The following is a 72,089-nucleotide window of genomic DNA, read 5'->3' as shown; positions in this document are numbered from 1 at the left end:
ACTCTAAATCCATCCTTCTTTCCATTATGCATCTGATCCATCTTCCTAACACTGTCCATCCTGTGTGTTTTCTGTAGCCTGGCAGGTCCATGAAATATTAATAATATTTCCAAAAAAAATATTCTGTGGTCAAACAAATTTGGAAATCACCAAACTAAGCAAAGTTAGAGTTTTTTATAAGCACAGGAAGTCTCGAACATGTTCATGCTAACGTGCATTGTGAATCTATAAACAGCTCAAAGACAGAGGTTTCCATAACTGACTTGACCACAAAAATATTTTTCCTATGGCCATCTTGCAAAACTAAGGATCCACAAAACAAACGGTGGGAAACTCTGCTATACAAGACTCAGTACAGTCCTCATTCACCAGCTGTCAGAAAGTCCCCACTGGCCTGGCGTGTTACATTACTGCCAAGCTGATGAAAAGATTCCAACCTCCTAGGCAAGCTCTGCAGGCAGTGGGGGGACACCTTGCCAGCGGTCCTACATCTGACTTGGTTGTACCAATCCGTTGCCAGGAGGCACAGCCATTTGGGGAGACTAAGTTCAGGACTTTTCTGACAGCTTTCCCAAGAAAGGACAGAAATATTTCAAATACTGAAGAAAATCAACAACAACAATTGTAAGTAACCATCATAACATTGTAGGGTTGTTCTGAAAGGCATTACTTAGAATTCCAGTGAGAACCACTGTTTTCTAAATGAAAACAAAACAAAACAAAACAAAACAAAACAAAACCAATGGAAGAACTCATATACTCAGAACTACACACACACTGAAAACTGTGGGGGCCTGATGCAGCAGGGGCCAGACATGGCGGGGATCTCCCTTTTCCGCGTCCCGAGCGGAAAGAGAGATGAACGAACCGGTTCTAAATGGAGGTGGCCAGGGATTGAGAAATATTAGAAATAAAGAGAGAAGACACAGAGATAGATTTGAAAGCTGGGAGCTGGGTGGGACGCCGCCGTTCTCTCTGATGGAGAGACAGCATGAAGACGACCGGAGCCACGCAGGGCATTTATTTTTATAGGCCTAGATTTACATATCTAGTCCCACCCTTGCCGACACCTGGGCTGCTATGAAGTCAGAACTGATTAACAGGTCCAGCCTCATTGGGGAAGCATGTTCCCAGGGCGTGACTCTGCCTACGCCCTGAGTTCAGCTGATGAATAATTAAGGAAATGCCCATGTGCCTTCCCAGGCGGCCCTCTACAGAAAACTACAAATAAGATGTAACAGTCTCACCAATTAAAAAACTAGCCTTGCCGAAACCGGTTTGGCTCAGTGGATAGAGCGTCGGCCTGCGGACTCAAGGGTCCCAGGTTCGATTCCGGTTAGGGGCATGTACCTTGGTTGCGGGCACATCCCCTGTAGGGGGTGTGCAAGAGGCAGCTCATCGATGTTTCTCTCTCATCGATGTTTCTAACTCTCTGTCCCTCTCTCTTCCTCTCTGTAAAAAATCAATAAAATAAATAAATAAATAAATAAATAAATAAATAAACTAGCCTGACAGCTATAATCATTTCAAAATACATAAATTTCTGGTTTGTTTGTTTTCTCTATTTTTTAGGGAGTGACCTGTTTTTAATTTTTTGGTATAAAGTTAGTCTCATCCATGCAATTTGATAGCAATTGCTTCCCAGAGTTAGTCTGGCAGTAAGTTTGCCTCTGGTGTGTTCAGGTGTGAGGTTCTAAGATTTATGTTTCCATTTGAGTGTTGCCTTTGGACTTCAATGCCTCTGGGTTACTAGGACTGAGAGGAAAGCAGTTACTCATGGAGAAAAATGAAAGGTGGGTGGGATGAATAACAGCAAAGTCAGGAATCTAAGATGCCACAGTCTCCAGGTCCTCCAGAAGAACAGCTTCAAGCAGCACGTGGGTGGCAAGTCAAGAATTGGTTTTTATTAGTAGTGCCATAAATTTCCTAAACCTCGAAGGAAATGTCACCTCTGTGGCCACAGTGGTAATAAACTAGGAATCAAGAGAATGTAAAATTCCACACTGGAAAAGGTGTTAGGCTCTTCCTTTAAGAATCCTATTTTAAAAACTATTATATATATATATATATATGTAAATATATATATATATGTAATTTTCCATGCCTTATTAAAATGGCAGATGATATTTTTTTTCAAAGATAAGGTTTGTTACTTAAAATAAGTATAATAATTGAGGAGGTCTTCCTGGAATATCAAATGTAATTCATGTTAGGTGGACTTGAGAGAAAAAAACAGACATAGTCAAGAACCAGGTCATAGTGGAAGCCAGAGTCTCTGCTCATGGATAATAACTCTTATGATCATCAAGACTAAAAAAAAGAAGCTTCAACATGTATACAGGGCTGATGAAGAATAAGACGACAAAAGGGTTTTACGATGCAAAAAGATGGGTCAAGAGTCGCAGCTCCTGGCCTTTGGTTGCCCAAACCTCCTAGTCCCCACTCTCTTAACCAAAGTACCCCATTCCTATTGCCTAAGCATTCTTCTCTCCCAGCTTGGCTCATCTCCCCAAGCTTCACTCCCTTGCCTGACCATCACTGCTTCCACCGAATTCCCTCTTGCTGCTTCTGATATACTGAACACGTCAACCCCCGCCCCAATCTGACTTCCCGAGCCCACCTGGTCTGTCACCGACCATCCAAATCCTAGCATGACAGTTTAATCCCCATGTCCATCCTCCCCTGGCCTAATTAATTTTGCATTTAAGCAGCTTCCACGAAAAATTATGCTTTTTTTCTTTAGTCTTCAAGAGTCAGTTTAGACTTAGTAGGATTCTTTCATCTAAGTGCAGGATTAGTGTTTAGAAATCTATCTTTGTACATCAAAAATCATCTATATTTATTTAGTTAGTGATGTTAGATGAATTGGCAAAAATAACCCCTGAATCTCATAAAATCTGTGAGAATGGGATGAACAGAATGCCATACTTTAGCACTTTTAACATGCACATTCTTCAACTATTGGGGCTGATGTACCCCAGATGAAGAATGCACATGTTATAAATATATTACATATAAAAATAAATTTAAAAAAATATAAAATATATAAGTTGGGCTTATTTATAAATTGGGTGAATTTATAAATTAAGCTGTAGCGGTGACTATAAAAATATGCAGTCCACAGTATAAAATTGTGATTATATACCTTAAAGAAATATTGTCTTTAAGCCCTGAAAAATATGAAACATCTGTTATTCATCTTCACAGAGACAAGAAATTTAAATGGCAGGAAGAAAATTTAAATTGGATGCATTGAAGAATAGTGAGAATGGTTAAACCAAAGAGCAGGCTAGGGCAACCTTTCCATCTCACCAATGACAGGGACATTTTTTCTTAGATGACTTTAGAAATGTCACTTATAGACTTGAAGCTATCTCAGGGCCATGGAGATGATTCTAAATTGGGGTTGGCTTCTACTTGTAGGGGCTGTATTTCAAATGGAAATTTCCACTGCAGACAGAGATGAATCTTAGGAAAAAGGTTCTTACTGAGATGAATGAATGTCACAAAACTAAATCTCAGACATCTTTCCGTTTGTGACCCAATATGTGAGCATTTTATCAGGATTTGATGCCACTCTTTCATAGTTTGGCTCAGGCTATATCTACCCTAAACTAAGTACAAGAGGGATCAAAATCTAGGGAAAGGAGAACCATCTCTTGTGAGTTCCATCTCTTGTGAGAGGAGAGCTCCCAGCTTCCCCTCTCACTGCTGAAATCAAACAAGGAACTGCAAATTCTTTAGGGCCACACCTCTAGTGGGTTTTCTCAGTTGGTTGGAAAACCTCAAAGGTAAGGATTTAATTAGGAATTTAACTTTGGCTTCGAAAAAGAAGTCACAATATCTAGGTATTTCAAACAAGGGAGAAGTCGAGCCACTCACAAAAGAGTTTCCTGCTGAAAATTCCTTAGTGGCAAGCAATGTGTCTCACTAATTGGGGTGATGGCCAAGAGGACTGTCAATGGCCAGCCCTTTGCCCAGGGTGGCTGCTTCTACTAGGAATGGCAATATGCCCTTTTTGTGCACTCTGAAAGGCACCCTAGGGGGAGGCCTGAGGAGCTGCTGGCCGCCTTTGTGGAGAGGGCAGGTCTGGGCAAGCCTCCGGCCAGCAGGGCTCAGCAGCCACCTGCTGACAGGGCCTTTCTTCCTCATAAACTAGTCCAGGGGATTCCATTAGAGAAAGTGCTGCTTCAAGCAAGCCGTGGCCACCTTTAATGATTTCCAGGGAAGGAAATGAGTCTCCCAAATCAATTATGACACTCAATTAGGTTATTTAGGCTGATGGATCCCAAGTGAAATCAGAGGATGCTATGTGTGATTCAATGGAGTGCAACTCTCCCGGCTTCAGGGACCAGGGATTGCCATGTTAGCATTTTGCTAATACTCCCTTTGTACCTTTGTAAATACGATGATTGGTGCCAGCCCAGTCCTGGGCACACATAGTGGACACCCACTAAAAAAATAAAAGGCTCAGTATAAATCTCAATGCCTATCTTTTCTCTGGGTTTGGTTAGTATCTAAGCTCCCACTTGGGTGGCCAGGAATGCATGATGTACATATTTTACATAATAAAAAATGCTGAATATCTCTAATGTACAGTCCTTTCATTTCTTTATTGATTCAAATGGTTAAACCACATGGATGTTTTTCAACAGTAAAAATTTGTTCTTATGTGAACACATGCCCTCTGAGAAAGAGAGCGTGTAAAAAGAAATAAAGGTTAAGTTCATATGCAATTCCTAGGAGACAGGACCCATAAGTTGTCTGTATATTAGACAGTGATCCAAATATGGGGCAGAGTCTCTGTGTACAAGTGTGGTTGAAGAGACCAGCTTATCAACAAGCTGGCGTTTCCTAAAGCACCACGGGCTTTCCCTAATGCACAACATGAAGAGTCTCTGTTGTCCTAAAGCCGTTTTAAACTCCCTCCCCCGCCTCGGGTCCTGACACTGAGCCCTGCCACCACAGGTGTTACCATTTCAGGGGTGCTATGATTGGTGGAAAGCACCCATCTAAGGGTGCAACAAAGTGACTAAAACCCACCCTGAGCCCCGCTCTCCGGGCCATGTTCTCTGCTCACTAAACCAAATACCCCATATCCTCCTGAAGGGGTCGCTCTTTTCTAATTTGCACAAAGATACCATTCCATCCAGCAGAGGCCTGGTAGCTGTGCCTAGTTGCATCAGTGTAGCTGTCTCTGACCCACTTCTAACAATACAGCAATTTCATTAAAAATAGTTGGTAGTGGACACAGACACCAGGGGGGTGAGAGCATGAGTGGGGGAGGGGGAAGGCAATGGGGGGATAAGGACACATATGTAATACCTTAATCAATAAAGAAAGAAAAAAAAATGGTTGGTAGGCCCTCGCCAGTGTGGCTCAGTTGGTTGGGCATCGTATCCTGAGTTGGTTGGGCATTGTCTCCTGCACTGAAAGGTTTCGGGTTGGATTCCCAGTCAGGGCACATGCTCAGGTAGCAGGCTTGATCCCCAGTAGGGGGCGAGCAGGAGGCAGCCAATCAATGATTCTCTCTCATCATCGATGTTTCTATCTTTCTCCCCCACTCCCCTCTCTGAAATCAATAAAAATATTTAAAAATAAACAAGTAAAATCCAACTCTATGTTACTTAAAAGCAGTATAATAAAAACATACCTAATAACATGGAACAATGTAAAATGAAAGTATAAGAAAAAGAAAACTATGTTTCACCATGCAAATACTAATTAAAAGAGTTGGAATAGTCATAATAATAGAGAATGAGATAGAGTTTGAGACCAAAAAAACAACAACACATTCTTATGCCTAGAGAGCATCCCAACATAATGACAAAAGTTTCAACTCCCAAGGAAGATATAACAGTTCTAAAATTGCATATCTATCTGTCTATATATATATATAAAAGCCTAAGCCACTGAACGACCATTTGACCAGTTGCAATAATGCACACTGACCACCAGGGGGCAAGCACTCAACGCAGGAGCTGCCCCCTGGTGGTCAGTGCACTCCCACAGTGGGAGTGCTGCTCAGCTGACTGACGGGTGCTAGACGCCGGGCTCACAGCTGGCGAGCGCTGCTGCGGCGTTGCCAGCCTCTCCCGCCTCCACAGCAGCGTGCTACCAAACTGCAGCAGCAGCAGGTGCAGTGAGGCTGGGATGAGCTCCTCCTGGGCCACCTGCCACTTCGCACACTACTACATCCCCCGAGGGGTCCCAGATTGCGAGAGGGTGCAGGCCAAGCTGAGGGACTGCACCGGTGCATGAATCCATGCACCAGGCCTCTAGTAACTAATAAAATAGCTTCAAATGATATAAACCTAAAGTTGATAGAACCATAGAGAGAAATGGACAAATCCTTTCTCTGAGTGGGAAATTTAGACACACCTCTCTCAATTTTTGATAGGACTAAGAGATGAAAAGAAGAAAAGAACTAGTAGAGATATAGTTACACTTTGTTGTGCAATAATTTTATTTTTTTAAATCAGAAATATGAATAACTGCCACTTTGAACATAAGGACTTGATCTAATCCCAGTAAAAAGGAAAGGAACTTATGCTTTATCTAGCTGAGAAGCCTCAGAGTGGTTGTATATTTTACAGTAGGCATTTAAAAATTTTAAAACTATTTAGAGATCTACTATATTACTAACTCAATTTTATCCACTGATCTAGTGAAACCAATACACTTATTAACAGAGATGATTTGGATAACATACTTCATAAATTTGATTTACTGAACATATAGAGAAATCTAAATCTAGTAACTTAAAAATATATATTCTTCCAAAGAACTCATGAAATATTTATGTAAACTGATCAAATATAGGCCATAGAGTAATTATCAAGAAGTTTCTAACAAATGATATCTGACCACCACAGAATTAAGTTTAAAACCAATATATAAAAGTAAAAAATCAATTGCATGTCTATATACAGAAATAGAAAAATGTAATTACCAAAAAGAGTTATTCTATTTCATTTCAAAGGCACCTAGGAATAAATAATACTAGCAGCAAATACTTAAATATTTTTAGCATTTCCTGGGCATATTCCTATTTGCTTTACATATTAATTTATTTACTATTAACAATAGCCCTTTGAAGTGAGCATAATTATTATCCCCATTTTAAAGATGAAGAAACTGAGGCACAGAGAGGTTACATAAGTTTACACAAGTGTATAAATGGCAGGATTCAAACCCAGGCCTTCCAGTGCCAGATTTCATACTCTTAGCCCTTACTCTTAACTACTTCTCAAAAGTTATGCAAGATTTTTCTGGGGAAACCCATAAAGCTTTATTGAAAGACATTCAGACCTAATAAATCAATGGAAACACCACATTACTGATTAGAAGGAATTCAAGTCATTAAAATATCAATTCTCCCCCCAAATTTTTCCTTAAATTCAATGCAATTTCAATCAAATCTGAACAAGTTGCTTCTAGGAATTCAACAGAGTGATGCTAAAATTTATATTAAAAGAACAAATGGTCAATGCTAAGATATTCCTGGAGGAGAAAAATAAGATGAGATAACTTGCCCCATCAGATATAAAGACTTATTATATACTGTATTAATTAGGGTGATGTGATGCTGGCACAGAAATAATAAATTTGACCAAAGGAACTGAACTGAACTTCTGCTGTCACTTTGCTGCTACCACCTATTTGGCTACACAGAGCTTTCAACTTGTGGAACAAGTTGCTCCCTCAGAAATGATGAATAATTTTTGGTGAATAATTTTACCTTTATCCTCAAAGGTAGTCAGACACTAATTCCTGCAATTCTAATTAAGTCTATTGGTATAGTTAATGTGGCCAGTTCCAGTTTAGAAGAATATGGAACTCCAAGGCTCTTATACAGAAGGTGCCATATAATATTTTGGCCAAATCAGGATACCTTTGAGAATGGGAGGGAACCCTATTTGTATTTAAATTATACCTGTCAGACCAGGACAGTCACCTTGCTTTCATTCAATTCTGTGCTCTTTTAATAACCAGTCTGTTGTATCAGTTATGTCAACTGTTTCTAGGCCCAATGACACCTTTAAAAATTATTGGTCAGAATGATTTAAAGATCACAATACATATCTTTTAATGACAAGTCCACCTTGACCATTACACTAACTAGTCAACAACCATGGTTGAGCTGTGATACTTGAGACAATCACTCTGCCCATAAAGCATGGACAGTGAGATTAGAGTATTGGATTCAAATCCCTTCCCCATCCCATGTATCCTTGTGACTTTGGGTCTGAGTCTCAATTTCCACATCTATAAAATGTAAAATGTAAAACCTGTATTTCAGGGCTATAGGAAAGAATGAACAAGGTAAATATGAAAAGCTTACGTAACTTGCAGCCCATAGTAGGTACTAAATAAAGAGTAGATGCACTATAGTTATTATTTATATTAACATGATGATTCTAATTACCTGGTACCACTGGCTTCAATGGAATAGCATTGCTTTACTCTCTCAAAAATAGTTTGAATGTTTCTACTGAAACCCATTCTTTGAGCCTTAACCTCAAAGAAGTACAGCCCAATCCCCGTGATGCCTGAGGTTTGCTTCCAGAACTTCAGACTAGTGCCCAGAGACAAAACCTATACTATGCTCTGCCTCCTGGAGACACTGAGCATTTTCTCAATGCAAAGCCTATACCCACCTATTCAGATCCCTGCAGATCACTCACCTTGGGGTCTTTCCAGATCACTGTATGGCCCCCACGAAGTATGCTTTCTCAGTCTCCGACTTTTCAATCCTCTCCTCCGTGGCCCATCTTGTTATATCCATGGCAAACCATATGATGACTTCTGCCAAATAAAAATCATAATGTTAATACATTGATTTGTTCATCATAAACTCAACACAATTGGCTTAAAAATTTGGGCTCCAGGTTGAGGCAAACCTTCCCAGTTTCCTAAAGGGACCCCAGCCTAACCCAAAGCCACAAACATGTTGGGGCCAGAACCCTCACTTACACCAATCGTTGCATAATCAACATAGATAAAGAAGCATAATTCCCTTGAAAGATTTTCAAGGTCCTCCTTAAAGTGTGTTTCCCTCACTATTGTGGTTCTAAACTATGGCCACGGCCTCAAGACCAAATTACAGCCTTTGGCAGCTGGTTTCAGTCTGGTGGTTACGGCAATGAATTTGGAGTCAAGAATCCTGGAGTCTCAGCCAACTATTCTCTGGGTAACCACAAGCAAGTAAGCTGCCCTTGTCTCAGTTTTTCTATCAGTCAAATGGGGTAATTTTTCCTTTTTTCCAGCTACTTCAAAGGCGTATGTCATGACAATTACCCCACGGCCACAGTAAACCTGGAACTTTGTACGCAGTAACAAAGCTATTGTCAGCTTTTTTCCTTCAAAGTATAATAATTTAATCTTAGGATACTTTAGGGTTTGGATGTCTGAATGGAGGTCCATTCAGGGGTATTTTTCTCTAGGGTTACTGAGCCACATACCCAATTTCCTTAGTTCTGGCGATGGAGGCAGCAGCATCTTCCAAAACATCAAACCAAAAAGCCTGTGTTCAGCTCAAGAGAACAGCATTGCTAAACCACATTGGTGGCTTTCTTTAGTCCCAAGTGCTCAGGCTTCCCCATAATAAAAGCATCTGACACCATTTGAAAAATATTCTGAAGAATATAGGTAATTACCATCTCTGCTTCCTGTCCTTGTGTGACACCAATATATTTCATTATTTGCCATGTAATTATTATTTTTAGTTCTAAAGGGATCCTCTTTACCACACTCTATTTTAATGATATTTTAACACTGATAAATTCTATTAGCTCCTTGCATACAACCATTAACAGACCTGTGGAGGTGAGAATCCACTTACAAATACTACTTTCAGAGTAGCTTTACAAAAGAAATCACTTTTTTTCCCGCTTTGAAAATGGTTTAATACTATAGAAAGGGTAATTGTTCAGAAAGACTTAATTGTACATACCTTTTATATATATACTAGAGGTCCAGTGCACAAAATTTGTGCATGGGGGGGTGTGTCCCTCAGCCCAGCCTGCACCCTCTCTAATCTGGGACCCCTCAAGGGATGTCCGACTGCTCATTTAGGCCCGATCCCAAGTGATAGCCGTTGGAAAAAGAAGAAAATTATACAGTTAGCAAATAGGTTATTTTCTAAAGAACTTAAAGTATTATTTATATTACTGATTTTTCCTCTTTAGTATTGTTTTGTGTGCATGTCACTTCTGAATAAGAATGTAAACTTTGATAATTTAATTTAGGCCCAATGTGGGATCAGGCCTAAATGGGCAGCCGGACATCCCTCTCACCCTCCAGGACTGCTGGCTCCCAACTGCTCTCCTGCCTGCCTTCCTGGTTGCCCCTAACTGCTTCTGCCTGCAGGCCTGATCACCCCCCAACCACTCCCCTGCCAGCCCAATTGATGCCTAACTGCTCCCCTGCCAGCCTAGTCACCCCTAACTGCCCTCCCCTGCAGGCTTGATCGCCCACAACTGCCCTCCCTTGCAGGCCTCATCCCTCCCAACTGCTCGCCCCTGCTGGCCATCTTGTGGTCCACATGGGGGCAGCCATCTTTGACCACATGGGGGCAGCCATCTTGTGTGTTGGAGTGATGGTCAATTTGCATATTACTCTTTTATAAGATAGTATCTGTAATCTTAATTGTTAAAAGTATTAAATATGTCCCCCTTTTCCCCCCATTGATGTCCTCTAGGCCCCCCCCCCCACCCCCGCACCTCCAGGTCTTCACCACCCTATTGTCTGTGTCCATGGGTTATGCAACTACTAGTATACATACAAGTTCTTTGGTTGATTTCTTCCCACCCACCCACTCTCCCCTGCCTTCCCTCTGAGATTTGACAGTCTGTTCCATGCTTCTATGTCTCTGCATCTATTTTGTTCATCAGATTATTTTATTCATTAGATTCCCCATATGAGTGAGATCACGTGATACTTATTTTTCTCTGACTGGCTTATGAAATAAATTTAAGCTTGAGCTCTTATAGTTGATAAAAGTGATAGCCGTTGGAAAAAGAAGAAAATTATACAGTTAGCAAATAGGTTATTTTCTAAAGAACTTAAAGTATTATTTATATTACTGATTTTTCCTCTTTAGTATTGTTTTGTGTGCATGTCACTTCTGAATAAGAATGTAAACTTTGATAATTTAGCAGAATATTAAAGTATCACCACATATTGTAGATTATGAATACATTCTATCCTGTTTTCTAGAATGGTTAGCTAACAACCGAGATAGAAAAAAAACTCTTCACACTTGTTCTCTCCTGCTATAAATAAATAAAAATTATAATACTGGATATTTTAGCTAATTAGAGTTCACAACTTTAGTGTTCCATTATTAGTGCTTAAATATATATATGTATATATAGACGTGTGTGTATGTGTATATATGCGTGTATATATATATATACACACTAACAAGAACTCCAAAAAGTTCTGTATTGCATATACATTTATATAGGGGAGAGTAATTCACTTTAAACCCATATTACTATTGTAATTTACTAGTAGAAAAATTAGTCATCAATTAGAAATTGACATCTTGTACAACTTCAAAGTCTTGTTTTGGTTCTGCCACTAATTCTATTTGTGACTCTGGGTGAATTCCTTCATGTTTTTGGGATCTAGTCTCCTGATAGCTTTGGTTGAATTTTATCTCCCTCCTCCCCTCAAAAATAAAAAGGTATGTTGATATCCTAACTCTTAGTACCTCAGAATGTGACTTTATTTGGAAACTAGAGGCCTGGTGCATGAAATTCATGCAGGGACAAAGGGAGGGGTCCCTCAGCCTGGCCTGCACCCTCTTGCAATCCAGGACCCCTCACTCCTAACTGCCCGGCTGCTTGCTCCTTACCGCTTGGCTCGCCACTGTGCTTGCCAACTGTGAGCCCTGCTTCTGGCTGAGCAGCACTCCAGCTGTGGGAGCGCACTGACCACCAGGGGCAGGTCCTACATGGAGTATCTGCCCTCTGGTGGTCAGAGTGCATCATAGCGGCCGGTTGTTCTGGTCATTCTGCCGTAAATGTCACTGGGCTTTTACTATATAGACTGTTATCTTACCAGCCAATGAAAGGGAAGGTGGAAAAAAACCCCAACACATTTACTATTGATAGCATTTGTATTTATGTTTCTCATTCAAGTGTATTGACAGAGGCAGAAAAGAGAAGGGTAGAGATGCCAGGGACATGAGGATGGAGGAATACAAACCTATCTGGATCCAGCCCTTCTATGACCTAGTGTTTGTGTGTAAGTTAAACCTTTTGCTGCATCATCTGACAGACCATAGACTGAATTTCTAACCTGAAGCATTCTTTTGGCAAGCATAGAGCAGCAAAGTTCCTTAGAGAAAAGTGTACACTTCATCTATATAAAGGTTAAGTCAACGAAATTATTAAAATGGTAGAACAGGATTTGAAGGCTTAGCCTCCAAGGATGCCATCATGCCTGGCACACAGAAAGCATATGATACGCCCAATATAAAATGTCTGCAGAGTACAAATCTAGCAATCTGCTCTGCGTTACTTTCTAATAAATGTCAATGAGGAGAGTGTTTATAACTTGAAATATGGGCAGGGGAGGGGGAACCCAGTAGCTTCCCTCATGGAAATACCTTCTCCTTGTCGATTCCAGGAAAATGTCAGGTCAGCACAATTGCTCCATGACTGTTGGTCTTCGGTTCTGCATCGATTAGGCTGCATGTGCTTTGTTTTTGGAATAAGGCACTGCATTCCTGGTGGGTTGACTTCCAGTGGCTCAATAGAGGCCCCACAGGTTTCTATGAACACAATATTCACAGTTATTTTGCAGTTGTGCAAATTAAGACAGAGCAAACAATTAGATTCAAAGCCAGTTAGAATTAGAAGTCAGCAATAAGATTCAAGTCCAGCTTCAGTGTCTTCTAGTTACCTTCTCTGAGATGGCTGGATATGGAGCTGCATTTTAGTTTCATCATTTCAATGATGGCTATCCAGAATCAGCTCCCCTTCCAAAAGTCTTATAGGACTCTGACTGCCTCTTATTGGAAACCAGCTTTTGCCCATTTAACTTACCTCAAAAGACATTTATTAAGGACTTTACTAGATTTAGAGGTGAAAAGGCTAAATAAAGACAGAACCCACCCATGAGGACTTGAAATTCTAATGACAGAGGAAAAAACTCTCAAAGCAGATCATTTCAATTAAATGAAGCTAAAGAATAAGATAAGGGTATTGAATGCACTGGGAAGCTGGAAGAGGGTACTGAGTCAACCTGGGAGTCCAAAAAGGGATTCCAGGAGGGAATGATGCCTAAAATGAGTCCTGAAGGGTAATGGGGCTTTATCCAATTGAAGAAAGGAGGAAAGGGGACCGTGGCTTGGAGAAACTTCATGAGCAAAACCAAGAGGCAGGAGAGATCACAGAATATGCCAGGAAGCATGCTCCAGGGAGAGAAAGCTAACTACTAACCTGAAACCCTCAATTCATGGTCTTCCAAAATGGAAAAAATTAAGTGTCTGGACAATATTCCTAATAGCTTTAAATTCACAGTGTAAACTGTAATGGAGACATCTTTTGTTACAATATGATGCCTGAATCAGGATGGAGAATTTGGTACTAGAACTGTCTTTTATAAACATGGATTTAATTTTAGAAAATCACAATACTCCCTTGGTCTTGTGGTTGGTGACATGGCTCATGCCTGTTTCCTGGTCAGTGCAATGATTGGGTGAAACTTGCTGTGACTCCAGGTAAAACAAATAGAAACTCAATGGCCTCTCAAGTACAATTCCCTGAAAATTATTTACTGAACATTCTGCACACACATCATTTCTTTTCAGGGCTCCTTAGGTAGCACTTTGCATTTCTACCCCAGAGTTGCTTGGTAAAAGGAAAGAACAACAGTGGGCAGGAAACCAAGAGGGGAGCCCTCTCTGACCCAAGGTCACTATTGGGTGCCAAACTGTGGAATTTGGCAGGCAGCCACCCAAAAGTTTGGAAAGAACAACCTCCAGTATTAAAATAAATTCAGACCCACCTAAGTTTTAGCCTTGAAGGAAGACACTCTGGATGGGGAAAGGCAGTTGTCCAAGAACCTCCAGCTTCCTCCCCATTGAGTTTTTGTGCTTCCTCACCCTCCTCTCCCCTCCCCGCCCCATGGTGCCTCTATGACTTGGGCCACTAGGGCAGTACAAGGTACCTTTGGTTCTCCAACTGCGTAAGGCTGAAGTTTCCAAATACAGTATGAAAGAACAAGAATACTGGAAAGCCCTGACTGGTTTGGTTCAGTGGATAGAGTGTCAGCCTGCTGAGTGAAGGGTCCCAGGTTCGATTCCGGTCAAGGGCATGTACCTTGGTTGCAGGCGCATTCCCAGGATGGGGTGTGCAGGAGGCAGCTGATTGATGTTTCTAACTCTCTATCCCTCTCCTTTCCTCTCTGTAAAAAATCAATAAAAAGTATATATTTTTAAAAAGAATACTGGAAAGACAATCTCTAATTAAACTAACAAAGTACTGGCTTCTCACCATCCAAAATTGGATTCTTAGGATAAACACTAACTTGAAAAGGCAATGCAACTTCATTAGTACCTTATACTCATTCCTTTCTTCTGTTCTCTGTCCTGCCCTGTGAGATGCAGTAACACTCCCTTCTACAGAGTCAGACAATGCCCTTCCTGGCCAAGACCAAGAAAACACTTAAAAATATATATAATTTCAGAGAGGAAGGGAGAGGGAGAGATAGAAACATCAATGATGAGAATCATTGATCAGCTGCCTCCTGCACAACCCCTACTTGGATCGAGCCCACAACCAGACATGTGCTCTGACCAAGAATGGAACCATGACCTCCTGGTTCACAGGTCGATGCTCAACCATTGAGCCACACTGGCCGGGCCCAAGAAAACATTATCGATCGCATTAGAGTTTAGTGGTTAAACAGGCCCTGAGTCAGATGGCCTGCATTTGTATACCAGCTCTATTACTAGCTGTGCAACACTAATAAATAATTTAGTCTCTTTGTATCTGTTTCCTCATCTGTAGAGTGGGAATAATAATAGTACTTAAAACTAAATAAGAAAATGCATATGCTATATTTAGCACATATAATATATGATTAATAATTATTTGTAGTTATCTGTTTCCCATCTAGGACTCTAAAGTTTGGAAACCATTTTTTTTTTTTTTTTTAATGAAAGACATGACTTTAGAAACAGACTCATAGAGAACAGACTGACAGCTGTCAAAGGGGAGAGAGGTTTGGGGTGTGTGAAATAGGTGAAGGGATTAGCAAAAAAACAAAACTCATAGACACAGACAATAGTATGGTGATTACCAGAGGAAAAAGGGGGGTGGGGCAGGTAAACGAGGGTAAAAGGGGAATAAATGTGACAAAAGGAGATTTGACTTTGGGTGGTGAAAACACAATGCAATATACAGATGATCTATTATAGAATTGTAAACCTGAAGCCTACATAATTTTATTAACCAACTAGAGGCCTGGTGCACAAAATTCGTGCACAGGGGTGTGTCCCTCAGCCCAGTCTGCACCCTCTCCAATCTGGGACCCTTCGAGGGATATCCAACTGCCCTCTCACAATCCAGGACTGCTGGCTCCCAACTGCTCGCCTGCCTGCCTGATTGATGCCTACCTGCTCCCATTCCAGCCTGATTGCCCCTAACTGCCCTCCCCTACAGGCCTGGTCCCCCACAACTGCTCTCCCCTGCAGGCCTGGGTCCCCCTCAACTGCCCTTCCCTGCAGGCCCAGACACCCCCAACTTCCCTCCTCTGCCAGCCTGGTCACCCCTAACTGCCCTCCCCTGCAGGCTTGATCGCCCCCAACTGCCCTCCCTTGCAGACCTTGTCCCTCCCACCTGCCCTCCCCTGCTGGCCATCTTGTGGCGGTCATCTTGTGTCCACATGGGGGCAGCCATCTTGTGTGTTGGAGTGATGGTCAATTTGCATATTATTCTTTTATTAGATAGGATAGAGGCCTGGTGCACAGGTGGGGGCTGGCTGGTTTGCCCTGAAAGGTGTCCCGGATCAGGGTGGGGGTTCCCTTGGGGCATGGGGTGGCCTGGGTGAGGGGCCTATGGTGGTTTGCAGGCCGGCCACACCTCCTGGTGACCCAAGCAGAGGCTCTGGTATCTGGGATTTATTTATCTTCTATAATTGAAACTTTGTAGCCTTGAGCAGAGGCCAGGGCAGGCCAGAGCAGGTGGAAAGCTTGGCTTCCTCCATCGCCGGGGAAACCCAAGCCTCCTGCTGTCTCCAGCTCCATGGCTGCTGCCATTTTTGTTGGGATTTATTTATCTTCTATAATTGAAACTTTGTAGCCTTGAGCAGAGGCCAAGGCAGGCCAGGAAGCTTGGTTTCCTCCATCGCCGGGGGCAACCCAAGCCTCCTGCTCTCTCCAGCTCCATGGCTGCTGCCATTTTTGTTGGGATTTATTTATCTTCTATAATTGAAACTTTGTAACCTTGAGTGGAGTCCAGGGCTGGCCAGGGTGTGCGGGAAGCTTGGCTTCCTCCATTGCCAGGGAAACCCAAGCCTCCTGCTTGCTCCATGGCCGCAGTCATCTTGGTTGGGTTAATTTGCATACTCGCTCCTGATTGGCTGGTGGGCATGGCTTGTGGGTATAGCAGAGGTATGGTCAATTTGCATATTACTCTTTTATTAGATAGTATGTCACCCCAATAAATTCAATAAAATGTTTTAATATAAAGGACATGGTAACTAAATAATAATAATAAAAAAGACAGGACTTTCCACTGAACTCTGGTAAACGGAACAGCAAATGGTGTCACTCTTCATGTGCAATTGCTACACAGCTACAGGAGGTGGCAGGATCTGATCCTCAGAGAACCCCTTCTTAAGTAGATCCCACCCTTGCTATTCTCTATTATATTGAGCCATTTTAGCTTTAAAATTACTTCCCTCATAATTTGTAATTACATATTTACATGTGTCCACTTGTTTTTTCCTTGCCTCCACCACTAGACTGTAACTACACAAGGAATCTATAAGATCATGTAGGTTATATTTACCAATAAAAATAGATAAATTAGGACTTAGAACATCACTAGGTTTTAGAACAGTATTAGTATTTTTTTTAATTAATAAACACTAATCCACCAAGAGAACTATATACTGTATAAAGTAGCAGGATGTTTGCTGTTTCATAAAATAGACAATGGCATTAGGAGAAAGACAAATTCCACTAGACTACTTGCTGGGCCAGAAATTTGTACAAAAACTTGATAACAAAACAGTTGTGTACACAGAAGAAACTCTGGGGCATGATTTTTCTATGTGAAAAATCAACAGAAAGTCTTGGGCAAGAACCAAAAATCAGAATTGCTGTTACACTTTCTCCCATTCTGGTAATCCTGTCCACAAACACCAGTGGTCCTTCACAGAAGGGTGTGGGGACAAGATCATGTGGAGGGTTCTGGGTCTTACAGGAGCATGTGACACAGTGCCTCACCCCACCCCCAGCAATTACATTGATTGTAAGGGCCATTTCCTTGCTATTTATTGTATGACCATTCCAAAATAAAGGGAGGGAATGGAGGGAGGGAGGAAGGGAGGAAGGGAAAAAGACAAAAAAATACATAATTTCTAGCTGCAAGAGAAAGGAAGATAAAAATTAGGGCTTTCTTTATTTCTCTGGAGAAAACCGCCTTCTTGTACTCAGTATGGGGCACGTTACAAAGAACCAAGAGGAATAATGAACTCACATTACTTTTTAGTATTTCACTATGCACTTCCACCTGAGACATTTTATTGGTGGGCAGTGGCCCTGCCTCTGACTGAAACATACCATCTTTCCGTTTAAAATAGAGGCCTAGTCACTGACATCTAAATTGATTAAAGTATTGCAATGGCATTGCATTGGACTATTCTGTTGCCTTTCTACCTATAGATTGAACCATCTATTTATTCCTTCAGGGAAAATGTGAAAGTAGAAGAAACTTTTTGCAACCCAGGTAGCTGTAATTTGCCTACAAGTATTAAAAGGATTGGGATTTTAATGTAAAAGATATTTACAAACTTCTAACATTCTGTACTACACTGTGGCTTTTAATAGTTAACCCTTTATATTCATTACTGGCAGAAAAACAACTCAAAGAACTCAAGAACTTTCCAAGTATTCTTAGTTTCCCACAAGCTAGATTTTCCCAATTTGATAGATATATGAAAAGGAAAAGATCTCAAAGTCTGGTAGCCAAAGCTCTATTCTAATCTCTTCGATTTTCCCATGATTGTTTTACATTTCCACGTCTTTTTCTCCCAATTTAGATCATACATTTATTTGAAGGGTCTGTGGGCCAGTGTATATACCATTCCTAGCATGTGAATGGCATTTATTGTTAAAGAAAATTAGAGCTTCGCCACTCCTTCCATTAGGAGTCTGAGCAGTTATGCCTCCTTTCCTTTACAAAGTTTCCTTTTACCATATTAAGTCCCCCAGTCCTCCTTTCATGTTACTTTAGGAGGCTAATCAAAATCTTTTGTTCTTACCTCCCCTCCCCATAAAAGAAAATTAGATTTGTTTTCAGGCTTTACTTCTGCTACAACAAAGTGAAGCAGCTGTTTTCATTACTGTCCATGCGTCCCATCAATCAGTGAAGGGAATCACTGAAAGCAATCAGTGAACAAGGTCAACAGCACTCCGCAGAGGGCCAGCGCAATGGTACTTGAGCAGATCAAAACGAAGATTGGAAAAAGGATGACAGTGCTTCACACCCCGGAGAGGCCCAGTACGGCTTCTTAGGCAGTCACCTCTAGCGGGGAAGAGAAAGATAAGTGAGTGAAGGGAATTATTTTTATTGCATATCAGCTCTCCTGATACCAACGTTTGTTAATGTAACAAAGAGCTAAACTACTCATTGGGGGGTTAGGGTCATCATTTCGTGGTACAAGGACTGAGGTTTTGAACTTGGAGACAAAGAACCTAACCTTTCATAGGTCCTGGTCTTTTCTAGCAGTTTGTGTTGTTACGTTCAATGAAGACTTGCAAAATCTTTCACAGACATAGGTATCAGTTGGGATTACTAGTTCTGACAAAAACAAACAAACAAACAACAACAACAAAAAAAAAACACCACTTTGATTTACTTAAGCAAAAGGGAATTTAGTGGAAAAAGGTGAGAATTATGAGAATCAAAGATAAGGCTGAAGTGCCAGGCCTTAAAAAGGTAGAGTCCAGAGGCTCAGGTAGGGTCTCTGAAGCAGGAACTATTCAGCGGTCAGGACTACTAAATGAATTCTGACAGTTTCCCCATCTTTGTACCGCTCAAAGTGCCAGGAAAAAGTTTAATTTGCCATATTTTGTCACCCCTTTAGGTAGGGCTGGACAGGGGACCTTGATTTTTGGCTCTATGAAGATTGCAAGAAAGGAATGTGGGGTGGAGGTGGGGAGGTGTTGGTGTTAATTACCCATAAGGAAATCTGAGTGTTATTTTCAATTTCAGAAGCTATGTATCCTGGATAGCCAAGATGTAGCTAATGTCCAGCAATAGCTTTAACCCTAAAGGCCAGGAGCCATCTACTCAACTTACAGTAACACCACATAGAGCACATGTATATTTTCGGTATGAAAGCTAACAGGCTAGTTTCCGTAAAGAACCTGGTGCCTGATGCACAGTAGCTGCTCAATTTTTTCTTTAATGGGTGAACTTCTCTACATTTTTATTTGTTCTCATCTTTTCTTTTTTGTCTTTTATATGTCCTAACATTTAACAAATATTCCCGTAAAAGAGACAGTTCAATGCAGCAAAAAGAGTAGTGGAATAGAATCTTTTCTTACTTCTGCCCAATGTGACCTTGGGCACAGGTCCCAACTGCTCTGGGTTTATTTCTCCACCTGTAAAATGAAGTGGTAGAGGTAGATGCTCTTTAAGAACCTGCCCAATTCTGTAAGTCTAACATCATGGTCACAAATACATAGATGACAGAGACTCAGCTAACTTAGAAAAAATGTTTATAATTTTCACAGTATGAGGTGGCTCTACCCTGAATCTGGACAGAAAGTAAAACCTAACTTACCTGGTAGCATTTAGGAGAAATTGCCAATATTGTAAAATATCTAGATCACTGTTATCAAACTTTAAAAGAAAGGCAGCAGAATCAACTTTTCAAATGAAATCTTACATTGAATCCCAATGTCTAAAACAAAAGTAAAAAAACTCTGACTGAAACAAAGAGTGATGTATGGATCCCCATCCTCGCCCCGTCTCCCACAGACTCCTAGAAACACCATTTGACATTGCTCATCTAATTCCTGATAGAATATCCCTAGACTTTTTTGTATCTTGTGATAGTAAAATGAGATTAGCAATTTTATTCAGGTAGGAAAAAAATATTTTCCACAGGCAAGTATATATTCTCTTTCAATGACATTAAAAAGACTTAATTTGTTAGTCTATTAACAATTTTAATTTGAAAAAAATCTAACAGCCACTAATTAATCCCCTATACCAGTGGTCGGCAAACTTCGGCTCGCCGCTCTGTTGACTAATGAGCTTGCTGACCACTGGGATAGGGGCTTAATCACAAGGAACAACAACAGCCTGTAATTATTGGAATTGAGAGTCTAGGTCAGTGGTCAGCAAACTCATTAGCCAACAGAGCGGCAAACCGCAGCTCACGAGCCGCATATGGCTTGTGAGCTGGTTTGCCGACCACTGCCCTATACTATTGACAACTAGTAATATATAGTCTAGGCCTATTGTATCAAACTGAAAATTTAGCTTCCAAAACATTTTTATACTTATTTAACAGCTAATTTGTAAAATATGAAGACTCTCCAATATATAAATCAATACCATTTAAAACTTTGCTTATAATTCTAATTTTAGAAGACATTTCCTATACAATTTTTTCCTACATTCCATTTCAGTGGAAAAATATATATGTCACCAAAGCCTAAGTAATTTAGCAAATGCCCTTTTCTTTAATCACCAAAAGTGAGATTATTGAAAACATATCCTTCCTGTATAATAAAAGGCTAATATGCAAATTGACTGAATGGCAGAACAACCAGTTGCTATGACGTGCACTGACCACCAGGGGGCAGACACTCAACCCAGGAGCTGTCCCCTGGTGGTCAGTGCGCTCCCACAGGGGGAGCGCCACTCAGCCAGAAGCACTGAGCTGGGCTCACGGCTGGTGAGGGCAGCTCTAAGGATGTCTGACTGATGTCTTAGGCCCTGAGGGCTCCCAGACGGTGAGAGGGTGCAGGCGAGGCTGAGGGCTCCCCGCACTGAGTGCATGAATTCTGTGCACTGGGCCTCTAGTTAAATGACATAAAAACTGTCATCCTTATGGTTAACAATGTTAACCTTCTTAGCCTTAGCAAAGAGAAGCAATTGTTCTTCTCATAAAAGTAGTCCATTTCTTTTCTTGGAAATATGAAAAAATCATTAAGATGCATCTTATATTGGACCACAGGTTTCTACCCATAAAATGCCAACCATAAATCATAGAGTATGAGGTTTGCAAAATTCAAACATCCTTATTAAAGTGATCTTCATTTACTAACACCTATGTAGATAACAGCCATCATGTTAGCTTAAATAATGGACTAATCTAGAAAATATAAACAGGATTATGTGGTCAATTTATTGAAGTTACTGAACTATAATGATGCCATGTTCTGATCAAAGCAAAAAGTTATAAAAGGTTTTTCTGTAATACATTTTCACTGCAGGCAACAATTAAAGGTATATTTTACAGTCATTGGTTACCCTGCTGACCTCTCTTGGCAGAATATAAGGTTTGAATTGTCCAGGTACAACAATTACATGGCATGGCTTATTAGATGGATTTGTTTGTGCCTTATAACCAAGAAGAAAATCAAGTCATCTCTCATTGTTTAAAAATGTCTCTACTTCCTAGTCTATGCTGATTATTCCAATCCTTCTGATCTCCTGATCAATGGTTTCAAAATTTACTTTATCATAAATATTTAAGAAATACTAAGTATAGCGTAGGGATGTGCAGATGCTGTTGGTGCCCTGACTCTATCACTTCATTACTTACCATTTCCAGACAGGACAGCCTCACTCCCCGCTCCCAGCAGCTTGAAGGCTTTCTCTGGCAGCCAGAACCTACTTTGCATGCACATGGGCCAGACCAAGTTACTGGGAATTGAAGATTTCCCTCTCTCAGACTAACTCTCAACCAACGTGCTGGGGGCTAGGGCTGGATATCCTAGCCCTGGACTGGATATTCTAGCCCCCAGCACCTTGGTTCAGGTAATTCTGAGGTATGTTGTATATGGCCTCCCAGAGTTCCTAGACAGAGTTAAGATCTAACTGCCCAGTGGTTATTTGCTTGATATATATACTCTTTACTAGTTTCCCTGTATTATTTGCCTCACTTCCCCATTCCCCTATCACATCTGTAATAAACTACTCACACTTAAATTCTTATCTCTAGGTCTGCAAAGGGAACCCAGACTAAGAGGAGGAGGTATAATGATGAATACAATAGAGATTTTATCTTCCAGGAATTCACAATCTAGAACAGGAGACCAATAATAGAAAGACAAAATCAATACCAAAAATAAAAATATGCAATATTAGTCTCTTTACTCTAAGATGTCACCCTACCTTGTAGCCAACACTGATACTGTTCTACTACTACCTGGATAATAGACTGTAGCCAAAGGGTAACCAAGAAGGTAGGAGTATAAACTTGACTAAATCCATGACAGCTATGGAACAAAAGGAAGAGAACACTGGAGTAACAAAATAATGATTTCACTTGACAAGTTAATTCAAACTATAGCTCCTATAAAATGAATTTTATCCTTACATTAACTTTTTGACAGTCCATCAGTCCCCACAGCAACGATATAGACAGCAAAACCAAATCAATATTCTGGTCATCGTTCGCAATTGGTTTCTGATACGCAGGGAGTTGATCATTTGCAATGCAACATTAATTTTAAAAAATCAGGTATTATTTCAGAGCATTTTTTAGAAGGCAACATGTGTGGAGTGACTGAGTGGATACCTTAGACTGAGTGATCAGGGAAGACCTTTTGAGGATGAGCAGAGTAAGCATTCAGGGAACAACTGGTGCAGGTGATAAGAGTTGTTAGGTATAGGAGTATGAGGTTTCAAGGAGAGTCCAAAACTGAGAATAGAAAATGAAATAATATACATTGATATACATATAAATAATAGTTTTTTTTAATACAAAGCAACTGAGAAAAGAATTATGAACAAAGCAAGAATTGAACCCAAAGCAGAGTGTAGACTCATGCCAAGATTTTAAAAAATACATATTTTATTGACTTCAGAGGAAGGGAGAGGGAGAAACATCAATGATGAGAGAGAATAATTGATGGGCTGCCTCCTACACCCACCCCACTGGGGACCGAGCCTGCAACCTGGGCATATGCCCTGACTGGGAGTCGAACCCTGACCTCCTGGTTCATAAGTCGACACTCAACTACTGACCCATGCCAGCTTGGCTCATGGTGGAATACAGCAGGAGCCATTAAGATAGCTAGAAAACTTCAGTGCAACTCCCCAGCATCATATGTGTGGGGGTACACTGAGTAGTAAAATTGTTGACTCTCTGCCATAAGGGTGGGAGATGTTCGCTTTCAACTTGGTAAGTGTGAGACAGAAAGGATATGAGTATCTTTAAAAAATACAGGGTAGATCATGACATGCCATAAAAAGGCATTAATACACCATACAACCTTTCAAAAGAGAACTGGCTTATTATCACAGTCCTCTAAATTAAACATTTAGTGGAAACAGGATGAAAGGACATGGCATCTAATGGCAAAAATTCCAATCCAAGGCCTCATGAAAAATGTTGACCATTATTACATCTACAATTTGAATTTAAAACTATTTCAAATGGTATTATGGAAAATTACAAGGGAAAAAACCTGGATTCAAATCTGTATCTGACACCTATTAGCTATGCAACCTTGGATGCTTTCACTTTCTAATTTATTTTCTCTGAGATTCAGTTTTCTATTTGATGAAATATTTATAATAGACACGTCTTTCCTGCCTGCTTCACAGGGTCAAAGTTAAAGAAATCTATTAACTGTAAAATCCCATAATTTTCTTAAGCTAGACTAGTCTCACTTTCCACCATCGATGTGCTTCATCATCTTGATGCCAAATACCAATTTTTAGGTACTTACTTCTTAACAGAGAAAACCACCTAAACTGAAATTTAAAATTTCTTTAAGGACAAAATACTGACTTTAAGTAGAGATAACCCATTAAAGTCCCTGTTCAATTCCTACGAGGTTTCAAAATTGTACCTCACCTATTTAAGTCACATGAAGTGGCCATTAGCCTGGGTACTTGTCTGAGACTCTCAAGGTAACCCATGATAATGGGGTCTAAAGATGACCTTATAACCACTGACCAGAATATTGAGAAAATACCCATCAAAATATTTCTTTACATGCTACATTTTGTAACTATATGGTTACAAAAACGTAAGGTCTTTTTACACTTTCCAAAGTTCTTTATTACTTTTATTCCATCTGATCATCTAGTAGTTCTGTCAGGTAGGTAAGGCAGATTTATGCTTGTCTTAGAAGGAAAAAACTTACTTATGTTCAAAATCATTTTGAGGCATAACTTATATTTCTGGTGCCCAACTTCTTTTGGTGTTCATACTACATCATGTTAAATAAATTTTACATTTTAAATTATTCAACAGCACCAGTGATTCTACCTCTAAATAGTAACACATTCAAGTGTGAAAATATTCCTAATAAAAACTGTATAACAGCCCCATTCTAAGTCTTATCAGAAAGAATCATTTACCAACCAAATTAAATCTCCCACTCAGAAAAGTATATTAAATAATTTAAAATGATTAATATCTTAAAACACAGGTTTTGAAGAATTATCTTAAAAATGTGAATAAATGTCTAAGCTTTAAAAATACAGATGAGATTAAGTTTAAAAGTAACTTAAAAGAATACCTTATGAATAAGACTAATATTTAATTGACGTGGTTAAACTACTGAATTGGGGATATGGATTCTAGCCTCATTTCATTTTAACCTCTCTGAGCCTCAGTTAACATTAAAACAAAAAATCATAATAGGAAATTTTACTCTCACTATATAATCAAGTCCTGGAAAATCATGAATACTATGAAAAAGTTAATTATTAGAGGCAAAAATCAAGACTTCTGAACCAAACCAAAATTAGATCAAAACATTTATTTTTTGTGTTACAAAAGCAAAAATAAAGCCAAGCAAGTAATGAAATTAACATTTTTTAAATTTATTCATCCTGGATTCTGTGCCCTAGAATTTAGTCAATAGTTCAACTTTAGGTTGCTTCAACACTTCTTCTGGATACTATGAGGTCTCCATCTTATAACCATGTTTCTCTAGTTCAGCTCTAAAATAAAACACAAAAATATAATATCACTAGACATTCTTTATTATAGATTAAAGAAACAGGTAGTTTTTAGAAATAATGCAATAAATTAAAAATGAGCTAAATCTAGGCACCAATTAAAAATACTAACAAATTATTTTAGTCCCTAGAAATAAATCTATATAAGAAATTGGATGTAAATCAACACAATGCTAATAAAATTTTAATTTCCCATTAGTATTTCATATCCCTTAATTTTCTGATAATCTATTTATGAAAGAAATATAAGAAATTCACTATCTTCCAAATACCTTCCAAATACCATAAAATGTTGTTAATAATAAATATTTAAATACATTTTAAGAATCATTAACCATATAGTTAAGAATACAAGACATTGATACCAATCTTTAGGGATTTCATAATCATCACAATAGGTATTACTGTTATTTACACATGAAAAATGGAACAGATTGCTTTCCATATTTACATACACTGAGTGGCCATATTATTATGATCTCTGGATGCATAATAATCTGGTCACTCAGTGTATATCCTATAAATAAAAGGCTAATATGCAAATTGTCCCCTCGACCAGGAGTTCGACCAGCAGGCAGGCTGGCCAACTGCCCATGTCCCCTCCCCCTGGCCAGGCTGGCCAGACCCCACCCATGCACGAATTCATGCACCGGGCCTCTAATGCGCCCCCCTGCCAGCCTGGTCACCCCCAACTACCCCCCCTCTGCTGGCCTGGTCACCCCTAACTGCTCCACCCCCGCAGGCCTGGTCTCCCCTAATTGCCCCCCTCTGCCAACCTGGTTGCCCCTAACTGTTCCCCCCTGCTGGCCTGGTGGCCCCTCACTGCCCCCCTGCCAGCCTGGTTGCCCCCCTGCTGGGCTGATTGCTCCCAATTGCCCCCCTGCTCTGCTAGCCTGGTTGCCCCACGCAGTCGGCTGTTCAGTCGTTCGTCCAGTTGTTTCGGTCGTGATGGCCCCTGGCTTTTTATATATTAGGGTAAGTTATAAACTATTAAATGAGACTTTACTTTCCTAATTTTTAATGTGAATAAAAAATCTCAAAAATTATATTGGAATACACAGTTGAAAAAGACATTTTTTATAATTTTAAATAATTTACTCAACCTGAAGTTTCTGAAAATGTCAACTGCAATAGTTGATCAGCCTTACATAAAACATTTGCACAATAAAGTTTAGTTCTATAATGAATTTCAGCTATTTAAACTACCATTCCAAATATCACCAGCAACTTACTTGCCAAAATTCTGATTTTATAATAGTTGACCACAAAATTATTTGAGGGCCAATCCATGATAAAACATAATACAAATGTAAAGTATGATTAATGTGCCCTACATCATTTGTCCTCAAGTGTAATTTAGCTTAGCCACTATCATACTATCCAGTGTAAAAACAATGTAAAAAGCACATGGTGGGAATGATGTATAATATTTACTATTCATTTCCTCAAACTCCTTCAATTTCCTAAAAATTTTAGTTACTTATAATATAAATACTAACCTAAAGTCCATGACTAATATTAAGGCCAGAGATTATTCATATGAATCATCTTTCTTCTGCTCAGGTATAGAGGGCAGTATGGACTAGTGGTAAAATGCTAGAGTAGGGGTATAAAGATCAGCACAAATTTCTGATTCTACCCCTTCCTTTGCTAAATTTAATTAAAATGTTTATTTTGCTCTCCCACCCAGGAAGTTTAAAATTATAATGCCTATCCTTCATATGTTTCCTATTTAAAATTAAATTAATTTAAAAAGTTTCTTAAATAATAGTTTTCTGATGCCTTCAACACAATTAATGTACATTATTTACTTTCTCTTATTTTAACAACAATGACAAAAACAAAACACCCATCTGACTTCCTAACAGGAGGTAGTAACCAATATCATTTATAAATTGTTTACAAATATAAAATAAGGATATACTTCCCTATTAGCTAAATTCTTGGTGAACATGAAAACTTCTTTGCTAAAATTTAGGACATATAAGAAATCAAAAGGAAAAGAAATCAAGGCCATTAATCACAAAACATAAAACAATATAAAAACACTAATATCAAGAGCCTGTTAAATGGAAAAATCCAGCAAAGAAAAGAAATGAGACACACATAGTGAATACATACTATTTGAAACAAACAAACAAAAAAACATCATTCCTTTTACAACAGAAGACGACTAATAGCCACTAGTAGGTTTGGGAACACCTCTTACTATCCAAAAAAACTACTGTTATATGCCAGTAGCTATATCTGACACAGTACTAGTAAATCAAGAACATAGTTTTTATGTAAAATGTGATGCAGGGTCAGGAAAATATGATAATCCTACCTACTTCTGATATACAGAGAAACAAACATATCAGGAACAGCAAAAACAGAAGGACTTTTAGTTACTTGGAGACACAGATATCTTTTTTTTTCTACTTCTACTTGCTAAAGGTAACTACACGAAAAAAGAAAGAAACATGGAAAGTTTATGCTAGGCCGTTGCTGAAGACAGATTTGGAGTTAGAACTCAGGGAATATGACTGACTAAAGTACAACTGCCTCTCCAAAATTAGATGGGATTAGGACCAAATAACATCAGAAGATAGAAAAGCATGTTTTTTACCATGGTTTACAATACTACACTAAAGGTATCAATGCATTTTACAAAGACTAGGAAGAGCATCTTTGCTGGAGACTTGTTAATCAAGACAAGTTTTTCAAAGCAGAAATATAAATATTATCTGAGGCTATGCTGTCCAATATAGTATTCACATGTGGCAATTTAGCTCATTAAATGTAGTTCATTAGCTGCGCTAGCCACATTTCATGTGCTCAATAATCACACTAATGGGTTACAGAACACTTCCATCACTATAATACGTTCTATTTGACAAAGCTGGTGACATATGAACAACCTTGTGGGGAACAATACTCATGACTCAAACAGGAAAATAAAGAGAAATATATTATTCACTAATGGAGATACCAAGATTTATACACTATGGAAATCCACAAACCTAAAGGCAGAAACACAACAGAGAACATAAGAGCACTGTGGAGGTGTATTATGAAAACAACAAGCCACCAAGAACATATGGATAATACTCTATTTCCAAACCAGTAAAAAGGCAAAATGTAGTAGTGACAAGAAATCCAATTATAAATACATTTACTAAAAGTTCCCAATAAATTCGTAGCATGCAATAATGTCCTGATTTAATTTTTTTTAAAAAAGTGCTACTTTCTGACTAATGAAAGACAGAGGAGATTTGGGAGAAATTTGACTTAAAGATGTTTTCAAGGTCACTAATCATCATAGAGATGCAAATTAAAACCACAATGAGATATCACCTCATGCCTATCAAAATGGCTATCATCAATAAATCAACAAACAACAATTACTGGCCAGGATGTGGAGAAAAGGGAACCCTCAGGCATGTGTTGGTGGGAATGTAGACTGGTGCAGCCACTGTGAAAAACAGAGTGGAGTTTCCTCAAAAAATTAAAAATGGAACCTTTTGACCCAGTGATCCCACTTCTGGGAATAATCCAAAGAAACCCGAAACACTAATTCAAAAGAATAAATGCACCTTTATACTCCTTGCAGCATTATTTACAATAGCCAAGATCTGGAAACAGCCAAAGTATCCATCAGCAGATGAGAGGATAAAACAACTATGGTACATTTACACATTGGAATACTACAATTCTAATTTCTACCGAGTTATTCAATATTGGCAGAAAATTAACTTCAACAGAATTAAACCCACAAGGATAAAAAATTGCAAATATGCTTCTATTTAACCACTTTTGCCAAGAGCCTAGAAAGAACAAAATTTCTAGGCACTTACACGAAGTATTCATATTTAGAAATACAAGAAATGAAGGCAATATGTCTTACTTTTTAGAATCCAAAAATGTATTTCAAACATTAATTATCTTTTAAGAGCTCAATTATCATATGTAGATGACATATTCTGTGTTTACAATTAATACTAAGTTATATAAAAATCTGGCTTAAAGTTTACCGTAACTGATTGGAGAAGTCATCCTCTACATTGTCATCATCCCAATTATCCTCCCAGACATGTGCATCTTCATCTTCATCTAAACCAGTCCAGTCTGAAAACAGAAACAGATGCTGTCTAAATAGTTCTCATATATTATTTCCATAAATACAAGAACTTCAGAAACTTTGCCCCGAAAACTCAAACAATTCAAAACATCTAATACCATATATACTAGAATGAGAAATGGTAATCTTCCTCTTTAAATCTCAATTTATGCTGTCACATATGTTCTCTCAATTCTTGAATTTGCAGATAATCTAAAACAGAAGTTAATACACAAATTATATTTGCCATGAAAATTTATTTTAATTTCAGGAGGATATTTACTTTCCTGATTTCTCCTTGGGCTAACTTTTATAAGGTCTATTTCACAATCTTTCAAAACATAGCATTAACAACACTAAGGTAAGGTGAGTAACAGAGGATATCAGCCTGAAATTCAAAACTGCTAAACATGAAAAAGGTAACTCATTCATAGATAATAAAAAGTAGACTAAATATTTTCTTAAATTTGATTGTTTTAGAGGAGAATGTCTTTATTCCTTAAGACATGAACACTGAAATTTTAAGAGTTAAGTGTTATTTTGTCGACAACTTATTTACAAATGGTTCTCAATATATATTTTATATATATCATATATGCTATACATGATAGAAATAAACATACCTCTTTTTAAAAATGAGGTATAATTAACATGTTATATTAGTTTTAGGTGTACAACACAATGATTTGATATTTATGTATATTGCAAAATGATCACAAGACTAGTTAATATCACTATACAGTTACATTTTTTTCTTGTAATGAAGACTTTTAAGATCTACTCTCTTAGCACCTTTCAAATATGCAGTATGGCATTATTGACTAGAGTCATCATTGCTGTATATGATATCCTCATGACTTATTTATTTTGTAACTGGAAGTTTATACCTTCTGACCCCTTCACTCAATTCACCACCACCATGCCCCACTTGCCCTCTATTTTAAACTTTTTTTCAGGGTTGAAAGTTTCAAAATTAAAATGTCAGAAAAATAGTTTTTAAAAAATCGGTTTGGAAATTACCTCTGGAAGCCTTCCATATTCCCTCCTCCTCCTCCTTACCTTTAGAGCTTAGATCCCTTCTTTTGTGTATCTTTCTATCACAGCACTTACATACTGTACAATCATATTATGAGTGTCTGAGCTCAAGAGTAACAACTATATTTTATTTTTGTATTCTTAAACTCAAACAGTACCTAGCATATGTACAACAAATAGTTGTGAAACACACAACAGAACTCTAAATCAGATCTTGTAAATTTTTGTTTGAACCCCGCCCCTTAAAAATCAGTAATTACGAATTACATTCTCTCTTAAATAGGTCCTAGCCATTAGCTTCATCTTAGTAGATACCTATTAGAAACATGGCAAAGAATATTTAAACCTAAAAAGAAAAATAATTAAATAACAAAACATATGAGTTAGGCTTTTCTTATAATGCACATTTAGATTTAAAGCTATTCAGCAATGACACATACTATAAGTATTTTATTTGTTACATTATGCATCAGCAAAAATTTTTAAATGTGATATGTCTTCATTATGATTTAAGAATAGAAGTACCTCCATTTACCTGGTCCCCCAAAGCAGAATCATGAGAGGCATCTTAGCTACTCTTTCTCCTTCAACTATCGTAGTCATTATCCTTTCCAACTCCCAACTATCTCTAGAGTTTAGTCTCCCCCCTCCCTATTCTTACTGCCACTATGTTAATTGAGGAGTAATTTTTCCCTTCACGGACTATTACTGTGGCCCTCTTTCTGTTCCCTCCTCTCCAATCTTACACAGTATATACCCATCCACCACAGATGCCTAAAACAACCACCACCATTTCTGTGGATACTGTTCAACACCTTCAGGTAGGAATGGCATTTTATTAAATTTGTAATTCTAGTGCCTACAGCTGGGTGTTGGGCACATAGTAGAAACTTAATAAAATGCTGTAGTTCCATTTAGAAACTATACTTAAGTTCCCTTCCTGAGTTGTCAATATGAAGAAAACAGAGGTTAGTGATGGCTTCAGTAAAGCCAAGAGTACATAATTCAAGATAGAAGATATCAACAATATCATCCTCCTATCTAATAATAGAGTAACATGTAAATTACCATCACTCCGCTACGCCCACGATTGGGCAGCGGGAGGCTGGGGGGCGGGACTCGGGGTGGCCTATCTGGCCATTGAGAGGCACGGATCCGCTGCCACTGAGGGGGGCTACCCTGCTGTTGAGAGGCACAGGGGGCGGGACTCCCGCCCCCTGTGCCTCTCAATGGCCAGATCCGCGGCCGCTGAGGGGGCCTGCCACGGACACCCAGCTGCGCCTCTCAACGGCAGGGTAGCCAGGCGTCCGTGGCAGCCCCCCTCAGCGGCCGTTGAGAGGTGCAGGGGGCGGGAGTCCTGCCCCCTGTGCCTCTCAACAGCAGAGTAGCCCCCCTCAGCGGCTGCGGACCATCAAAAGTGGGGGAGCTGGGTGCCTGTCTGCTCCAGCACCAGCGGACAGGCACCCAGCTCCACCGCGAAAAAGGGGACCCTACATGTGCATGATTCAATCATGCACTGGGCCTCTAGTGTATTATAAATGAGTTATGTAAAATTCTCAATTATACTTAAGACTGCTTCTGAGAAATGTGATCACTTCATTCAATGATCCCCTAAGAGAGACCATGTGGGAACTATCTTTTAAGGCCAGAGTGCCTAAAAAAAGATGAAAAAATTTCCGAGGCAATTTGTTTCAGAGTGCTAAGAAGCAACAACATACAGTCAAATGTATGGCTAACTTCAATCATTGTATAGGGCAGTGAGTGTATACTCATTAGTAAAAACTCTCAATAATAAAAAATATGAATTTTTACCTGCATATATTTTTTATATCTCCTAGTAATATTATTGTTCTCAAAGAGGGAATATTGCTATTACCTAAACTGAAATCCGATTCTCTGAGGTCCTTAACAATAGCAATACTCAATAATAGTAAGTACTAATTACATCTCAAAATAAGTTGGCTGAGCTAAATATATTCTTACATTTTCTCCTTTCTTGTAGAAGTACCTTAAACTTGAACTGAAAAATTTTATTATTCTGTGTGTGAAATTAACTATATTTTTAATGAAGAGTACATTAAGAAGTTAAAGAAAAGGAAACCATATTCAGGATTTTCCTCAGTCTAAGGAAGAGTGATCAGACAGCTGCTATAAACCAATTTAATAGATATAGCTATTCCCAAAGCTAAAGATAAACTGAAAGACTAACATTTCTACACTTTTATAGACTAGAAAAGTTTCTTAGTTAAGCCAAAGTTAATCATTAGGTATAGGGACTAAACAGTACTGTTACTCTCATAGTGCCATTGCAATAAATAAACTGTTTACTATGTACATTATAACTGTACATTATAATATTCTATATAAACTTTCTTTTTTGTTCTTCTAAAAATAGACATTTCAAGAAGAAAGAAGGGAACTATTATAGGGTAAAAATAAATGGAGCAGAAATTGCAGTATTAAGTACACAAGAGAGGGACATTAAGAAAAGGTAATATGAGGTGTATCCTAAGAGAAAATTTTAAATATCAAGGAAGCCCCATTTCAAACAGTAGATATATTTCTCTAATACTATATCATTAAAAATCAACTAAATAATTTTAAAACTGAATAAAACACTTCAAATAATCTCAAATTTATCTTTTATAGAAATTTATATTCCTGTATGTTGAACTTGTAATGAAACAACTAAATCCATTACCCCTTTTACAGCAAGTGAACAATAACTATAATACTACTAGTAGCCCATTTGCAGGAAAATCCTGCAAGCGGCTGTTGCGGCCACGTGTGCTGCCACTGCCGCTGCTGCCGCCGCCGCTGCCGCCACCTTTTCGGCTACGGCGCCTGCACCGGCTCGCCACTGCCGCCCGCCCCACTCTGCCCTGCCTGGGCTTTCCCTCTGCCAGCCACCTTGCTTTCCACTTTTCCTCCCTCTTCCTTCTAAGTTGTCTTCAGTGTTCACTCCTCCCTCTCTCGGCATATGCAAATTAACCGCCATCTTTGTTGGGTAATTAGCATACTCACCCTGATGGGCTGGTAGGTGTGGCTTGGGTGTAGCAAAGGTGCAGTCAATTTGCATATTACTATTTTATTAGGTAGGATTACTCCACATTCCCTCCAGTTACTATAATCTTCAGCTCTAGAGCTACCTAATAGTATTAATGGACAATTTAGGATTTTTTTTTTTTGGATTTATTTTAATGACATTAAGGCCTTCCATATAAAAATTTCACATAAAACAATTTCAATAAACTGCAATGTAGCAGGTTTTTGGCTTTAGACTTCAAGTTTTTATAAAATGGCTAAGACTGAGGACTTGTTTAAAATTACAGAATTTTGGAGACAGAAAAAGCCTTACAGATCACTGGACATTATACCCTTCTTTGTTTGAAAACCACCACCATTACTACTACCAAAAAATAGAGAAAATGAAGACTGCCTTACAAGAAAATATTTAGTAACTTTTTCTACCATTATTTCATGATATCAAATCCTAGACTCTAAATATATTTGGGATAAGTCTAGAAATAGAAATTGTCAAATATTGGTTTTACTGATATTTTAAGGAGTCTTTATAAAGCTACCTAATGAAGTTTAATGTTCCACAAAATAATCTGAATTCATTATTACTGGATAATATGTTCTTGAGTAAAAGGGGTGATATAACTCAAGTCACAAATGAATTGTGTCAAGGTTATAAGACACCAAACCTCACATCAGTCTGAACAACTTCTAACCAGCTTCCTAAATTGTTCACTACATGTTTTCCATCTACACTGGTCTCTAAGATTCAAGTTAGAAATATAAAATAGTAAGAATATTTTTTTCACATATCTCTGGCTAACCTTTCCAAACAATAAAGACACAGGCCCTCTAGGAATTTTTAATCTAATTATGACTTGATTCAAAACATTGATTTCAACATTGTCATTAGCTGATGAATTCACATGTCTTCAAGTTAGCTTTATTTCTTATAACTTTGAGAGACTAAAAAAAATATACTTGTTCATTTGTACCCAACTGCTTCAGAGTGGCAGAAGCATATGTATTTCATAACATTTTTTGTAGAAGCCCCAATCCTTAATTCTAAAAAGGCTAGAAAAAGTAAAAATTCTTAACATAATACAGAGATACTACTTTGAACAGTTATTTTTTTTTAAATTTCAAGAGTGGTATAATTTTTAGTTTATTGAGCTGAATTCTGATGGTCATTTAAGGCATAAGGACAAAGCATCTCTTCCCTCCTTTAACAACCACCTAATGCTACTTTAATGGCAAGAAAGGAAAAGAAAGAAGGTAGAATAAAGTCCCCCCCAAAAATAAAATGCCTTATGAAAGAGGGGGAAATTCTAGGTAGAGCACATACACCCACATTAAAAAAAAAAAAAGACTTGACAATAGTTCTATATTTCTTTGGTATTATACAGAATTTCATAATTATGACACTCTTGAGTATACAAGGATACAAAAAATGGAAAGGCTAATTAAATTCATTAATCATCACATAAATTTGAATATACTTTTTAACCTTAATGTCTTAACCTAGGAGTAAGATGCACAGAAGCCCCATGCCATGCAATCCTTCCAACCACCATAGATGAAGAATTCAGGACAATAATTAACTGTTTGAACTACCACTTAAGTATTTGAAATTATTTAACAAGAGTACCATTAAGAAACTTAGTGTTCACAGTGACAAACCAGAATCTATAATCTATTTTAGGTAGAAACACTTAAGATTTTCTTTATTAACTAGGAATGTATTAAACTATATTAAGTAAAAAGTTTAAGTGACAGGTATAAGAACCCTAAATATTATTTTCAACACTTACAAATTCTCCATATGCATATATGTTACAATATATGTAAGTTATAATATATGTAAACTCTACTAAGTGAACATGTAACATAAACAAGCTGTGACTATTGTAATCTCTAGGATTTGGCTGACATCTCTTGCAATATATCTCTGACTGAATTGTGTTTTAATTTTCAATTACAACATAATACCGATAATTATGCAATTTTATTTAATCACTTATTTTGAAGCCTTAAACCCAGAAATATCTTTTTTTTTAAGAGGTCAAAACAATAAAATCAAACAAGGATACCAGATTCATAGCTTATGCCTTCCTTCAACATGTAGATGAGTTAAAAAGTATACATGTTATCTTCAACACTAAATGCATTGCCAGGATTGTGATTAATCGTTTAAATAACGACATCTGTGTTGACTTCAGTGTGCAGGCCTCCAGATGTGTACTGGTAAAAAAATTATCATATTTTAAGAAGTCAGAATTAGAAATAACCAATAACAGATGCCTAATACATAAGTTTCTAGCAATTCTAAATTATTTAAGACTTTGCCCTCAAATATGGCTTTGTTCACATTTGTCAGTGAGAATTACATCTGTGACTAGCTTTAAATTTCAAAAATCTGAGCTATCAAAGATCCCATATACTTTATCTAAGTGTCACCTTGACATTAAAGAGGGAAAAGATTTTTCTCTCTCTGTTCTTAAGATTACTTATTCTCCTCACCCTCCAACATACAAAATACCTCAAAAGTATGAAGGATACCATTTTGGAGAAAAGTAAAGAGGAAATTCAATTTATAACAAATAGGGTTGCAAATGTTTAGACTCTCGATTCCAATAATTACAGGCTGTTGTTGTTCCTTGTGATTAAGCCCCTATCCCAGTGGTAGGCAAACTCATTAGTCAACAGAGCGGCAAACCGCGGCTCGCGAGCCGCAGTTTGCCGACCGCTGTTCTAATCTATACCAGTTTTCAGGAGCATCAAATTATCATTCATTCCTTAATAGCAAAGTTACTCTGAATATAAACTAACTAATCTCCAACGAAGATTCTTCAAATAAAAAAAATGTGCATGTATAAAGAAAAATGAGACAGATGAAGTTCGAAAAGTTGTAAATTGTACACTCACCATCACAGATGAGTGTAAAAAATAACAGCAATACTTGCAAATAGCATCATTATGTTCATGAATATGATTAACCACACTATATCTAGTCATTCTGAGATAAATTTACATGTGTTTCTGTTTAAGCTGTATAAAATAAGTTAAAACTTTTTTCTTAAATGTCACTTTTGTAGGTTATTGTGATACAAAAATATTTATACCCTAGAGATCTAATGTCTATATTCAGTGGCTAAGAAACCAATAGCTAGCATAGCACCACTGCACTACTATATTTTCTCTAACAGAAGAACCAAAAATGTCAATGAGGAACTTCAGAGCAGCAACCTAAAGCAAGTAATACATGATGTTGGTACCAGACTACTGGTGACCTTTAAGTCATTTGTTGCCATTTGTTGTCTGAAAAGAAGCTCAAAATAACTTACATAACCACTTATAATTGTTCTTATATTTCAACAAAAGGAAATTCAAACAATTCTTTTCATAAATAATTTTTAAAAATATATATCTGGCAGAATGATTCCACTACAAAGTCATGTTGACTTTGGTTACCTTTGTTAATCAATGATTTTTAATTCTCTCTTAAAAAATTCTCCAAAGCCATTACTCTCATCTTTCCCAAACCCTCATATCCTATACTCATCATTTCCCTCATTCTGATCCTCCATGCCACTGAAACAAGGGTATCCAATGTGAACTCCACCATCTGTCATACATTAGACATGCCAAGTGCAAAATCACAAACTTGATTTCTTCTTACTACCAACACTCCATTATCAAACTGGTTGCCAAAGCTCCCTTGTTATTCTTCCATCACTCTCTTCACTTCTTTTCTAATAATAATCTATTTCAGGCCCTTACTCTTCACCTAAGCTATTACTAATTAGCTTCCTTGACTCTATCTCTTTCCATCTTTTCAAATTAATTTTTCTGGGTTAATTTTCCCCAAACTGCTTATCTGAAGGAAAACACACACATACCAAACAAAAAAATCCACGTCCCACCTACCTAAGGATAAAGTCCAAACTGGTCATTTGGCTAAAGCCTTCCATGTTAGGCCCCAAACTATCTGCTTTGCAACCACTACTTCATAGCCAAAATTTACACACTGATTTTCCACCTCCAAGCATCTACTTCTTTGCCCTTCTTTTGGAAACTCCTTTCCTACATTTCTATATTTTGAAAACTTTGTTCAAATGTTGCTATCTCAGGTAGTACACAACTAGAAATAATTCCCCCTTCTTTTCAACTGCTGTTGTACTTTATCAATTGATTAATCACCCTCCTCACTCCCCAAGCAGCAGCAACTGAAAAGAAACCAAAGGACCTCCTAACCAGAAGCCCAACAGATAAAGACAGTCAAATGCAAAGCTACGATGGTTTAATTGAAGGTAGGGAGGAAAGGATTTGGAAACCCACATTCCAGATAAGCACCTGCAAAATACTGAAAGGCTCAAGTTTGGTATGAAAACTATTGAGCCATCATCTCCACTGACATTTATATCATTAAGTCCAAAGACAAATATCTACCTAAGGAATCAAATTTGGCTAAGTGCAGCCTCTAGTTAACTGTAACCTTGGTCTTTTCCTGAGCCCCCAATATAAAACCATAAGGCTGCTGTGTATCTGAAACATTTAGTATTGAAAAATGTCAGTTAGTAGCATTTTCTCTCTGCACTACTCAGTGCCAGATTTACAGGAAGCACTCAACAAATATATATATCCAATGAATAAGTAATTTATTATATGCTAATCACTGCCAGGGAACTTGAAGGGTGATAGAGATAAAAGAAACATGTCCCAGAACAAAGACAACACCATTTCTACCAAGCATTACACATACAACAGAACACAAAACTGGGGAGGTAATGTTATTTGGTGAATTTTTAGTACCTCAGAAGGAAAATATAACTTTTAAAACTTTCATTTTCCCCTAAATGTTTTCACAGTCCACATCGTTCAATGAGTCGTGTAAATCAGGATTGCTTATTGCTTGTTCAGTCTTTTCAGAATCAGTGAAAGAGCTAATCAAATAATTTTTCTAAGCAGCTTTTACTGCATAATATCTTGGTCACACCTCTCACTATCCCCTCTCAAACACCAATATCTTGATTTGGGAGGTTTTCACTCTACTGTATTTTTTTGTACCTGTTGTCCATCTGTATACATCCTTAAACAATGTATGCTACTGTTCTATGTATTATAATATTTTATATAAATAATCACACTATTTTAAAAAGTACTTTTGGGGGAAAATTAACAATATTTTTTAATTTTAATACTAGAAAATAAATTATCAAATAACCCATAAACTCAACAAGCTTAATTGCATATATACCTAAAATTACAAATAAAATATTTGTCAAAAATATGCCGAAACCGGTTTGGCTCATTGGATAGAGCGTCGGCCTGCGGACTGAAAGGTCTCATGTTCGATTCCGGTCAAGGGCATGTACCTTGGTTGCGGGCACATCCCCAGTAGGGGGTGTGCAGGAGGCAGCTGGTCGATGTTTCTCTCTCATCGATGTTTCTAACTCTCTAACTCTCTCCCTTCCTCTCTGTAAAAAAATCAATAAAATATATTAAAAAAATAAATAAATAAAATAAAACATTTGTCAAAAATAGTTCAAATTCTAAGTAAATTAAATATCAAACATCATCCAAAATCCAAAGCCCTAAACAGACTGGGGAGAGAAGAGAAAGGGCTCTAATATTCATTGAATGTCAACTTTATGCCAAATTCTATGCTATGCACTTACACGTATCATTGTTATGGACTGAATGTCTGTGTCTCCCAAGCCCCAAGATTCTTATGTTGAAGCCCTAACCCCTAATTTGATGCTATTTGAAGATGAGGCCTTTTGGAGGTAATTAGGATACTATGAAATCATGAGAGTGGAGTCCTCATGATGAAACTATCAGTGCCATTATAGAAAAATGAAAAATAAAACACCAGAAAGCTTGCTGTCTTCACCTTGAAAGGGCATAGTGAGAAGGCAACAGTCTGAAAGCCGGAAAGAAAGCACTGACCAGGAAATGAATCAGCTAAAATCTTGATCTTGGACTTTGCAGGCTCTAGAAGTGACAACATACATTGCTGTTGTTTAAGCCACTCAGAATATGGAATTTTGTTATGGCAGCTTGAGCAGACTAATACAACCATGCAATCCTTATATGACTCTAATTAGTATCCAAAAATCCTGTCTAATAAAAGAGCAATATGCAAATTAACCATCACTCCGCTTATACCCACCAGCCAATCAGGAGCAAATATGCAAATAAACCCAACCAAGATGACTACGGCCACAGAGAGCAGGAGGGAGGATTGGGTTTCCCCGGCAATGGAGAAAGCCAAGCTTTCCGCCTAACCTTGCCAGCCTAGGACTCCACTCAAGGCTACAAAGTTTCAAAGATAGAAGATACATAAATCCAAACAGAAATGGTGGCAGCCACGGAGCTGGAGAGAGCAGGAGGGAGGCTTGGGTTGCCCCCGGTGATGGAGGAAGCCAAGCTTTCCGCACACCCTGGCCAGCCCAGGCCTCCGCTTAAGGCTACAAAGTTTCAATTATAGAAGATACATAAATCCCAACAGAAATGGCTGCCGCCACGGAGCAAGTAGAAGGCTTGGCTCTGCTCCAGGCTACAAAGTTTCAATTGTAGAAAATAAATAAACCCCAGATACCAGGGCCTCCACTTGGGTTGCCAGCGGGCGTGGCCGGCCTGCAAACCACCACAGGCCCCTCTCCCAGGCTGCCCCATGCCCCAAGGGAACCCCGACCCTGATCCGGGACATCCTTCAGAGCAAACCAGCCGGTCCCCACCCATGCACCAGGCCTCTATCCTATCTAATAAAAGAGTAATATGCAGATTGACCATCACTCCAACACACAAGATGGCTGCCCCCATGTGGTCAAAGATCCTGCCCCAATGTGGACACAAGATGGCCACCACAAGATGGCCAGCAGGGGAGGGCAGTTGGGAGGGACCAGGCCTGCAAGGGAGGGCAGTTGTGGGTGATCAGGCCAGCAGGGGAGGGCAGTTGGGAGGGACCAGGCCTGCAAGGGAGGGCAGTTGGGGGTGATCAAGCCTGCAGGGGAGGGCAGTTAGGGGTGACCAGGCTGGCAGGGGAGCAGTTAGGCATCAATCAGGCTGGCAGGGGAGTGGTTAGGGGGTGATCAGGCTGGCAGGCAGAAGTGGTTAGGGGCCATCAAGAAGGCAGGCAGGCGAGCAGTTGGGAGCCAGCAGTCCTGGATTGTGAGAGGGATGTCTGACTGCCCAGTGGGATCGGGCCAGTCAGACATCCCTCAAGAAGTCCCAGTTTGGAGAGGGTGCAGGCTGGGCTGAGGGACACCCCCCAACTCGTGCACGAATTTCGTACACCAGGCCTCTAGTCTATATATATAAAAGTCTAAGCAACTGGCTGACAGGCCAGTAGCTATGATGCACACTGACCACCAGGGGCAGATGCTTAATGCAGCAGCTGCTAAACTGCAGTCTCTTGGCAGCAGCGGTTCTCAGGTGACGCACCCGGAATCAGAGAGGAGGGAGCCCAATTCTGGGGTGCGTCACCCAAGAACCACCCTCTTGCAATCTGGGACCTCTTGGGGAATGTCAGAGAGCTGGTATCGGCCCGATCTCCACAGGCCAGGCTGAGGGACCCCATCAGTGCATGAACTTGGCCTCTAGTTATAAAGAAACTGGCAATTAAGGAGAAGGAACAGTTCAATGAAAAACATAATGGTCAATCTCATACAAAGAAATCAATCCAAATCAAAATGATGCACTATTTTTCATCCATCAGGTCTGCAATGCCTAAAATGTTTACTATGGAATACTAGAGGCTCGATGCACAAAATTCGTGCAAGGGACTCAGCCTTTGCAGCCACGGCTTTGTCCAGAAGGATGTCAGGAAGGTCATTCAGCTGTCCGGTCTAATTAGCATATTATGCTTTTATTATTATAAATAGACAATCTAATGAGGAAAAAGGTGAACTGTAGATGGGACTGTTAATTACTGTAATCATTCTCAAAGGCAATTTGAAAATATACATCAAATTTCAAAATGTACCTAGCCCTGATGAGGTGTCAGAGCCCAAGCAGAGCTTGGAGGATTAGCATTCCTGTGGAGGAGTAGCACTGCATGGTTGGTATGTCAGAGCCTGAACAGGGTGAAGAAGTCACCAAATACTGGAGGGAGGAGGGGAGAGGGTGGCCTGACATAGAATGTTGATACCCAAGTGGAATGAGGAGGGCATCTCTGTGTGCAGGGGGCAACAAAGATTGGTTAGGGAGGAGGATAACCAAATAGACAATATACTTATGGTAATGGAAGCCAGGTATCTATCTCACTGTTGGGAAAGGTACTATGAATATGGAAAGGGGGGCAAAAAAACACAGAATAAACCCCGTGACAAACAGATATTGGAGATCTCTGTGTGAAATCATAATTTTATACAAACACATACAATATAGATGTAAAAGTGTATATATGTATACACACATTTGTACATTTCCTAGCTCCTTCTACTGAGATGGTCCCAAAAGCAATTAGCATAACTGGAATTAAGATATTGCCTTCTAAATATCATCCTATATAATAAAGAGGTAATATGCAAATGGTCGTTACACCTTGCCGCGTAACAACCAAACAGCAGGAGAGCAGGGCAGCGACCTATGAGCCTCGGAGAGCTACAGGAGGGCAGTGCAGCGAGCTACTCACGCATGCAAGTGCAGGGCTACTAGTTCTCCAATAAAAGGAATGTGCCTTCGAGAAATAGCTGATTCCAGGAATGGAGCAGGGAAAGTACAAGATTAGCTTGGAATACGTTGTTGTACCAGAAGGTGTTGAAGGTACTACATAAAGATTGATGGTGACATGTCAAAAGGTCAAAGATAGCTTGAAGGGCTTCCCAATGTTCAAATATGGGACAATTTGAGGATGAAAGTAAATTATAGTAATAAACTGTAACCCTCTGACTGAGAATCCATGAATCTGTACTGATATGAATAAGCAAATGAACAAACTGAAAGTTTGATGATAAATGGAATACTGTATTTACATGGTTTCAAAATCCCTCTTCACAAAATACCAGTTAACTATGAAGGGAAAATTAGTAATCTAACAATGGAAAACTCTCTCAGACACTACCTTAATAAAGTGATAAAAATGAACATCATCAGTAATGGAACAAAAGAAAAACATGTTCTCCCTGACAAGGTGCAATAAGAACACAGCATCATGACTTTGATATTCCTGCCAATGTACAGAACTTGAATCTAATCATGTGGACACATGAAACAAGTCAAAGTTAAGGTACATTATATAAAATAACTGGCCTATAATCTTCAAAAGTGTCAAAATCACGAAAGCTGAAGACAAACTGAGATCGCTCTAGACTGAAGAAGACTAAAGGGACATGACAACTGAATGTAGTGATCCATGATTCTAAATCAAGACATTTTTGAGACAATTAGAGAAACCTGAAGATGATTTGTGGATGATAGTAATGTATTTGTGTATTAATTTCCAATTTTGATGGTTGTACTGTGATAATGTCTTTGTAGGAAATTCCAATTAGAATACGCAAGGGTGATGGGCATCAGGTTGGCAACTTATTCTCAAATGGTTTAGGGGGAAAAAGAATGTACTCAATTACTCTGTAAGTTTGCAATTATTTAAAAGTAAAAAATTATATTAAAAAATATAAATGCACCTGCCAATTTGATCTAGCAAATCCTTCTCTAAAAGTTTATCTGATAAACACAAAAGCTAAGTAGCTTACTTAACATGCATACAAGAGACTAGTAGTGCACAACTATTAAAAAGCATAAGGTAAAGTTTTACATTAATGTGTAAACACGTGCCTAAGACATAAAATATAAAAATCAAGTAGAAGAAATGTTATATAAAATATAGTTCTCTGTATTTAAAAAATATAAACACACACAAATTATATACATATGTATATATAACTTCTGGACGGATGCTTAGTTTTGTTACTTATTGAAGTTTTTATTAGTAAATATTTGATTTCACCTCCTAAGCTAATTTTGTATCCAGAAAAATCTTACTAATTCAAATTAACATGTAAGAAAAACTGAATTATAAACCAAAGAAGAAACATACAGAAACCTGAACAAAACCAAGTAATTTCAAATGTTTTTGTCATTCTAAATGGAAAGTTTCCTGAATGAAAGTAGGTTCTACACATTCAAACCTGAAGACCACAAATATTCTGTAAGTTGAACAATAAATGGTGAATTACTTAATACTAATAAACCAGTCTATTGTGAAGGCCTTTTTCTTCACAAAAAATATTTGTTGGTTTTCCTTTTATCTTTAATGAGATTTTTTACTATGTAACTACAAACATTTTGAACAAATTGCTGCTCACAACATAAACAGAGAACAGGAACAAACCACATATTCTGCAAAAGCTGGTAAGATGAAAGTTGTTGAGAAAAATCATGTATATCATCAGGTACACAATTATCTCGAGATCCTTTTTAAGCAGTCAATTTTCAGCTACTTATTTTAAATACAGATTCATTCATTCAACAAGCATTTATCGAACATCTAAAAAGTACCAGGCACTTTGATAAATGTTAAGAATGAAGCTTGGTTGAGACTAACCACTAAATGGCAAGCTTTTAAAATCTTTGAGCTTCAGGACTGTGGTGATAATTAGACTAACTTAAATAAAGGGCCTAATATCGCACCTTGTATATGATAAACAATGAATAAATGCTATTTTGAAATATGAAATTTAAGTAAGAAATGGATCCTGCCCTAAATAAGCCAGTTTTCTACTGCATAGTTAGTTCCAAGCTGGAGGACTATGAACCAACTTGAAAGTGAGGTCAAGAAAACATGTCTGACGATAAAGCTACTATCAAAACAGAAGACAAACAATCCCCACAATGTATAATGAATCCCAGAATTGAAAAGAAATGTGCTTGGGCTAGTTTATGAATTGGTGTAGTCTGCTCACTAATGTCTTTCTTCTTCCATTAAAAAACAACAACTGAGTGCACTATATATACAAAGAACAAATGTTCCAGCTGTGTGGTTTTATGATTTAATAGAATCACGATGGGTATAACTTAGGACAATTTTAGTGATGCAAATAATTGCTTAATGTAACAAATGTGTACACCATTAACCGCAATTCTTTCTACCACCTTCAGAAAGACTACCCAATAGTAACCTCCTTTTCTTAGGAGACAAATATCTATCCTAACTATAACATTTGGCCAATGAAGTAAATAATTTTGAAAAAAAATCTAAGTAGCCACAACGATCTAACAAACAGAACAGAACCAAATCTAACCAAATCTACTAAATAAACAGCGAAAGAGTTTAAGAACTCTGGTGTCAAATGGGCCAGCTGCCCATCAATGCTTGCCAGTTCTGTGACACTGGGAAGTTTCTCAACTGTTCCAAGCTTCGGTGTCTATCTGAAAAATTGTAAGTATCAGTACCTTCTGGCTAGATTTGTGAAAATGGACTCGTTCCTCTAGGTAACCATGAAACTAATAAAAATATAGAATTGTAGGGTCCTAAAAAAAAATCCTTAAACTTAGATTAGGTCAAAGTTAAGTAATCCAAAATGAGTGAGGAACAAGAGTAAAACAATAGCACGTGCATTAAGCACCAACACCTGACCCTCCCATCCTAGTTATTAACATGCATTTAGACTTCATCTGTAATGTCCTAAAAGTCAGCCGCACTGGCCTACCCAGGAACGACAACTCTGGAAGGCGAGGAGGCCAAGGAGGGCGGCTACACCAAAGAAAATCAAGGGAAAAGAGATGGGAGTCACGAACGAGGCAGCCGGCTGAAGAGGAAAAGGACCAGCCCTCCCGGACACCGGCGTCGGGGGGCCCAAGGAGGAAGCAGGAGGCATTCAGCCTCCCCGGCGAGCCCCCACCCGGACGCGGCGAGCCCGAAGCCGGGTGCACGGAGGGTCGCACTCGCAGAGCCTCCAGGGCCGGCCGCAGGGTCCAAACTTCCCGCGGGCGCCCCTGGGCCCGGCCCTCGCTGCCTCGCTTCCTCCAACCCGAAGCCTGAGTCACCGCCCGCGAGGCCGAGGCCCCGCCGCTCACCTTCCGCAGGAAACTCCTCGAACTCGTCGTCCTCCTCCAGGAGACCCAAGTCTACCGGCTGCTTCTTCTCGGACATCGCGCCCCTCCGCGCCCCGACCCGCACAGGCCAGCTGGAAAGTTGGACCCACTCGCCCGCACCCCGGCCGCCGCTGCCGCCTCCGAGCGCGCTCTACCATAGAGACGCGGGAGAAGAGCGACCGGGGCGGCGCGGGGAATGCTGGGATGCTGGAGGTCGGCCGCGCGCCTCCTGCGGGTTTAGCAGCCCTTCAGTTAGGAAGGTTGCTGAGATTGTGTCTGTTGTACCTCTGCGGCCTTACCGCGAGTCTCTGAAGTGACAAACTGGATGTCAGGGTAGGTTTCCGTGACTGGAAAAGACTCATAATGTGTAAAAACAAAATTCAAACCTGAGGGGTGAGGCGTCCCTGCTAAATGCCGGGCCCTTAGCTTAGGTTAGCTCCGTCCTTAAACCAATTCGCTGGGCATGGTATTAAATACCTGCACATCCCAGAATATTCAGATTTGGAAATGGCCAAAGGCATTCAGGCAGTGTTAGCCCAAATGTAGATTGGGTCACCTGACTTAAATCTCCAAATTTTCCCATTCAGTGTTCCTCCCATCTTGTAGTTACACTGTGGTGAATACCCGATTAATAGCGAGTGTGTGTAATAACTACTTTACAGGTTATTACAAAATAATGCTACATAAAAGCGAGATACATAGCATCCTATGGCGTTCAGAATATGTCATTTTGAATTTTTAAGATATCTAATATTTGGAATGTAGTGATCTACATAAAACTACCTCATCTATATGTAATATTATAGTTGAATATTGCGTAATATAATTAAATGTACATTAATAATGGTAAACTTTGTTACATGTGTTTGTTTATGTGTTGAAATCCCATTTCTTCAACAGCATTAGTTTATTCCATGTACCAGGGACTGTGCTGGAAAGTCAAACGTGAAGACGAGGTCCTTGCCCTCAAGTAGCTCATAGTCCACTCAGAGGCATGGAAAACAGATGGGTCACAATGACACAGTAATGCATTTGGATCTCTATTTTCGACTAAAATTGCCTAAGAAGTGAACAAAGAACATGAGTGTATGGAGAATGGAGCAACTAAGTAGAGCACATATTTGGATCAGAATTTGGGAACCTACAATTAGATGTAACTTCTAAGAAAATAAGATGACCCTTCATAATACTAATTTGATTTGATTATTGAAAACATTGACAGTCTTCAAATTAAGTTCCAAGTATATGTAATTTGGTATGCTACATTAGTAAGTACCAAATTAATGAAAGAAGAGAGACTATGAGGAAAATCTAAAGTTGGTAATGAATGTAGACAGTAGAAATGCAGAAAGTATGCAGTACATTTCTTCATATGTAGAAAGTATGTAGTATATTCTTCATATTAAAGTCCATTTAATGGCAGCATTTGCTAACCTTGATGAGCCCTTTTAAGAGATTTATACTCTCTATCATGCCTTCCATCATACATATTACATATACCACTAGAACCACACACCAAGATGAACCTTGGGGCAGGCAGTTGGACTTTGACGTCAAAGAATAAAAAACAAATCACATATCCGAGCAGTCATCTTATGCAGAGATAAAAGATTTGCCCAAGGACAAGTTTATAGAGACAGAAAGATTAATGGCTGCAAGGAGATGGAACTAACTGCTAATATGATGATGATTGAGGATAGTAATGGCAGATAGTGATGATGGTTGCAAAACAGAAGGAATATTCTGAACACCACTGAAATGGTGAATTTTATGTTATGTGCAGTATATTTTAATATTTAAAATGCTATTAAAAAAATAGTCCAAGGAGTCAAGAATCCCAAATTCTACTTCCTGGGCCTATTATTTGATTTATTAATTCTTAGCAAAAGAAAAAAACAATAGCAATATAGTGATTTTCTTCTCTGAAACTGAATGTATTCTTTTTAAAGGAATAATTGAGAAACAACCTCATGTTTAGTCCCTGTTTATTTTATTAGTTCATTAAATACAAAATGCTGGAACCACTGACTGGATAACCTCTCATTTTAGCCATCGTGGCATGTGGTTAAACTGAGTGACTTCTCATTTTCATCGTTATGGCACAGGGAAAAACTTTGAGAAATGATAGCTATTAATGTGTGAGGCATTGGATGCATTATTGCTTCATTACATTGAGCATATAAGAATACATATTTGACGGACCAGTCTATAAATCCATGCTGAATTCCTACCAAAAAGGGATTTTAGGCAAATTACTTAATTTCTCTAAAGTATATTTTGGTTACTTGCAGAGTTATAGTGAAGATTAAATGATATTATATGATGTACATAGTGTAATGTGATCAATACATGTTAGTTATTGTTAACTATCTCAGATCTTTCATACCAATCCTAAAAATCTCTAAATGTGGATTTTGTTTCTTAGATGACATCTTGATGATACTTTGTGAGGAAGTCAGTCTCTCCAAAAGTTAATAATAATATAAATAACAGTAGCCAACATGTATGTAGTGCTTACTTTGTATCAGGCACTATGCCACACGCTTTCCATATATTTACTTCTTGAATTTTCCTCACAACAGTCCTATTAAGTGAGTACTTAAAATTTAAATTTGTTTTATATTTGAGGGAAGTAAGTGGTGGAGCTATTATATCCTAAGGGCTTTGTTAAAGATAGGAAACAAACCATCTCATTGTGTGGAAAGGCGAACAGTTCACACACAAATCTCCTGAATCATTTCTTTCTAACACTACTAAAGGTATACACATGGGAAAATGGCAAAACATATAAATGTAGACACAAGTGCAAAGGTCAAACAGGTAGAATAAAGGAGAAAATCAAACCTTGGGGTTGACATAGTTCTCCATGGCTAGGAACCATCCACAATTCTAGTGAGAAGCATTGGAGTAAAAACTGTGCCTTTACCTTCATATCAGATCATCTCTGTATTTGGTTGATTATATGAAACTTCAAAGGAAATCAAATTAGTAGCAGATTTTATAGTAGATGATTCCATTTGTCTCAGGCAAATCTTTTTCTTTTTAGAAGTTGCATTTGGGATCCACATGGTATTAGTTACATCACAAATACATACCCAAAACTTTGTTTGCTGTGGAGTAACCATTCCATAACTAGGCAGGATGGATCACATGAGACTGATCTTTCTGTATCCATCTCTATCCAGGAAGAAATGGTGAGGAACTGTTTAATGGCCGATATCTGGAGAAAGGACCAATTTCAAAGGCATCTTCGTTTTGACTTCGGGAGGACACAGGTAATTAGCCAGCCATGAAAAACTGAGAATGCAATGCTATGATGTCCTTTCAGGGACGGTGAAAAGCTTAGGCTCCAAAGTCACTCAGAGTAGAATCATCTACTTGAGTGACTTTGGTTGTGCTACTTATGTCCTTCTGTGATCAGGTTATTTCATTTAGCATAATGTTCTCCCGGTTCATCCATGTTGTTGACTAGCACAGAATTGCCTTCTTTTTAAAAGGCTGAGTAATCCATTGTATGTATAGATCACATTTTCTTTGTCCTTCACCTGTCAATGGACATTTAGGTTGTTTTCATATCTTGGTTATTGTAAATAATGATGCAATGAACATGGGAGCGCAGATATCTTTTCAAGATCCTGATTTCAATTCTTTTGGATAAATGCACAGAAGAGATTGCTGGATGACATAGTCATTCTGGTTGTATTTTTTTTGAGACACTTTCATGCTATTTTCCATAGTGGCTACACTATTTTACATTGTCACCAACAGTATATAAGAATTAACATATTCTCCACATCCTTACCAGTACATGTTACCTTTTAGGGTTTTGTTACATTTTGTTTTTGGTTGTTTGTTTTCTAATACCCGTTCTGATAGATATGAGGTAATATCCCATTGTGGTTTTGATTCACATTTCCTTGGTGATTCATGATACCGAGTATTTTTTGCACACTTGTTAGACATTTGTATGTCTTCTTGGGAGAAATGTCTATTCAAGTTCTTTGCCCATTTTCTAATTGGGCTATTAGTTTTTGCTATTGAGTTATAGGATTTCCTTATATATTTTGGAGATTAGCCCCTTATCAGTTATGTATAGTTTATTTTTCTCCCATTCTATATGTTGCCTTTTCACTCTGTTGTTTGTTTATTTTGCTGTACAGAATTCTTTAGTTTGATGTAGTTCCATTTGCCTTTCTTTTGCTTTTGTTGCTTGTAGTTTTGGTGTCATACCCAAGAAATCAATGCCTAGACCAATGTTATGAAGCTCTTCCTTATGTTTTCTTCTAGGAGTTCCATAGCTTCAGGTCCTATATCTAAATTTTTAATCTATTTTGTGTTTATTTTATATTTTATTTTTAAACATTTTATTGATTTCAGAGAGAGGAAGGAAGAGAGAGTGAGAGAAACATCGATGAGAGAGAAACATCAGTCTGCTGCCTACTGCATGCCCCCTACTGGGGATTGAGTCAAGCCAGCAACCTGGGCATGTGCACTGACTGGGAATTGAACCAGTGACCTCCTGGTGCATAGGTCGACACTCAACCACTGAGCCACACCTGACCAGGCTATATTTTTTAAATCCTCAACCAAGAATATATTTAGAGAGAGAGAGAGAGAGAGAGAGAGAGAGAGAGAGACATCGATCAGTTGCCTCCCGTACATGCCCTGACCAGGGAACGAACTCACAACGTAGGTATGTACCTTGACGAAGAATTGAACCCACAACCTTCTGGTGTATAGGATGATTAGGATGATGCTCCAATTAACTGTGCCATATGGCCAAGGCGGTGGTGTGTGTGTGTGTGTGTTTAATATATGTGTGATATATGTTTAATGGTTTGGCTTATAGGGGAATGATAAAAATAAAATATAAAAACAGGTTTTTTTAAAAAACATAACACTTGAAAATATGTCACCTTTGATATAAGGAGATATTTTTCATTCTCTTGTCTCAAAATGATTTAACATTGTTTATGGGTTCGGCTCTGAAATACATGCTGTGCAGGTACCATGTGCAGACAAGGTTCCTCCCCTCTCAGAGTTTATACCCCAGTAGGTTCTTTAGCTTCCATCAGTCCACCTGGAGTAAAGCTTCTAAAATTTTTCTGGAGCAAATATTTGGGACTCGCTGTGTTGTAAACCTTAATGTGCATCCAAATCTCTGGTGATCTTATTAAAATCAAATTCTGATTCAGTTGGTCTACCTAAGGCCTGAAATTCTATGTTTTGAATAAGCTCCCAGGTGATGCCAATATTGCTGGTCTGGAGACCACATTTGAAGAAGCAAAGGTTTAGATGAAATGGAAGTAAGAGAAAATATCTGAGTTTCTGAAAATTGATGTAGTTAATAGCACTGCATGACCAGTGTATAACTTGTTGTGGCTCCTTTAACAGTGTAGGAAAGGAAAGACTTTCCCTGCTCTCCTAGGTTTAATAACTGGGTCTATAAAATAAACTGATAACAAGATTAATCAGATAAAAAGTAAACAAATTTATTAATTTTTAATATGCACACTGGTGCATCACAGGAACAAAAAAGTGAATATCCCCCATATCAGTGAGATTTGAGAGTTTATTACTGTATGTAAGAAATAAGGTGAGCCCCCAAATTCAAGGGTCCTGGTAGAACACAAAACATACTCGGGAGCCAGGCAGGAAGGCAAATATCTTTACTTCTACCTAGAAGAGTGCGCAGCACTGGTCTGGAAGCACGCACACACTGAGCAGGTGGACTGCTTGGCTTTATAATCCCTGGCACACGTGACCTGTTCCTCACTCTTGTTGGAGCTCAGTCATGCAGTCTTTCGCAATTGGCTAATTCAAAGGGAGAGGTTGGCCTTTGCTGGTTCAAGATGGTGGCCCCCAGGGAGCTGCAAGCCAGGCGGCCAACATAGTGGCTGCCAAGTCGCGCAGTCCAAAATGGCGGCTGTCTAAACTGTTCTTTGACAGAAAACATGACTTGTTTATTCTCACATGTGTTAAGGGGAAGGGGGAATATAAATGATTTAGGGGAGAGTAAATAGTTTTTAGGAAAAAATGAATGGGCTGTTAGAAAAGTTGGAGATATTGTTATCGATGGGGTATTCTCTGTGTCCCCACCTGTTGCTGGGAGAAGTGGGCTTCTTGGGGTGCTGCAGGAATGAGAATTTCCTGAGGCCCCCATGAGAGGATGAGGTATTGTGGAAAGCTTTATTTCTGTGGAATGAAACCCCTGAGTTTCCAAGGTCACATCTCCCTCTATCCTGCCATGGAAACAGTCCCATTTTGTCTTTGGCAGGACTAAGATCAAAGCCATTGCCCAGAGTTTTTGTTCCATAGATGCATAGTCCAGTCCAGCATCTGGCTACTTTAGCTTGTGTTCCCAGCGGCAGTCCATTGCATGTGGGGGTCTGCATTGTCATTGGCCATGCAGTTTCTAGGGCCACATGGCAGGCTACCGCCCGGCGAGTGCCATGAAGCAGTAGCAAAGCAAGAGGAACCAGAAGGAGAGAATTCCTTTGTCTGGGATTATGTATTCCCCAATTTTTGCAGGCTTGCATTAGCTCCACCCCTCTAGCCAATGATCTTTGTTCCTAAGTTGGACTGACGTCACCCGGACTTTACTGCACCTGCTGCCTCTTCCCTTTTGTTGGACCCCCTCTGCAGTGATCTGCAGAGGGTGGACTGGTGGTTCCCGGGAGTGTAAAGTGGCAGCTTCCTGGTGAAGCTGCATGGATGACCATGCTTATGGCCTCCCCTCTGCTCCTTTCCTGTTAATATTAGCTAGCTAGTTATGAGGGTAACAATCCGAGTTTGTGGAAAAATCCGAGTTTGTGTCTGGATGTGGAGTTTGTGGTAACAATCCGAGTTTGTGTCTGGATGTGGAGTCGACTTCTCGTCTCCTTCCCAGTGATGAGTCAGTCCTGGGGAGGAGTTTTATGACAATTGAGGTTCTTTTGGAGGATCTGTCTTTAGGCAAATAGGATGAGAAAATCTCTCCCTGCATTTGTTGTTTTTCAAGTACCTTCAGCTCAAAGTAATCAATATACTAAAGCAGCATATTTGGGGATGGCATGCCCAGAACTCCTTCAACATCTATACCCAATTCAAATGTTTGCTTCTCACAATTGGAATTTTTCCTCTGATATATTCTTGCTTCTTAAACATTAGGGGCTTAGCTCTTCTTAGAGAAATATATCTCTGTGAACAACTCACAGCTTCATTTAGTATTATGAGTAGTCTATACTCAGCGATCAATTCTAGACTTTGAAAGGAATTACAAACCCAATAAAAAAAAGATTTCTTGGCTCTTTTATCATGACAAAATCCTTGGGCAAATAGAAATGTGAAAAATCATAATTGTAAAATAATACTTTAAAATATCTAGTCTCATGCAGAGCAATTTATAATGAATAAAGAAACAGTTATATAAAATCCAAATGCTAATGATAAGTACTTAATCTACCACAAAGTAAAAACCCAGCCATCTTGCACCAGAATTCATGTTCAGAAATCTATATTTGCATGCCCAAGACTTGTTTGAAAAGGCGATTATGGTCTCACAAGTAAATCATAAGAATTTTAAAAATTTTGTAAATGCTATATTTATATGACAGACAAGAACCACTCAGAAGGAATCATTATGGTTTGGGAAATGATATGCAATTTCAAAATCATCTAAATCATTTCAATTGCCTGTATTTACATTTATATAATGGGTATTTATAATGGTGATTATTTTAGAACTTACCTTGTTTTCCAGAATCTCACATTGGTTTCTATGGGAACGAGAATGGCTCTGAAGAAGAGCGTTTTAAGAACTCTTTTCACATTCAGTGACTGCTAACTGAACTGCATATTCGTTTGTTAACGGTTTTTAACTCTTAAATTTTAATACGGAAATAAAAGTTTGGCATTCTAGCTACATAAGTCATTTGAAATAATAAAAACTATTTTTATGAAACACCTGGCTCATTGAAACATTTGAAAACAAAATAACCAGCTTTAGGAGCTAGTAATCTGTTCACTTTTTAAGAATTCATTAGTGATTAATCCACACTGGCCATGTATTTTGCTTGGAAAATTGTGTAAAGAAAACTTCATCTGATACATTGTTTCAATACATTTTCTGCATATATATATATATATATATATATATATATACACATACATATACACACACACACACACACACATATACAAACACATATACGCACACACACATATATACAAACACAAATATGCACACACACACATATATTTATGTTTTCTTACTTTTGTAAAAACCCCTTTTAAAAGCAGTGTAAAATGTTCTGCATTTAAAGTAACCCTCTACCAATGCCTCACCTATCCTGTGCTATTATTTACCTGGTATTGTGTTGTACCTTTACCATGTTCTCACCAGCTGGAACTTATTTTTACTATTTTTGAAACAAGCTCATAAGTCTTCGTATTTCAATTTTTCTTTTTCTTGGAATAGATTTTTAGATCATAAAAAGCCCAGCATGTAACTTATATCTTACATTTGTGCAGTTTACTATATTTAATATTTCCCCACATTTCATGTTTTCTCATAAACTTTATTTTTTTAATTCCCTGGAGAAAAGATATTTTGGTATATTTCAATTTAATTCCTTCTCAAAGTAATTAAAACCCACTAAAAATAAGAGAAGCCTATTTCAGAAAAAAGTGCTAAAACTAAAATTTTGTTATACTAAAACTGTAAAAGATGCCGGTAGAAAGCACATGGCATCTCATAACCAGCTTATGTAATAGCTACTCCAGTTATTGCTGACATATAATCTGTGTCTTAAATCCAAAATGTACAGGTTGATGGCAGACTACCAAGCAGGGTGGAAAAAGTAATTTATTTTATTTTATTTTTTTTACCTTTCTTGGGTTGGTGGATTTCTGCCCATGATCAGTGTGGTCCTGGCTGAGGTCAGGTTTGCTAGAAACTAATGATGGCAGTTTGAGAAGTGGAGCTGCTGGCATTGTGTGACCAAGAGACCATCCTGTGACTCGCTGACCTGGTATAAACTCCAAGAAAATTTTCTTTTCTTTCTTAAAAGTATTTTTTATTCAGGTTTGATTTTATGAAATAAATTAGTGGTTATTATGCTTTGAAAAATAGAAAGATAAATACTTGTGGGAAACATGTAACCAAATATTTTGGGGAAATGATTGGCTCTTCTATTTTTAAAAGTTCATTTTGTTTTTTAATTAAAATTTTTAAATTTTATTTTTAATTATAGTTTATATTCAACATAATTTTGTATTAATTTCAGGTGTACAGCATAGTGGTTAGACAATCATATACTTTACAAAGTGTTCCCCTGACATTTCAAGTACACACCTGGCACCATACAGTGTTATTTCAATATTATTAACTATACTAGTACTAGTATTTACTATGCTGTATGAAAGTTGATTTTTAAGTGAAGCTGAAAAGTAAAATCAAGTATATTAATCTTCAGAATAGAAAATTTATCTTGCAAAGTATCTGAATCTGAAGGTGAGGACTATCAGGGCTACTCAAAGAGTATATGGACCAGTGCCCATCTGAGACAAGATAAATACAAAGCGTGAACGTAGCATTTAGGAACTTTAATTTGACATTGTCACATCATCTAACCCTGTGATTTTGTATTTTACAAAAATCAGTCCACGGCATTTGGGAATTGTAAAAGTTTGTCCTTTGCTACAATTAGTTTGAGGTGCATAGTAGATCTAATATAAACGACTATAAGCCAGGGGGGGGGGGGGGGGAAAGCCATTTGAACTTTGCAGTATTGAAAATAATTTATCCCATGTGATTCTATCTGAAAGCTGGGAAGTGAAGGATTTTTGTCTCTGAAAGATCTCGTTCTAGGCCTAGAAAAACATACTTATTTCCATAAGGTTACAATAAAAGAGGCTGAAGCGGATAGTCTCTCCTTTGCAGATATAAAAACAACCGTGCTTGAGTGAGATATCTGATGTTACACAATTACCAGCAAAATTTTAAAGTCTAGTTACATGAAGAGCATTGCCTAGAACTTTAGTATTCTGAAAAACAAAATAAAAATACCCTAGGCTGATTATGCCAATGAATTGGCTATATTTGCTATTTAGGATGGCAGTGCTTTGTCTTAAAGTTTCAGAAGGGCAAGCACTGTGTTACAGTTGTTCGATGGACCACTAGTGAAACTACATGTGCTAAAAAAAATCAAGGGGAAGAATTGGAAGGAATTGAATAAACCAAAACCAAAATTAAATAGAATGAAGAAAGATTAAAGTAGGAATGCATATATAGTTTAACTAAAGAACCAATAGAGCAAAAAAGGCATAAAATCCCAAAAGAGAAAAGGCTTGCTACCTTGGACTACAAATAGGAGAAATAAAGGGAAAGTTTAGACAAACATTGGGAATTTTTGTTAATTGTCAAAAGCGTTAGGTTAGTTAATGCTAACCTAATTGGACACATAGATGCCCAATGAAGACATTTAAAACCTCATTGAATAAAGCTGTGGACATTATATTGTGGAGAGCAACACTTCAATGGCAAGGGGGATGGACTGGCTGAACCATGAGGTCTTTTCCAGCTCTAATTTCTACTGTTCCATAGCTCTGTGAAGAATAGTTGCTAAATTGCTTGATCAATCTAGACAAAACTCAACACAAGACTAAAACCCCAGACGAAACAACAATATCAGCTAAAATTGAAAACACGCCCCTCTAAAAGAAAAAAAAAAAAATCTCCAAAATCTTGCATCATACCCCAAAGAAAACAAATTCAGGCTCTGGCAACCTGCCCAGAGGAATAAATTCCAAAGATAGGATCCTTCAGTGAGCAAGCACAACAACAGGTTGGGAGATTTCAACTTCTGAGATAAGCTTACAAAACCTCCCAGTTGATCTTAATACTAGGCTTAAGAGTGAAAGTGAAAAGAAATCTATGAAGGAGCCTGGTCTATGAGTGAACTAATTCATTTATTCATTTTACACAGATTTATGGAGCACCTAGTATAGGCCAGCAATGCTCTAGGGTAGGGTAAATGGGTAAACAAGATAGACAAGAAATCTGCTCTTGTGGCACTTACATTTTAGTGTGAAGAACAATATAATATATCATAACAGGACAGGATAATATATCATAAGTTAAGGAGTGGTAAGTGCTAAAAAACAAGGTAAAGAAGGTGAAGGGGCCCTAGCTGGTTTGGCTCAATGGATAGAGCGTCAGCCTGTGGACTGAAGGGTCCCAGGTTTGATTCCAGCCAAAGGCACATGCCTGGGTTGCGGGCTAGATCCCCAGTAGAGGGCATGCAGGAGGCAGCCAATCAATGATTCTCTCTCATCATTGATGTTTCTATCTCTCTCTCCCTCTCCCTTCCTCTCTAAAATCAAAAAAAAATATATATTTTTAAAAGGTGAAGGGGAGTTGGAATCTGGGCAGCTGGCTGTATTTAATAGTGCAATCAGGATAGAACTCATGGAGAAGGAGATACATCTGAACAGGACTTGAAGGAAGTGAAAGGAGGTAACCAAGTAGATTTTGGAGGAGGAGCATTCCAAGCTGATGGAACCATAGAGTGCAGCTGCAAGGTTGGAACAAACCTGGTGTGTCTGAGGAACAGGAAGGAGGTCCCTGTGGCATGGGGAAGACTACTATGAGTATGGTCAGAAAGGCCTTGTGGGCCACTAGGACCTCATCTTTTACTCCATCTGAGTAAACTACCCACAATATCTCAAATCAAGAATCCTAGGAACTCAGTGAAGAAACTAGTAGATATCACAGTAGATATCAACCTTCCTGGGAAACCATTCCACCCACACATCGGCAGTGTTTCTGTGTGCTCCTTCAAACTGGTCAGTGTTTCCCTTAATGTGTTCATGTGTCCTACAGTTATTGCTACTGAGAATGAGGAAGAACCATCTATTTTAGAAATATGGATATTTGCTTGTATTTATTCTTATACGAGAGGCCTGGTGCACGAATTCAGGCACCAGTGGGGTCCCTTGGCCTGGCCTGCTCTATGAAACCTAATCTTTACTTGGGGCTTGATAAATATTTAAAGTTAAGGAGGAGCTTGAAAATCAATTTTGAAGACAAAAATGGATCTGCTTGTGAGAGGTAAAGGCAATATTAAATGATTTGAAAAAAAATCACTATAAAATTAGAAGTTAAGTTAGAAAAGTACTGTTAATGTTTATTAATTATTTGGGGGGGGAAAAAAAAAGAAGTTGTTGAGCTCCTGTTATGTGCCAGGTGTTTTCTAGACACTATAGCTAGAACAGTGAACACCATATGAGAGCCTGCAATCTATATATATATAAAAGCCTAATATGCAAAGGGTCCGCTTGGGAGTTCGACCAACTGGGAGTTCGATCACTCGCTATGATGTCCACTGACCACCAGGGGGCGGCACGGAATGAAGGAAGGTTCCGGCCCGCAGCCAGCAGCCGCTAGGGACCCTACCTGGGCACAAATTTCATGCCCTGAGCCTCTAGTCTAATAGGTTACTCTATTAAGATTCACCTCAGGCATTTTATCAGGTCATCCCTCTGTTATAATATGTAGTTAAGAATGTGGGTTGGAGGTTCCATCTGCAACCCAGCATCACCTGTTAAGATGGGACTGGTCAGGAAAGGATGCTTGATGACCTGTCCCCATCTTGTCATCCACTTTGAAAATCCTCAGACCGAGACTGCAAGCTGAATGCTCAGGAACTTTAGAGAGGGAAAAGAGCACAGCATTTGAATTATAGGTGCATTGTCCAGTACTACAGCTGCTAGTTACAGGTGACTATCAAATGCAGTTAGTCTGAATTGAGACAAAATGTACTGGATTTTGATGACTCAGTATGAAACAGAGAATGTAAACTACTTCAAAAAGTTTTATATTGATTGCGTGTTGAAATGCTAATGTTAATTTATCTTGTTTCTTTTTACTTTTTTAATGTATCTACTAGGAAATTTAACTTATACATGTGGCCCCAAATCTGCCCATTTAGGGGATGTGCATTTGATTCCCAGGTCAGCTCAGTGCTATTGCATAAATAATGGCTGACTCTTATTGAGTTATTCAACTCATTAATGGAAATCTCTCTTTCAAGCACAATACTTGTGATTAAACATTTAATCCTCATAATAACCCTGTTAAGGAACCATTTCTCCAGATGAATAATTTGAGGCACGGAAAGGTCAAGAAACTTGCCAAAGGCTACAAATCTAGTGAATGGAAGAGCAATGAGGCTTTAAAACTAACTAATCCCAAGGCTCTCAAACCTGTGTTCTATCACCTGCAAGGCTTGTTAAAACACAGAATACTGAGCTCCACCTCCAGGGGTTCTGACTCATTTGATCTGGGGTGTAACCTGAGAATGTGCATCTCTAACGAGTTTCCAGGTGACGTTGATGCCTGCTGATTTGCACACCAATTTCAGAACTATTGATCTAATACAACCTACCTCCAATCTTAATGAAGTCCTCAGTCTTTTTGAACCATAGTTTCTTTACCTTAAAGTGAGAATATTTCATAAACCTAACTCGCATACCATTAAATTTAACATTTCACATGTTTTTTAGTATATTCACAGTTTTGCAACTATCATCACTATCTAATTATGGAACATTCCCACCACTCCAGAAAGAAACCCAATACCCATTAGCAGTCACTTCCCATTTTCCCTTCCCCCAGACCCTGGCAACCACTAATCTACTTTATAGATTTGCCTATATAATATGTGGTCCTTTGTGTCTGATTTCTTAGCATAACGGTTTCAAGGCTTATCCATGTTATAACGTGTCAATACTTCACTCCATTTTATAGTTAAATAAGTAAGATTGTGTGGGCACTCCACATTTTGTTTATTTATCAGTTGATGCATATTTCGGTTGTTTCTCTTGGGTTATGAATTTGTGTGGATGTATGTTTTCATTTTTCTTGGGATATAGTAACTAGGAGTAGATCCAGTAGGAGTGCAATTGCTGGCTCATATGCTAACTCAATGTTTAATTTTTTGAGGAACTATCAAACTGTTTCCAAGGCACTATACCATTTTACATTCACATTAGCAATATATGAGGGTTCCAGTTTCTCTACAACATTGCCAACACTTGTCATTGTCTGGTCATTTTTATTATAGCCATCTTAGTGGGTATGAAGTGGTATCACATTTGTTGTTGTTGTTTTTATGGCTTAGGTATATTTTGTTAGGCTTTTTCCCCCCAGAATATTTTATTGTGGTTTTGATTTGTACATGTCTAGTGACTAATGATGTTGTTCATCTTATCAATGCTTATTGGCTATTTGTATATCTTCTTTATATATATATATATATATATATATATATATATATATATATATTTCAGAGAGGAAGGGAGAGGGATAGAGAGCTAGAAACATCAATGATGAGAGCGAATCATTGATCAGCTGCCTCCTGCACACCCCCCTACCAGGATTGAGCCCGCAACCTGGGCATGTGCCCTGACCAGAATTGAACGGTGACCTTCTGGTTCATAGGACTATGCTCAGCCACTGAGCCACGCCGGCTGGGCTGCATATCTTCTTTAAAGAAATGTCTATTCAAATCCCTTGCCTATTTTTAAATTGGGTTATTTGTTTTATTTATTGTTGAGTATGAGTTCTTTGCATGTTCTGGGTACAAGTCCCTTATCAGATATGTATGATTGGCAATTTCTCCCATTCTGTGAGTTGTCTTTTCACTTTGGTGTCCACTGAAGCAAAAAGTTTTAAATCTTTTTTATTTATATATCTTTTAAATAAAAATTGTGTATATTTAAGGTGTACAATTTGATATACATATGCATTGTGAATTGATTACTACAGTTAAGGTAATTAACATATCTCCTCACATAATTAACATTAAAAAGCTTTTAATCTTGATGAAATCCATATCTGTTTTTCCTTTATCATTTATGCTGTTGGGTCACATCTAGAAACCATTGCTTAACCCAAGGTCATGACCATTTAAGTATATGATCCATTTCTAGTAATTTTTATATGTTGTGTGAAATAAAGGTGCAACTTCATTTTCATGTGGATATCCAGTTATCCCAACACCATTTGTTGATCATAAGATCTTTCTAAAATTTAGGTAAAAATACTTCAGAGGTTGTATTAATTGCAATATGTTTATTTTTTACAATACTTTTTCCCCCCTCAAGTGCTTCCCTGCTATTCTATCAAAGCTTTGTCAGCACTATATTTAGAACAAAGCAAATGTCCTCTGAGTTAAAACCTCAAGTCAGTAATGACTGACCACAATAAGATAGGTTTATTCAATCAAACTCCCTCATTTATTGTTATATATTAAAGTACCAAGATTCCCACCATTTTATCATATATTAATTCTCCCATTACACATATAGGATGAGGAACAAAGCAGTGTTTATCCTGTATGATGCTCCTTTGTGATCTTATAATACCACTTTGCTCTTATTTATGCTCATGGTACCCATTAAATTGATGATAGAAATACAAATTTGAAATGTGGTGGGTTATTCCCATATGCTATTATAGTAATTGAAAACAGAGCAAAATAAGATGAATGCTAGAAAATAAACAAAAAATATTTTTAAAATGCAGGTCCTACTGTGGGACTGACAGCAATTAATATACATAGGTATTTTTTTTCCCATAAGGAGTCAGATAAATGGAATGTCAAACACATTGTCCAAATAGTTACTTTCATGAGTCAAATAATAGAAATAAAATTTGAAGCCAAATCCCCCCCACCACCACCTTTTTTTTTAGTGTGTTAACTCAATAGCTTCTTAGCACTCAGAGAATTCTGGGTAGAGATTTACATATCCCAATAATATATTCATGGGAATGGTTCTTGTGTTGTGAAAATGCCCACTGAATTTGGTTACATGCATCTGAAAGTTCCTGAAAAATAAATATTAGCCACAAATAGGAACCTTATCAACATTTTTTAAAAATTTCTTCTGAGTAAGAACTAAAAGCCAAAGGGTATCATCATACAACTTCAAATTAGGGACTATGAGTGGAAGATTTTTAAACAATTTTTAGCTTTAACAACTTTCCCCATGCTTATTACATTCTTTTTTGGTGTCAGCATTCCTATCATATTCAGTCTAAAATTCGTAAGCAGAAATGGAGTGCATGTCTATGCAGTTAACAGGAAAGACCTAAGGAGTATATGAGTCACAGCAGTCTTGGAGATGAGAAGAGAGGAATATCTAGGGAGAGATGCAGTAGGAACAGTATTAAAGAGAAAAGGAATACAGGTTATGGGATTCAGCCGTACAATTTTCAAGTCATATAGTATTAAAAGTCAAGCTACAGAGCCTGGTGAATTTATGTTCCATAAAACTCTTGTCAGTAGCTGCCATGAGTCATAAGTCTTTATTACCATGAGTCCCATGAGCCTAGATGAGAGAAAGAAAGGAGCACTTGAAAATTACCTTGGGCCAAAGACTGGACCCAGCAGTTCCATGGGAGAAGAGCTTGCCTATTTCCTGGTGGTCCCACCAGGTGAACTTCTCTTGAATCAGGCACCAATAGCAGAAACCATGAGAACAACAGACACCACAGAGGTGATGACCGTACCCCACCCAGGCTGCTTAGTTTCTGGCATTGACCTAATCAGGTCTTCTTTCAGAAACTGCAGTCGCCCTTACTGTCTCGTGACTTCTGATTACATGTGGGGTTGTTGCTACATACACACTTGTGACTGCATTGAACAGCTGATTGCCTCACTCTGTCTCACATTACCTGATGAGATCAAGCAATGGTGTGTTAACCCCAAGGGCTCTGGGATAGCAAGCAGAGACAAAGCCAGCACAAATATGAAAGCCAGTACCTAGGGTCTTATGAAAAGATTGCATTTTTTAGGATATTAAAAAGCAAGCTGTAGTTAGCTTACTTCTGAGTTCTGGGGCTGATTCCAAGCGAAACAAAATTCCCCACGTCCTGGGTAGAGCAAGCCTATACGTGTGGTAGTCTTGATGTCTTCTCCCTAGGCAATCACTTCTCTTCCCTTAGAGCAGCCCTGCCAGGTTGCCAAGGAATCTTCCCCTCATGTGGAGGGGCTGATTCATAAAACAGTGACTTGCTTGGTTACACTGTGTCCTGGATTCTAAAATCTGAGCCGGAGCCAGGGTGTGGACCATCTATGCAATTCTGCCCCCGGCTTGTGACAGCATGTCCTGGTATTTAAGCAGAGTCCATGTCGTCTTCACTTGTATGAAGAAAATCTAACAAAGGAATAAAATTATTATAGGCCTCGGACTCTTCACTGACAGGAGAGTCAAATCTTCTAGTCAGCTGTGAAAATGGATAACAATGAATCGTTCTAAAAAGCTCTGATATTAGAATGTTAGCTCTAAAGTAATTTTTTAGGTACTACTTATCTATTTCATTTCATTAAGCTTTATAAACCTCCTTCAAGGTAGGATTTTATCTATTTTACAAATGGAAAAATTACTTTTTAAGATCATATTTAATAATAAAGCTAAAGAAAAATAACCCTAAAATTTTAATCTCTATTTATGGTGGTAGGATGGGAAAAGTGATTTATTACATTTCCATGATAAACACATTTCCTGTGAATTTCTTTTAAAATGCTTTTCTTTATGCATCCTTGCAATTTTTAAAGAAATGTGGGAGCAGAAGGAAAAATATACATTTTAAGGAATTTATTCAAAGCAAAATTTTATGTATATGCTCTTTTGTTTCTATTAATAAACTTTATTTTTTTAGAAGTTTTATGTTTGTAGAAAACTTATGAAGCTAGCATGAAGAGCCCCATATACCCTCCACCTCATTTCCACTATTAGTACCATGTTAGTATGTATGGTCTGTTTGTCAAAATTAATGAACCAATATCAATATATTATTGTTAAAGTTTATACTTTATTCAGATTTTTTTGTTGTTTTTTGTTTTTTAAATATATTTCATTGACTTTTTACAGAGAGGAAGAGAGAGGGATAGAGAGTTAGAAACATGGATGAGAGAGAAACATCAATCAGCTGCCTCTTGCACACCCCCTACTGGGGATGTGCCCGCAACCAAGGTACATGCCCTTGACAGGAATCGAACCCGGGACCCTTGAGTCCGCAGGCCGACGCTCTATCCACTGAGCCAAACCAGTTTTGGCAGATTTCCATAGTTTTTACCTAATGTCCTTTTTCTGTTCCAGGATCCCATCCAGGATATCATATTACATTTAGTCATCATGTCTCCTTGGGCTTCTTTTGACAGTGATAATTTCTTAGACTTTCTTGGTTTTTGATGTGTATTTTGGTCTTAGCTCTATCTCTATCTCTATCTCTATCTCTATCTCTATCTCTATCTCTATCTCTATCTCTATCTCTATCTCTATCTCTATCTCTATCTCTATCTCTATCTCTATCTCTACCTCTACCTCTATCTCTATCTCTATCTCTATCTCTATCTCTATCTCTATCTCTATCTCTGTCTCTATCTCTATCTCTTCCTCTATCTCTATTAGGTATTTTGTAGAATGTTCCTCTATTGATATTTTTCTAATGTTTTTCTCAGGATTAGACTGGAGTTACAATTTTTGGGAGCAAGACCACAGAGATAAAATATCATTTGCATCCCATGATACCAAGGGTGCTATCAACATAACTTACCACTGTTGATGTTGACTTTGATCACCTAACTGAGGTAGTGTTTGTCAGGTTACATGCTCTTTTGAAATTTTATATAATTATGATCTCTTCATTAAAAAGGTTAACTTTAATTTTAAAGTTTTCCAGACAGCAGTAGAATTAGCACTAACTACCACTGAACAGATTACAATACATAAGAGATGACATTGCATATTTCGGAGAGTGTCAGGAGGAGGAGTTACACAACAGAAAAACTGGTTTAGTGAGCCTTAAATCTCATCATAAGTACAATTCCTATGGAGCAGGCCGATACTATCAGTTCTTCACTAGCACATTTTACTCTGCAAAACATGTTGCAACCACTCGGTTATTTTCCCCCCAACATCCCTACGAGGAAGCAAAGTAGAGCTTCCTTGGTTCACTTTCAACAAAGGAAAGGCTTTTGAGCCAGAGACTGTGTTTGATTTTGAGCTTAGCCACTTTCTACTGTGCCATTTTGCAAAACTTTTCGGAGCACTTCATCAATAACAAAGGGCAGTGGCCAAAATGTAAAAGAACAGAACAGGAGCAATGTGAAGTAGGTTGGGTAAGGAGGTATGTATTAGTACAAGGAAGAGAATATGAATTTCATGGCTCTTATATATCCATAAACATATTTGTTCTTAATACCTATATGCTTTATGGCACAACAAAAAACACAAAGCAAATATTTTGCTAAGGCCTCTTGGTGTAGTGGAGACTCAAGCCCATTAAGTAATCATTTTACCATCTTGCAGTCAGCTGAATAAAATTTGAAGAGCTCAGGATTTGGAGTCAAAAGACCTGGGTCTATCCTGAGTCTGTCACTTTCTACTGTGTGGCCTTGGGCACTTACTTAAGGTCCATTAGCCTTGTTGTAGTTGACTATAAAATGAGTATAATGTGGGGATTAAATAAAAGCATCTAATACATCAATGAATGCTAATTACATCTGAATTTTAACCGACTTTGGGGAAGTTAGGGGTCAACATGGCTCTGGGACAACTAGCAGAAAGCTACACTTTCAGTGAAAGAATTGGGCTTATAATATTCTAGAAGGCCATTATTTTGATTTTTTGTTTAAGGCTAGTTCTTATTTTGACTCAGTTATTTTAGGCAAGACTGTTTTCAAAAGACCTAAGTGATGTTATTAACAAATGGGTTACATCTTCTCTTCACAGAGTTAAGCCTCTAATTATACCTTGAGCTGATTTATTAGTACTACAGGCTTAAACATTTCCTAACTATTAAGACTGACTAGAGACTCAGGATAACTGTCCACATGCAAGGGATCTGAATGGCGAAAACACCACAGAGGGAGAGGTGATATTTTGTGGATGAGTCACAAGGAAAGCTCAGAAAGGTATTAATTAGGGTAATAGGAAATTATAACAAGTAAAATATGGGTTAAGTATCAGTGAATTTCCCTTAAGGATATACTTCCTAGGATAGAAGGGAAGAGTCTTCTAAAGGAGGTGATTAAAACTCCAAGCTTAAAACTTTTTAAATGAGACTGAACAGAGTCCTATGAACATTATAGAGAAAAGAATCCTGCCCCAGTGTGGAATGGGATGTGATGGGGTGATCTAAGAGCTTTTTCATTGCTAAGGGTCTCGAGTTGCTAATCTGCCCAGTAATTGAATATGTTGCAAACCATCAAGTACACAGTTCCTTCCCTTGAGTGTGTAGCTGTCATTTCTATGGACACTATTTCTTTTGGGGCAACTTTCCAATATCACTTATATTAATATAAAAACTGTAACTCTGCCTTTATTTTACATATATACACACATATATACTATTATAATATACACATAATATATATGTGTGTGTATGTTATATATAAATTATTTTTCCAAAAAGGAACATTTTATTTCTCAAGATATAAAGAATAAACAGTAATTTTAGTTTCCATTATTTGCTTTGCACCCTTATTTCATTTAATAGGCAAATCCGCCTCCAAATATCTCTGAAATAATTTACTTTTCTCACTACCTTGGTTTGATCTATACTCATCTATCTCCCAGATTATTATAACTGTCTCCTGAACTGATTTGTTTCTCTTCTTACCTCTCTTTAATCCATGGTTCATAGAGCAGCTAAGGTGATCTCTTCAAGCACTAATCTGTCCTAAAAGATTTAAAAAGGAGAGGATGGGAAGAAAAGGGAATCCCTGTGCACGGTTGGTGAGAATGTAAATTGGTGCAGCCACTATGGAAAACACTATGGAGGTTCCTCAAAAAATTAAAAATAGAACTGCCATACGATTCAGCAGTCTGCTTCTGGATATTCATTTGAAGGAAACAAAAACACGAACTTGAAAAGATATCTGCACCCCTATATTTATTACAGCATTATGACAGTAGTCAAGATATGCAAACAACCTAAGTGGCCATCAATTGATGAATGGATAAAGAAAATGGTGTGTGTGTGTGTGTGTGTGTGAAAGAAAGAGAGTACTGGGATATTATTCAGCAGTAAAAAAAGAAGGAAATGTTGCCATTTTCGACAACATGGATGGACCTTGAGGGCATTATGCTAAGTGAAATAAGTCAGACAGAGAAAGCCAAATACCATATAATCTCACCTTTATGTGGAATCTAATCTGAAAGTCAACAACAATAAAACAAACTCATAGATACAGAGAACAGATAAGTGTTTGCCAGAGGCAGGATGGGGAGGTAGGCAAAACTGGTGAAGGATAAAAACTTTCTTTTTTTTTTTTTTTCAATTTTTTTTATTAAGGTATTATATGTGTACATATTTTACCATTGCCACCCCCCACCCCACTCCCATATATGCCCTCATCCACCAGAGTTTTGCATCCATTGGTTATGCTTATGGATAAAAACTTTCAGTTATAAAATAAATAAATCCTGGGAATGTAATTTACAACATAGTGACTATAGTTAATAAAGCCTTATTGTATATTTGAAAGTTACTAAAAAATTAGAGCTTAAACATTCTCATCACAAGAAAAAAATTTGTAACTCAGTGTGCTGATGGATGTTAACTAGACTGTGGTGCTCATTTCAGAGCATCTGTAATAATAAAAGTGTAATATGCTAATTAGACCCGATGACCTTCCGGACAAAGCCAGGGCTGTGAGGGAAGCCCAGGTCCTGGGTGTCAGAGGGAAGCTGGTGCCGGCAGCCAGGGGAAGGAAGGCCTACTCTGGCATGAATTTCTTACATCGAGCCTCTAGTATACAAATATTGAATCATGTTGTATACCCAAAACAAATATGTTATATTTCAATTATATCTCAATTTTGAAAAATGCAGACACTAGTCTGATTATGTCATGCCCCTATTTAAATGCACTACCTACTTTCCTGCTGCCTTCATATGAGTTTCAGATTCCTTATACAGAGCCCTCTCCAGCCTTATTTCCCTCCTCTCTGTCTCACATTCAGCACCCCAGCCATCCTGGATTATGGGCAGCTCTCCAAATACACTGGCTCTTTCTTCCTTGCCTTAGTTCCTTCTATCCTTAATGTTTTCTAATAGCCCTGTTTCACCTGAATAACTCTCATCATACAAATTTAACCATAGACAACTTGTTCTCCAAATATTTTTATAGTGTCCCAAGATAGGATTAAATACCCCTCCTGTGTACTTCCACGCCCCCTATGTTCACTTCTCTGCAGCTCTATCACACTCTAATATTCCTTAGGAGATTATCAACTAGCATGATGGACAGGGACTGGGTCTTTTTCACTGTGTTATCTTCAACACCTTCTACAATGCGTGGCACCTAGTAAATACAATGTAAAACATTGTTGAATCAATAAATGAATAGCAAATCTTCCCATGGGAGAAATAAAACATTGATTCAATAGCATAAAAAGGGAGACTAGTTAGGGAAAATTACCTAGGCTACTAGGAGACTAGTAGGAAAAATTACCTAGGGCAGTGTTTGTCGCTCTGTTGACTAATGAGTTTGCCAACCACTGACCTAGGGAACTTTGTAGAGGAGATGTAATTAAGACTGGGCAGAGAAGGTGGCATTTAGGGTGAGAGGAGCTGTATGAACAAAGCTACCCAGATGAGAATAGGCATAGGAAGTTTGTGAAATATTTAAGTCTGGAGTCATTGGAGTGGTGAATGTATGTTCAGAAAATGAAGAATGGCCAAATCATGAAAGATGTTGAAAGATAGGAAGACTTTAGTCATAGTACAGCTAGAAATTATGACCCATTCATGATTTTAAGGAAGACTAATGTGGGAAATGTATACAGGAATTCTGCAGGTATCAAAAGCAACTAAGAGGTTGGTGTGCCATAATATATGAATAAGGAGATGTCATAAGTTAAATAACTGTTTCAAATATTTACTCCCTTTCTCTCCCACTCTTTATCCCCCATCCTCTGGCTCTGGATAGAATGTCATTGGGGACTTAAGAAGCACTTGTGTGATTGGACTTGCTTCTGCAAGAGAAGAACATGTCCTAGTAGCCTAGAGAAGAGAGAGAGAGAGAGACAGAGACAGAGAGAGAGAGAAAGAGAGTGAGAGAGAGAGAGAGAGGAGCAGCCAGCCCACAAATTCTTGATAAATGCAAAATAATTGCTTTAAGCCATTGAATTTTAGGGTATTTCTGATAGTAATAGTAACTGATACAGAAGATAAGGATGTGATAGTGGTATAGAGAGGAAGGAATTACTAGAACATACTTTGAAGGAAAAATTAATAAGCTGAAATAAGTTCTGGTAATAATGAAATTTAGATGTTAAAAATGCAAAAGAATAGTCCTGGCTGGTGTTTTTCAGTGGTTAGAGCATCTTTCCATGCACTGAATGGTCACTGATTTGATTCCCGGTCAAGGGAACTTACCTGGGTTGCAGGTTCAATCCCTGGCTCCTGTTGGGGCATGTGCAGGAGGCAACCAATCAATATGTCTTTCTCTCACATAAATGTTTCTCTCTCTCTTTCTCCCCCCTTCCTCTGTCTCATTCTCTGAGGATAATTAACAAAACAAAACAAAAAAGAAAAGAAAATGCAAAAGAATAGCTTTAAAAATGATTTTTTAATTGAATAAATTGAGAATATCTGAACAAGAAAATCTGAAGTAAATGAATAACATCATTATTCTTAAGAAGCAGTTGCTCAGGTATATTCTTTCTTTTTGGGGGGTGATTTATTTTTCTATTCAACCAGTGTATGCTTTATGCATTTACATTCACTTAATTGGTGAAATCCTTCTTTTGGAAAGTATACCAGCCAGTTAATTATCTACTTACAAAGGAGGGAGGATGATGTCATTGAAATCCATATATTCTTGTGGATTTACATAAATGTAGAATGCAAATAAAATAACATTTTCTGAATAGTCCCCTGCACATTTTCACTTTGGGGGAAAATAAAAATTGACTGCAGCTTTCTAGTAATTTTTTCTTTTGTAGACTATAGGTAATTTGAAGTGATTAATCCAGCTGTCTTTACCCAATTATCTGTCTTGCTTCTGGCAAGAAACATGTTGGTGGTAGAAATCAGAGGGGACATTACAAATAGAAGAGCAAAGAAGAACCATATAATTTTTTGCTTATAAGAATCATCCATTGTTGTTGGAAAAAATCTCATTACAACATTTGAATGTTGAAGTCAAATCAGTCATCCTAGTCTAGATTTAAACCTCTGACCAAGGAGGAACGTGTTTCTCTTTTCCCCTCCACCAAACTTCCTGCTGCAAATCTGCTTCACCTGAGTCCCACTGCGTGGATTCACATTCCCATGGGCAAGCAGCTTTTGATTATTTTACATGCAGAGAGAGGGAGGGCAGGCAGGAAGGAGAGAAAGAGAGAGGGAGAAGAGTAGCGAGAGGGAAAGAAAAGAAGCAAAGAAAGAGGAAAATGAATGAAAAGTTCTCTACAGGGTTATTGAAAGCCAATAAATATGGCTGAATTTCTTTTAAAAATATTTTTATTGATTTTTTTTTTCTTTTTTAGAGAGGAAGGGAGAGGGAGAAAGACAGAGAAACATAGATGTGAGAGAGACACATCGATCAGTTGCCTCCTGCATGTACCCCTACTGAGGATTGAGCCCACAATTTGGGCATATGCTCTTACGGGGAATCAAACCAGTGACCTTTCAGTGCACTATGTGATGCTCAACCAACTGATCCACCCCAGCCAGGGCTATATTCTTTCTAAAAGCTACACGCCATGGCACAAAATTGCCACCTCAAGTCTGTGAAATACCCTCTTCTATCATTGTAGAGCTCAAACTTTCTGGGTGAAAGACTCAGCCTTAACAAATATGGCTGGGCATACATGTTTTCTTAGACATATTTTATAAGTGAAGACTGGGATACAGTTGGTAGTACCTAGGAAGTGCTTGGCTGGTTCTGTCAAGAGAGTGAACTATCTCTAGGTGCTGGCTTTCTCCTGACTCACTCCTGTTGAGGCGAAAAGAAAAAGAAAAAGGTCAAGGGACCCTAGAATCTGCCATTGAAACTCTGAGAAGCTCCTGGAGGACAGAGGCGGTTAGGTCCAGGTGTGAGGGGCATGGCAGCCCAGGGAAGAGGGCCATTTTGTGCCCTGGATCATCAGTCTAGCTTGGGTGGAAAGTGATAAAAGCCACATTCAGTAGACTAGCCCTTAAGCATTTTTTCCTCCCTTTCCCCTTCTCCTATATCTTGGCCTGTGTCACTTCTCTTTGTCAAGTGCTGTCTCTCTGAATTGCAACCGCCTATCCTATGGGAAAGGAGATAGGAATTGCATTGAATCATTAAATAGCTTTGGGTAGTATGGACATTTTTATTTAAAAATGAATGAATGAATAAATAAATAAATAAATAAATAAATAAATAAATAATAAAAGTGCTATATGTGTGGAAACTAGATAGATAGTATAGATATAGATTACTAAATAACGTTTAGGTTAAAGAGGTAATCATAGGAAAGTATATAAAATAAATAGAAAGCATTATATATCAGAATTTTTGGGATTTATCTTGTGGTGTGAGGTCTGAATTTAATATTCACTATTATGTGCTACCTTGACATCTGAAAGGGAGAGGGCCTCAAAAGGCCTAACCATGAGTTTCCCTACACTCATCAGATAAGATGCAATGGGAAAGGTTCCCCACCTGGCTTGTTCCCCTATCAGCTGGAATAGCTGCTCCTCACCTTGTCCTCAGCCAGATGGGTTTCACTCCCCTGACAGCTCATGGAAATATTCAAGGAAGCCAATCACATATCCTCCTTCCAGAACCCCTTGCTGCTATAAAGCCAGCCTCCGGCTGACTCTGCTCATTCACTCTATTACCAAGCACAACTCTACTGGTCCTCCATGGTGTATGGTACTCTCCTCTCCTGGAGTATGAGTATATGTGACTAACACACTGCTGTCAGTCTCATCTGACCAATGTCAGACCTCCTGTATTCAGCCACATCATCACTGGGGGTGACTCTAAGTCAATCAAAACACAGCTAATTGGAATGTAGAGGAATTCAAAAGATTTACATATATTTATCAAAAAACAAGAACGTCTGAAAACAAATGAGCCAAGATTTCAACCAAGAAAGTTATAAAAGAAGGACAACAGAGTAATCTCAAAGAAAAAAAGGGGAGAGAGGATATTAAAGTTAAAATAAAACAATGAAAAAGAGAATAACCACAAGAAAACCAAGGTAAAATGTGAATTTTGAGAAAAAATATATAAAATGTATAATTGGCCCAAGAAGAAATAGAAAAGTTTAATAGAGTAGTACATTTAAATTTTCATAGTAATCAAAGCATTTCTACAATTTTATAGCTGAATTTTACTAAGTTATTAAGGGACTGTTGAACTTTATATGAGTTATCCCCCCAAAAAAAGAAAACAGAAAAAAGGGAATGCTGCCTAAGTAACTTTATAAAGCCAGTCAACCCTTAATTTTAAATCC

The 72,089-nt window shown here is 38.2% G+C and overlaps 1 protein-coding gene across 1 annotated transcript; it reads right to left on the bottom strand.

Annotated features, from left to right (window-relative positions):
- Positions 1-25,189: 25,189 nt before the first annotated feature.
- SEM1 (SEM1 26S proteasome subunit) lies at positions 25,190-45,777 on the bottom strand. The gene is made up of 3 exons (XM_054726218.1): positions 45,586-45,777; positions 29,420-29,513; positions 25,190-25,388 (listed from the first exon to the last, which is right to left on the bottom strand). The coding sequence occupies exons 1-3, from the start codon at positions 45,659-45,661 to the stop codon at positions 25,346-25,348; spliced, it is 213 nt and encodes a 70-aa protein (XP_054582193.1). The 5' UTR covers positions 45,662-45,777; the 3' UTR covers positions 25,190-25,345.
- Positions 45,778-72,089: the final 26,312 nt, after the last annotated feature.

The sequence above is a fragment of the Eptesicus fuscus genome, chromosome 14, assembly GCF_027574615.1.
Source record: "Eptesicus fuscus isolate TK198812 chromosome 14, DD_ASM_mEF_20220401, whole genome shotgun sequence".
Taxonomy (NCBI): domain Eukaryota; kingdom Metazoa; phylum Chordata; class Mammalia; order Chiroptera; family Vespertilionidae; genus Eptesicus; species Eptesicus fuscus.
This window is presented reverse-complemented; position numbering and strand designations above follow the sequence as displayed.

Coding starts and splice junctions, on each gene's coding strand:
- SEM1 (XM_054726218.1), bottom strand. CDS start 45,661: ATGTCCGAGAAGAAGCAGCCGGTAGACTTGGGTCTCCTGGAGGAGGAC. Junction 29,514..45,585: donor CGAGGAGTTTCCTGCGGAAG/GTGAGCGGCGGG, acceptor TTCTGTTTTCAG/ACTGGACTGGTTTAGATGAA. Junction 25,389..29,419: donor GACTTCTCCAATCAGTTACG/GTAAACTTTAAG, acceptor GTTTTATTTTAG/AGCTGAACTAGAGAAACATG.